The 72,089-nt window shown below is 42.8% G+C and overlaps 3 protein-coding genes and 1 pseudogene across 3 annotated transcripts; 3 read left to right on the top strand and 1 right to left on the bottom strand.

Moving 5' to 3' along the window:
* Positions 1–7,372: 7,372 nt before the first annotated feature.
* Positions 7,373–9,717, top strand: LOC118556227 (tripartite motif-containing protein 16-like). Its single transcript, XM_036126742.1, has one exon. It carries the CDS (start codon positions 7,384–7,386, stop codon positions 9,043–9,045), a length of 1,662 nt encoding a protein of 553 aa, XP_035982635.1. The 5' UTR covers positions 7,373–7,383; the 3' UTR covers positions 9,046–9,717.
* Positions 9,718–26,693: 16,976 nt separating this feature from the next.
* Positions 26,694–28,390, top strand: LOC118557193 (tripartite motif-containing protein 16-like). Its single transcript, XM_036126739.1, has one exon. The coding sequence runs from the start codon at positions 26,717–26,719 to the stop codon at positions 28,388–28,390; it is 1,674 nt and encodes a 557-aa protein (XP_035982632.1). The 5' UTR covers positions 26,694–26,716.
* Positions 28,391–43,976: 15,586 nt separating this feature from the next.
* On the top strand, positions 43,977–47,739 carry LOC118557045 (E3 ubiquitin/ISG15 ligase TRIM25-like). The gene is made up of 2 exons (XM_036125935.1): positions 43,977–44,577; positions 47,683–47,739. The coding sequence occupies exons 1-2, from the start codon at positions 43,981–43,983 to the stop codon at positions 47,737–47,739; spliced, it is 654 nt and encodes a 217-aa protein (XP_035981828.1). The 5' UTR covers positions 43,977–43,980.
* Positions 47,740–51,249: 3,510 nt separating this feature from the next.
* On the bottom strand, positions 51,250–52,909 carry LOC118557199 (annotated as a pseudogene).
* Positions 52,910–72,089: the final 19,180 nt, after the last annotated feature.

The raw sequence follows: 72,089 nt of genomic DNA, 5'->3' as shown, positions 1-72,089 counted from the left end.
GCTTGAAACTGTGTGTTGGGGAGGGTTGTTGCAGGTTCCCAGGGCAAACATCTCCTTTCTCAGGCTGATTTCAGTGACAGAGTTGATATTTACACCTTTATATGAGATATTTTGTCTCAGCCATCGCGGAGGCAAGGAGAACACGTTAATAAAGTAGATTTTAACTGCAGTGTTACTATTTTCATCGGTTTGATCTTGCAGGACTCAGACTGCTAGCTGTCAGACCTTGCCCAGTTTGAACTTGCCTGGCGCAGCCAACACACGTGAAGGATTTCAGGTACATCTGGTTATAATTTAAAGTTTTATATCAGATGTTTTACCTCAGCCATGGTGGGAGCTAGGAGAACACATTAATAAAAAAAGATTTTAACTGCAGTGAAATTATTTTATCGGCTTCATTAGGAGGGGACTTACTCCCTGTGGCCAGCGTTGAAGGCATGAAAGCATTCAGCGAGATCGAGCTTGACTGGAGCGGCCAGAGCTGCCGAAGGAAGCCGCTGCCCTGCCCGATGAATTATGGACACAGTTAGTATTAAAACTTTATATTAGATTTTTTGCCTCAACCATGACGGGAGGGAGGAGAATATGTTAATAGTTTAGAAGATTTTTAACTGCAGTGATGTTCTTACAGCTTTGATTGCTGCTGACAGGCAGCTGGCTGCTCTGTCACCAGAGGGAGGATGAGGCTTAATAGAGTTTGATGTCCTTTCCGCATCCACCTCTACAAAAGCACCTCGATGCTAACCCCAATTGTTTTATACAGCAAGACAGGTTGGCAGCAGGGAAAGGCAGACAGCCGCCGCTTTATACTGCATGAGGTGAAAGAATGGATGATTCAGAGACATAACTTAACAGCTTTCAGTGTGAAATGAGAGAAAGCCTTGATAAATCCACAGATTTGATACAGCTCGTCTGGGTATAGAAAGCTCAGGTGTCCTTTTTCTGTTTACTCTTCAGGCATGTTTACTCTTCATGGTTTGAAAACAAAATTATATTTCGGTTTGACCCACTCTGTTCATAGTGGTCCTGGGTGTTTGGCTTCTCAACGAGGCCCTGAGAGCTAGGTGTCTTGATAAGGCCCTGGCTGACGAGGTCGCAGGATGAGCTCTCGGCAAAACCCAGTGACAGCCAGCAAGCCCACCTGAGCACCGTCATTGACCCTCTCAGGGACAAAGGCTGGAGGCTGATCCACTTGGACCCCTTTCTCAATGGAATTTGGTGCACTGATTGGAGACAGATCCCCCTGGACCCCTGTGTTGTGCCATTACGCCCCGGGATGCACTTAGATGGGTCCGGTGGTCTGCACTCGACCTGTGAAGGGGGTCGTAGTGTGAGCTCTCTGCACGGCCTTTCCAGCGTCGGTGACCTCTACATGGCCTTTCTGGTGTTGCTGTGTTCATTCTCTTGAGGCTCAGGCTGCAGTATACTCGGCTTTCCTGCAACAGCTGAGAAATATCCCAAGGCTGGTTTCGGTATAGACAGATTCTTTTCTCCAGCATCTGGTGACACAGAAGATAGGCTGCAGACTCAGCTCCATTCCCAGTTGAGCACATTTGTGAGTCTGCACCCCCCATGTGGCTGGCATGGGTGGCTTGTCTCCCCAAGGTGAGATTGTTCTCACAGATGCCGCCCAAGCAGTGGGCAAAGGAGAGCGTTTGTCCGTGGCCAGGGGCTTTTATATATACCGTCTTGATAAGTACAGGTGCACAGACTGAAGGTGGATCCACCTGGACCCCCTCCTTGAGGAACTCTGGCACGATGACTGGAGCCGGATCAGAGATGTCCTTCCTTACATGGACAGAGATGTCCTGAGATGTCCTCTCAGACGTGAGCAGGTTTTAAGACGTCCTCTCTGACGTAAAATGGTATAGAAACGTCCTCTCCAACGTGAGCGGCCCCGGATGAGTCCTCTCTGACGTGAACAGGCTCAGATGCGTCCTCTCTGGCATTGACAGGCTAGGATGCATTCTCTCTGATGTGGACGGGCTTGATGGAATGAATATTGGCAGCAGACTGACTCCTGGTGGTAGATCTGTGAACGGTGGGTGATGTTGGATGATATGGTTTAACAAGACACAGATTTCCCAGCAGGAACCATAACTAGCCAGTGCACACAAGCACTAGGTAGCAAACTAGCGTGGGCACGGCAAGAACAAGGGACCAAACAGGCAAAACGACAAGAAGACGATGGGGAACAACACATGCAGGTGATGAGACAAAACGAGATGTTCTGGCACTGGGAGCTAGACTTTACCAGGTATAGGGAGAGTGACAAATTAGTGGTGGCTGCAGGTGGAACTAATTGAGGTGACTGGTGGCTGGGAGGAGAAAAGCATGGAGTTAAAATAATCAGTTCAAAACAGTCCAAAACAAAACCCAAAATCATGACATAAGGAGCCCCAGAGAACAAATCAATGGCACAGTCATATGGTCTGTGAGGTGTTAAAGATATTGCTTTCTGTTAATTGAATACTTGAGATCATGATATTCGGCTGGAATATGGTTGGGGTCCAGGTGAATATCATCATTTTCAGTGGCTGGTGAAAGGGGAGGGACAGCCGAATGTAAACAGGAAGAGTGACAGGATGAAGACCCTGACTCAACCCTGGACTCAGATCAGTCTAAATGTAGATTATGTTGCTTGAGCCAAGAATAACTCAGGAACTAACGAGGAGTGAGATGTAGGGACAACACAAAAGAGTAAATCTATCTAAGGTTAACAGAAACAACAAATTCAAAAGATATGATTTGATGTGTGATACGAGGAAGGTGAATGTCATTAAGAGCAGTAACATGGATGGAAAAAGATAAAGGAATGTTTTTATATAAGGAATGGTGTCAACCTGGCTTTGAGCAACTAATGAAGAATCTATGACATTCTGTTCACAACCAGAATCTTTCATAGCCCCATAGGCATCAATGTGTCGTTGCTGTTCCTCTTGAGTAAGTCTGGTATAGTCAATTTGCATGGGTTCTGGATCTGGAGAGCTAAGCTGACAAGGTGAAATATTTCTACAGTGGTTAAATCAGGTGGCAGCAGGTTTGAGGTAAGTAACCTTGGTCAGTCAACCTTTTTTATATATAATTTATTTCTCTCATACGCTTATCTAGACATATGACAAGGGTTATGAACTCCTATAAGAGCAATAGCAATTAGCATTCCAACCAGAAGAGGCCACCGGTGGATGGAACTTAGTGGAGAACTCAAAATCACGAGATTGGCCTAGTTTCAATTTCCTGGAAATTTTGAGTTTCCTGGATAGTTCTATGCCACTGGAAGAATGATCAAATGTCAACTTAAATTCTTTGATGAATGTTTGAAAATCACAGTCGAAGCTGGGATAATTATTGAATCTGGCCTCTGAGCAATCACGAACCTTGTCAAAAAAAAAACCAATCATAAAGGAAATCTAAGTGTCATCATTTAGGAAGGAATGGGGAGATCGGTTAAATATAACATTGGAGCATTGGAGAAGCAACCCCCCGCAACGACCTGGGTTTCCATAAAAGGGTTGTCAAGTTGACGTCACAGGAGGCGGAAGGGGGCTGTGCAGTGAAAGTATTAGGTGGTGGAACAGCTTCTGCAGGGGGACAAGGAACAACATTAGACTGCATATTTTGCAATAATGAGTTAAGATTATCCAAACACGGGTTAGTAATACTTTGTTGCTCATTGAGAATCACAGAATGGTTTCTTGGTTGTTTATCAAGTTAGTCTGGTTGGGTAAAGTCCTCCTGAGAGTTTCTGCTGGGCCAGACTGGCCTGAGTGTTCGGTTATTGTATTTTTTAGCTTTTTGACCCACATGCAAGTAACTTTCAGGAAACACATGGCAGAATTTGTCTTTAAGAATATTTTTCAAAGGATGAACACTGGTTTAGGGGGGTTAAGGGAAAACAATTTACTTTCTCTGGTAAAGCCTCTTTTCATGGTAAGCTCTATACTATAGTTAAATCTACTTTCCCACCAGAGGTGATGTCTTCGAAATTTAACTCGTATGTTTTATCAATCCGGAAGGCTATTACATTTTCTTCAATAATCCAACCGCAATGTGCACTCCAAACGGCCAGGGAAGGACCTGCACCAAGACCCCAGATGCCCAAAGGGACCCCCACAGCAAAGGTGCCCAAGAGGGGCCAACCCAGGAAATCTGCCTCCCCCAACCAAGGGAAGAGAGGAGAGGGCCCCAAAGGAAACCCGTGAAAAGCCACAATGCCGAAGCCCCGGGGAAATGTGGGGACGAGCCCATGGACTCCGCCAGAAGCCAGGTACAGCGGAGCGGATCTGGTCATGGGCCCCGGGGGCGCCCCGCCCTCCAGCGGGGGTCCAATCAAGCAACGGTGGATAAGGCCCTGCTAAGCATCCACCAGGAGTGAGCCCAGAGTTATTCAGAGTCTCCTTATTCAGAGTTGCTGAATAAGGAGACAGCGGTAACGAAGCTCCAGCCCTTTTTTGAGAAACAGAGCAGAGATCACATAGATGGGAAGTAATCGCACCCCACGGTCCCCCTGCAGTATGCGTCTGCCCTGTCTCTGAATATCTTCATTCTAGCTTCCCTTCTAAATACCCCACAGCAGGCCCGCATTTAGACAAAACAGAGCCAGTCTATCCTAGACAATCAGTATTATGCCTAGTAACACGCAAGCATTGACCTTGTAGGCAGCAAACAGTGGATTAAATACACAGCCATCATGTCTCCAGAAACCCTGTGTCCAAGAGGCAGCTGGTCACATTGACTGTAGAACAAGATTCCGATAACAGTATGTCACCTGGGGTTTGGGCTGGTGTATGCCCGGGTATCTGGCTCTACTAGGTGTGCTGGGGGTCTTGGGGCCTGTTGAACTGGAATGGGGGTATGGACATTAACATCTCATGGCAGATGCTCTTCCCTTCATGGGGAAGGGGGCCCAAAAGCCCTGCCGCCTGTCCTCCGGATCGTTCCGTAGGGGAAAAAAGAAAAACTCTGGTTAACCAGCCCGCCCGACCCATGCAGACCCCTGTTCCCCGAATAGAACAAGCACCAGGAGACGGCATGGACTAGAGCCCAATTTACACTACTTTTTTTAACCGATCCATGCTGAGTTCGGATCGAGCTTTGATCAGTTAAGCGTGCCGAGTTTGGTTCCTAGGCAACCTTTGGTAAATTTATTTGACAGAGTCGGCTTTTGGGAAGTGGATAAGACAAACAATAGTCTAATCAGGGCTTACAGATGCAGGTAACAACGACAGACAATGAGGTTCATCACACTGCTAAGCAGAATCATCACTGGAAATCACTGGAGTGTGGCACGTAGGGAAGCTAGTATTTTTATGAATGTCTGAAACCGCAAAATTAGTCAGCTGACTGTAAAGGCCCGTTTACACTACACTTTTTTAACCGAGCCGAGACCAGTCCGAGCTCGGTAACTGAGATAACTGTTGTGTGTAAATGGTCAGCAGACTGAACCGGACCGCGCTAAACATAACCGTACCGCGCTAACTGCAGACCAGTTCCTGAGCAGGTCTCGGACTGTTTTTTTTTAATCCCAGTTATCTGATAACGAAGAGCGCATGAGCAGACCGCATCATCTGCTTACAGTCAGCTGTGTCAGTGTCTGGCTGCACGTCACACTCCATTCAGACAAATTTCAGACATTCATAAAAATACTGGCTTCCTTACCGTGCCACACGATTTTCAGAGATTATTCTGCTTAGCAGTGTGATGAACCTCACTGTCTGTTGTTGTTTCCTGCGTCTGTAAATCCTTATTAGACGTTCGTTTGTCTTATCCACGTCCCAAAAGCTGACTCTGTCTAACCATAACATCCTGAATGTTACGGGCGCCGACATTTTGATTTGCTCGGTCCCGCCTTCAATCCCAGAGAGCAGCAGTACCACAGATCGTCACTAGGAGGTGAGGAGCAACCAAAGAACCGGGATAGCGTGGTGTGTAAACGGTTGTCTCGGCTTGGTTAACTGATTCAAGCTCAGACTGGTCTCGGCTCGGTTAAAAAAGTGTAGTGTAAACGGGCCTTAAGGAGATGATGCTCATGCACTCTTTGTTATCAGAGAATTGAGCCAGTGAAAAACTGTGCCGAGCCCTACTATCGAACTGGTCTAGATTTAGCATGGTTCGGTTGTGTCTGGCACGGTTCAGTTCAGGCTGTTCCATTTACACCCGATCGGACCATTCTCGGCACGGTTAAAAAAGGGTAGTGTAAATAGGGCTTAGGACCAAGATAAGGAGGCGGACACACAGCCTTCCAAACATCTACCCCACCCCCATCCGAGGAAAGAGAATATAATTCCACCCCAACACTAACATTTCAAACAACTCCCATATGACAATTGACACCCGAGCTGGCATCAGTCCCCCTCCCTACCCTCCTCCCACTTGCAAAATGCATCCCCTGAAGGGAAGAGCATCTGCATGTTAATGTCTATACCCCCCTACCAGCTCAACAGGCCCCAAGACCCCCCAGCACACCTAGTAGAGCCAGATGCCCGGGCATACACCAGCCCAAAACCCAGGTGACACACTACACAGAACACACCCCAGGAACCCAGAGCCCCGGACCCACCCCAGACCCACCCAGCGGCAGCACAGCTACCAGGTCAGTAACCCACGTCCGCCAAAGCGGAACCCCCCAGGAGCATCACAAGCAGCTGCCGGGGGCCACCCTGATGCCCCCCAAGCCACACCCAGGTGGAGGCCACAGACCTCGGGGCCAGATCCACCAGACACCCCATTCCTGGCACCCCCCAGAGCCCCAAGACCCAGGCACCCACTAAATCAGCTTCCATTCCCTACAGGACAAAGCCCACAGTCCCCCACCCTCACTAATTGATGGAGCCGATCAAAGGAGCCCAGAGAGGTCGATCTGATGCAGATGTAGATGCTGTCTCAAGACTAATATGATGACTGTTTTCTACAGGAGATCCAGTCATTCAAAGTCTGAAATTATGAGGAGTGTTTCATGTGATGCTGAAGCAGATAAGATCTTTTCTTTTCTCCTTCGGTTTTCAAGAACACGCTCTCCTTACACAAATTTACATTTTATTATTTTAAAGTCTGAAAATATTCTCTTGGTAAACCTCAACAAATCTAAAACCTTTCTAAAAAATCCTCAATATATGGAGCAAAGAAATTTTTAGAATCAGTAAATAGGAGGAGGAGGTCAAAAGTTAGATTTACAGCTCTGCTCCTTCTTCTGCAGGCTGTAAAAACTTGATAACTCTCCCTCTTCTTCCTGCTCTCAACACACCTTGAAGCAGGGTGGACCCAACATCTGTGAAAGCTGATTGGCTGCAACCTCTCTGCTCTGACACGTCATCAATGCTCAAAAACCTGTTTCTGCTTTCAGGAAGTGAAACACACACAGAGTCACTGGGACTGAAAGGAGAAATGGAGCAGAACGAGCTGGACCAAGAAACCTTCTCCTGTTCAATCTGTCTGGATCTACTGAAGGATCCGGTGACTATTCCCTGTGGACACAGCTACTGCATGAAATGTATTAAAGCACACTGGGATGGAGAGGATCAGAGAGGAATCCACAGCTGCCCTCAGTGCAGGGAGACCTTCTCACCGAGGCCTGCTCTGAAGAAAAACACCATGTTAGCAGCTTTAGTGGAGCAGCTGAAGAAGACTGGACTCCAAGCTGCTCCTGCTCATCACTGCTATGCTGGACCTGAAGATGTGGCCTGTGATGTCTGCACTGGAAGAAAACTGAAAGCCATCAAGTCCTGTTTAGTCTGTCTGGCCTCCTACTGTGAGAAACACCTTCAGCCTCATTATGATTCAGCTCCATTAAAGAAACACAAGCTGGTGGAGCCCTCCAAGAACCTCCAGGAGAACATCTGCTCTCGTCATGATGAGGTGATGAAGATGTTCTGTCGTACTGATCAGAAGTGCATCTGTTATCTCTGCCCTGAGGATGAGCATAAAGGCCACGACACAGTCTCAGCTGCAGCAGAAAGGACGGAGCGGCAGAGAGAGCTCCAGGTGAGACGGGAAAACATCCAGAAGAGAATCCAGGACAGAGAGAAAGATGTGAAGCTGCTTAAGAAGAAGATGGAGGCCATCAACCGCTCTGCTGTTAAAACAGTGGAGGACAGTGAGAAGGTCTTCACTGAGCTGATCTGTCTCATCCAGAAAAGAAGATCTGATGTGAAGCAGCAGATCAGATCCCAGCAGGAAACTGAAGGGAGTCGAGTCAAAGAGCTTCAGGAGAAGCTGGAGCAGGAGATCACTGAGCTGAAGAAGAAAGACGCTGAGCTGAAGCAGCTCTCAGACACAGAGGATCACAACCAGTTTCTCCACAACTACCCCTCACTGTCAGCACTCAGTGAGTCTACACACTCATCCAGCATCAAGATCTGTCCTCCGAGCTACTTTAAGGATGTGACAGCAGCTGTGTCAGAGCTCAGAGATATACTACAGGACATCCTGAGAGACGCATGGACAAACACCTCACTGAGAGTCACTGAGGTGGATGTTTCATTGTCAGAACTAGAACCAAAGAGCAGAGCTGGATTCTTGAAATATTCGTGTGAAATCACACTGGATCCAGACACATCACACAAGAAACTGTTACTATCAGAGGGGAACAGGAAGGTGATATTGATGAATGAACCTCAGTCTTATTATAGACATCCAGACAGATTCACTGATTGGCCTCAGGTTCTGAGTAGAGAGAGTCTGACTGGACGTTGTTACTGGGAGGTGGAGCGGAGAGGAACAGTTTATGCAGCAGTTGCATACAAGAATATCAGCAGAGCAGGAACTGAGTATGAATGTGGATTTGGATGGAATGACAAATCTTGGGCATTAATTTGTTACCAAAACAGTTATGAATTTGTTTATAACAGCATTCGGACCTCCATCTCAGGTCCAGTTTCCTCCAGAGTAGGAGTGTACCTGGATCACAGAGCAGGTATTCTGTCCTTCTACAGCGTCTCTAAAACCATGACTCTTCTCCACAGAGTCCAGACCACGTTCACTCAGCCGCTACACGCTGGGGCTCGGGTTGGTCTTAGAGGTTCTGCTGAGTTCTGTAAACCCAAATAGACAGAATCCACTGAATGTTCAGTGAGTTTGGTTCTAATTTTTAATTCTCCAGCAGATTTATTTCGTTAATTGTTGTTGATTTATGTCTAAACTGCACAGAAACCAATAGTCAGAGATTGTCAGAACTTTTTTTCTTCATATCTGATGTTCTGCTTGTGTTGAATTTGTTAATTTCTCAACATTTATTGTCTAAAACAGCTAATCAGCAACAGAATATTTGCTTTTCCCCTCCTTGTTGCTTCCAGCAGCAAAACTGTGAAGTTAGTATTAAAATGTCAAATGTTTATGGTTAAGAAAGTGGAACAACTTCTTTGATCGGGTTCTGGTTCGGATGCAGGTATCAATGAATCTATTGATTATATTTTCATTTATTTCTAATGTGGGTTTTTGTCAACACTGCTTGAATGTTTTCAATTTAAAGTCTGGATCTCTGTTTTTCAGTTTAATGTGATTTTACTGCAACTGTGATGCCCACTAGTGTGTGCCCACAACAGGAAAAAAAAAAAGCATGCATTTCTTTAAATGTTTATGGGGTTATGATCAGTGTTGTACAGCAACAAAGTAAAAATACTTCACTACTGTACTTAAGTATATTTTGGAGTAGCCTACTTTATACTCTTCTCGAGTATACATTTACCCATTACTTTTACTTCACTATATCTCTTTTATAACTTTTACTCCGATACATTTTCAATGTTTGGTTTAGTTACTTGTTACAAATTAAAAACAAAAAAAGAGAGAGAAAAAGAGAGAGACTCACACACGAAAGTGTTTTGACCCCACCTACTGATTGACTGCAACAAAGTCGGGACTTGCCTGGGCTTGTTCATCACCACCAACAGGATGAGAAGCTGGTTCAGTAGTAAAGCAGGTTAAGTAAACCTTGTGGTATAGGTAAAGCATCTAATAGCAGAGAGTCCTAATTTTCTTAACTAAATGGTACTTGGCTGCAGGTTTATCTATTAGCAGGTTTACCCCTTCCTGTAGGTTAACCAAGCCTGATTAATTACTTAACCATGTTCTTAGTATACACCCCCTGACCTAAATTTTTCCTGCACTTGGTTGTGTACAATTTTAGAGAGCATAGCACTGACCTTACCGGAAGACGGAAAACTGAAAGCTTACAAAAGGTTGTATTTTCTGTCTAAACTTGGTCTAAATTTCTCCTGCACTTGGTTGTTTATATTATTTTAAGTGAATTTGACTTTCAAAGTTTACCAAAATCAAAAAAATTTCATTCTACTGCATTTGCTTTGTTTTACTTTTTACTTATACTTTTTATTACATTGCTTGAGTACATCTATTTTTACAGTAATTTCCATACTTAAGTACAAGACATTTCAGATACTTTAAATCCTACTTACAGGACAGTGACCTTTTTGTGTCAGTAGGTAATTTTACATTAGAGACCACAAAAATCCCATGCATGGTTCCTCAAGAGTCCATCCTGGGTCCTGTTCAACACCTTCATGCTCCCTCAAGTTCCGATTAAAAAAAACATAAATTACCATAACTATGCAGGGTTTCCTTTTCAGGGAATACCTGACCACAGACCATCTTTGCATCTCCTGCGTCACAGATGGAGTGCTAGCGATGGTTGGCAGATACAGGGATTCGGCACCCTACTGAAGCAACAAGCCCCCGTGTGTTAACAGTGCATTGCGTATTGCACCATCACAACTTGGTGGCCAAAAAATTGGCACCGTCACTCAAGTCGATCAACAAAATAAAAGCTCTTCAGACAGCTGCGTGGGGAAATGATGAGGCCTTTAAGAGCCTGCTATTTGGCTAGGCCGTGCGAGCTTTTCCCTTCAGTAATGGAATTACTTGACGATGCCGATGCATCCTTGAAGGCCCAGCCCTGACAGTTCTTTTTACCTCTTCGGCTTCTTAAGGAAAATGAACAAAGTCACATTTAGGCTCCAGTGGGATGGGGTGATGCTGATCCACTCCAAGGCCACCATCTGCAGCTTCCTTGCAAAACTGGAGCACCACCAACAAAACCTGGGGAGGTGAAAATTAATTAATTTTCTACTGTTAACCAAGGTGGGTCTGTTCATATTCCGCAAGAAGAAAGGAAAGTTTGATTGGCCAGAATCGGACATGCCATCTCAGTTGCCTCTTTATTTCCATCTCCTCCACAATCATGCATATTATCAGGAAATATTCCTCTTCCGCCACTTCAAAGCCTGACATCCAGGAGAGCCTCAATAATCTCCAGAACGACAAGGAGGCAAAAGTCACGTTCTGGACCTCTAGTTGGCGTGCAATGTGGGTAACAAGGTCGTCGTTTTCCCTCGCTGTGGAAGACAGTCTCTCTCCTGCTCCTCACTTTCCCCGTGTCTCATCTCATGGAGCAAGGATTTAGCCAAGCTGTCCACATGCAGACGAAATATCAGAATTTACTTAATCTGGTTAGCTATGGCGCACTCAGGCTAAAGCTGACTTCCCAGTGTCCAGATGTGAAAAAACTGGCAGTGGTCTAAAAAGCACATGGCTCTAACCCTACAAAGTGCTATTAGTCCCTTAACGTTTTTCTTCTTCTTTAAAATAGTCGTTCTTTCCCTCAGTGCATCAGTCCTCAGTTGTTTTTCAAAACTTTAATAATTAAAGCGCATTAATTAAAGTTTGAGTGATTTCTGTTTTTATTGGTTAACAGTAAGGCACATGAAGTGTGCATGTTGTTTGGCATCTCTGAATATATCAGTAAAAATAATTTTCAACAAATTCTGCAGTAGTGGTTGTTTAGCAGATTTTCGAGTAAAGTAAACTTTCCTTGCCTATCAAAAAAGGGGGTAACAAGTCGGACTGGTCACCATCCACTACCAGCAAACCATCTTCAAATTTGCCATCTTGTGGAATCAGTGGAGTTAGGCGCTTTAACATCTTTATACAAATCATGCAGGTGTTGTTGAGCAGAATTCAAACAAACTCTGGAGTCAGGAAGATATGTATCTTCAATGCAGAGGTGACTTGTAGTGTGTTGAAGCCTTTAGTGAAGTCATCGTGGCGTTGGTCTTCTTTCTTTGTGGTGTCAGAGGTTACCAGCACATCCAGTTGGAGTAATACCTTTACCGCTTTGTTGTTCTTCAGGTTCAGGTTAAACTCTCCTCATTCCCAGTCCTTGAATCTACTGACAATGGCTGTTGGGAATCCAATGAACTTACATCTGTGTGTGACAACAGCAACAGAAATGGACCTCGCCACTATAAATCTCCAATGCTTTCTGCCAAACGCCTTCACTAACACCCAACCACCAGGTTTAAGGTGTGCAGAGGTGATTCAGCTGGAGTTGGAAGGACTGCTCTCACCATCTGTGAAACTAGAGAAAAACCCCTCTTTAACCATTTCATCAATAATGTTTCCATCTGTAAATAACTTCAATAAACCATTAATGATAATATTTTTTCCTTATTGCCACAGGTGAAGGAAGAAAATAAATGTTTGAACAAAACAAGAATTTTGTTTAGCTTAATGTGCTAAGAATTCTCTTTTGCTAATAAAATAATTCTAGCACATTAATTATATTTTCACATAGGCATCACAATTATTCATCCAAACATTTACTACTTTTATTGAAAATTATTAACCTTAAACAAAGTCGTCTCAGATTATCATTTCGATACATTTCCAAAATTTTAGATTCACTTATCCCTCATGGGGTCGCGGGGGTTGCTGGTGCCTATCTCCAGCGTTCACTGGGCGAGAGGCAGGGTGCACCCTGAACAGGTCGCCAGTCTGTCGCAGGGCAACATAGAGACAGACAGGACAAACAACCATTCACACACACACTCACTCACACCTACGGACAATTTAGAGAGACCAATTAACCATGCAAACTCCATGCAGAAAGACCCAGGGTTGGACTCAAACCCAGGACCTTCTTGCTATCCACTGTGACACTGTGCAGTCCATGTGTACACAGATGATATAAAAATTTGCATATCATGATAACGTTTGGTTATAGGGTAAGGGTTGCATATTCATAAACTATACATTGTACTTAAAATGAACCCAAATCCTTAAGTTTAAACTACTTCAGTAATTTAGTATTGTGATACAAATTTCATCATATAAACACGCACTAATTTCAGTAATCACCGCAGAACCAAGCAGTAAAACTGCCAAATTGAAGAAACTTGGGTTACTTGCAGGCAGAAAGAAACTCTGCTTTGTTCTGATCCTTGTTCTCCTAGCTGCTGTAATTACAGATCCTCTGCTAGTATGAATTTTTACTTCAGTGTTCAGCCTGACACCAGCGCTCATGTTTATCAGCATGTCTGCAAGACACAGTGCTACAGGTTGCCGCATCTCACTGATAGTTTCCAGCCCAAACCCAGCATAAAACCTGCCCAATTTAAAAGAATAAAACAAGCCCAAATCTCAAACTCTCTCATGTTAAAAGCATAGAACTAATAAACACATTAAAATATGCCTTTAGCACACTACTAATAATATATATATATATATATATATATATATATATATATATATATATATATATATATATATATATATATATATATATATATATATATATATCCCCTCCCTCGCCAATGTCCCCCTCCCGAGGGAGGCGGGGGACATTGAGTCTGAATGGACCATGTTCCACGCCTCTATTGTTGAGGCGGCTAGTCGGAGCTGTGGCCGCAAGGTTGTCGGTGCATGTCGCGGCGGCAACCCTCGAACCCGCTGGTGGACACCAGCGGTGAGGGAAGCCGTCAAGCTGAAGAAGGAGTCCTACCGGGCTTTTTTGGCCTGTGGGACTCCGGAAGCAGCTGATGTGTACCGGCAGTCGAAGCGGCAGGCGGCTCGGCTGGTCGCCGAGGCAAAAACTCGGGCGTGGGAAGAGTTCGGAGAGGCCATGGAGAAAGACTTCCGTACGGCTTCGAAGCGATTCTGGTCCACTATCCGGCGTCTCAGGAGGGGGAAGCAGTGCAGTACCAACACTGTTTACAGTGGGGGTGGTGTGCTGCTGACCTCGACTCGGGACGTCGTGCGTCGGTGGGCGGAATACTTCGAAGACCTCCTTAATCCCACCAACACGTCTTCCATTGAGGAAGCAGAGCCTGAGGACTCTGGGTCGGGTTCTCCCATCTCTGGGGCTGAGGTTGCCGAGGTTGTTAAAAAGCTCCTCGGTGGCAAGGCCCCGGGGGTGGATGAGATTCGCCCTGAGTACCTTAAGGCTCTGGATGTTGTGGGGCTGTGTTGGTTAACGCGGCTCTGCAACATTGCGTGGACATCGGGGGCAGTTCCCCTGGATTGGCAGACTGGGGTGGTGGTCCCCCTATTTAAAAAGGGGGACCGGAGGGTGTGTTCCAACTACAGAGGAATCACACTCTTAAGCCTCCCTGGTAAGGTCTATTCAGGGGTTCTGGAAAGGAGGGTCCATCGGATAGTCGAATCTCGGATTCAGGAAGAGCAGTGTGGTTTTCGTCCTGGCCGTGGAACACTGGACCAGCTCTATACCCTCAGCAGGATTCTTGAGGGGGCATGGGAGTTTGCCCAACCAGTCTACATGTGCTTTGTGGATCTGGAGAAGTCATTCGACCGTGTCCCCCGGGGGATCCTGTGGGGGGTACTCCGGGAGTATGGAGTACCGGACCCTTTAATAAGGGCTGTCAGGTCTCTGTACGACCGGTGTCAGTGTCTGGTCCGCATTGCCGGCAGTAAATCGGACTCGTTTCCGGTGAGAGTTGGACTCCGCCAAGGTTGCCCTTTGTCACCGATTCTGTTCATAACTTTTATGGACAGAATTTCTAGGCGCAGCCAAGGTGTTGAGGGGATCCGTTTTGGTGGCCTTAGGATTGCGTCTCTGCTATTCGCGGATGACGTGGTCCTATTGGCTTCATCAGGGCGTGATCTACAGCTCTCACTGGAGCGGTTCGCAGCCGAGTGCGAAGCGGCCGGGATGAAAATCAGTGCCTCCAAATCCGAGACCATGGTCTTGAACCGGAAAAGGGTAGAGTGCCTTCTCCGGGTTGGGGAGAATGTGCTGCCCCTAGTGGAGGAGTTCAAGTATCTTGGGGTCTTGTTCACGAATGAGGGGAAGATGGAGCGGGAGATCGACAGGCGGATTGGTGCAGCGTCTGCTGTGAAGCATGCGCTGTACGTATCCGTTGTGGTGAAGAGAGAGCTGAGCCAAAAGGCGAAGCTCTCGATTTACCGGTCGATCTACGTTCCTACCCTCATCTATGGTCACGAGCTTTGGGTCGTGACCGAAAGAACGAGATCCCAGATACAAGCGGCTGAAATGAGTTTTCTCCGTAGTGTGTCTGGGCTCTCCCTTAGAGATAGGGTGAGGAGCTCAGTCATCCGGGGAGGACTCAGAGTAGAGCCGCTGCTCCTCCATGTCGAGAGGAGCCAGTTGAGGTGGCTCGGGCATCTGGCCAGGATGCCTCCTGTACGCCTCCCTGGTGAGGTGTTCCGGGCACGTCCCACCGGGAGGAGGCCCAGGGGAAGACCCAGGACACGCTGGAGGGACTATGTCTCCCGGCTGGCCTGGGAACGCCTTGGGATTCCTCCTGAGGAGCTGGCCCAAGTGGCTGGGGAGAGGGACGTCTGGGCCTCCCTACTGAAGCTGCTACCCCCCCGCGACCCGACCCCGGATAAGCGGGGTCGGGTTAAGTGTGCCCCCTAAAAAAATGGAATGCCCCCCCCGTAATGTGTTTCTGCAGCCGGGTCTGAGCCAAAAGGACATCGTAAGAAAACGCACCATTAAGGACAATGCCACGGAAACTTTTATTCATGCTTACTCTGCTACTTCAACCTTGGGCTACAACTCAGTAGATGAGCTAGTAGATAACTTTCATTCTAAAGTCTCAGACATCATTGACCGCATTGCTCCAGTTAAAGTGAAAGTTCTTTCCGGGAAGAAAAAAATCTCCTTGAAGAAGTGCTCCAGCAGTTAGAGGTGAAAAAAAGGAGTGTCGAAAAACTGAACGCAAGTATAGAAAGAACAGACTGCAGGTTCACTATGAAATCTATAAAGAGAGACTTTACAGATATAACTTACAATTAAAAAATGCAAGGGAATCTTTCTTCTCTGAGATCATTAAGAAAAACATCAATAATGCTTGTGTCTTATTTGCCACAGTCAACAGGTTAACAAATCCTCCTGTGTCCGTGACTTCCGAACTCCACTCCACCATGGCCTGTCATGAATTTGCTAACTTCCTTACTGAGAAAATCCTAAAAATTAGAAGATCAGCTTGTACTTCCATATCAACACCAGAACTAAAGCTGTATCCAGCAGGAACTTATCCTGACAAAATGTCCCATTCCAGCCAAATAAACCACAAAAGCTTAGAGCAGATCTAAAGACAATTACAAGATCGGCTTTCTATCACCTGAAGAACATTTCAAAGATTAAAGGACTAATGTCTCAAAAGGATCTGGAAAGACTAATCCATGCGTTTCTTTTTAGTCGAATTGATTACTGCAACGGTGTTTTCACAGGTCTGCCTAAAAAGTGGATCGCTGCTACACGCGTCCTCATTAAGACTGAGAAAGTAGAGAAAATCACCCCAGTTCTAAAGTCCTTACACTGGCTCCCTGTATCTCAGAGAATAGACTTTAAAATACTTCTGTTAGTCTATGAATCACTGAATGGCTTAGCACCTAAATACATCATAGACTTGTTATCAGTGTATCTGGAACAAACTTCCAGAAAACTGTAAAAGTGCGGAAAACCTTAGTTCTTTTAAATCAAGATTAAAAACACATTTGTTTTTGACTGTTCTAGTTAAACTGTTCTACTGAAACAGCATTAGTTCAACTTTTTTAGTCCAACTGTTTATTGATGTTCTATTTTGTTTCTACATTTTATTCCTACTTGCTTATATTCTGTTTTATTTTCCTGTATTTTAATCATGTAAACCACTTTGCATTGTCTCTACTGAATTGTGCCATACAAATGAATTTGCCTTGCCTTGAACATCAAATCTATGTAAAATAATGGAAAAAATGATTATTAATCATTTTTAAGACTAGTATATTATTTAAATAATAAAGGAAATATGTCAAAATATCAAAGTCGTTTTCGAAAAGGGAGGAGTATCAATGATCCAACGCTATGTCTAGAGCATGAAATTAGAAGAGCACAAGTAAATAAAGAAAGTGTAGTGGCAGTATTTTTTGATATAGAAAAAGCATATGATATGATGGGTGTTGAGGGTTTATTAATTAAATTATACATGTTGGGTATTAAAGGGAAAATATTTAAATGGATTAAAGACTTTTTAACAAATAAGAATTCAATCTGAAAAACTCACACGGAAAGGAGAGACAATTAGAAGAATTTATTGATACAATATTTTAAGACTTTGGCAGGTGTATGAGAATAGGAATGATCCCCCAGGCCTGAAACTGGTGGTGGAGTGGAGATAAACAAAGTTTGTTCAGTCCGTATGATGATCTGTTTAAGCTAGATGTCCAATTTGATAAACACAGGTTTGCATGAACTGTCCATGATGAGCAAGCTTGAAGTGACTGGAGTGGAAAAACTCCCCTTTGGGAAGAAACCTCTGGCAGAACCAGGCTCAACATGGCGGTCTTCTGCCGGACCGATTGAGATATGACAGCGAATTCTGTAGAGTCCAGGAGGAATTACACTCTAATTGGAACAAGGTTGTAGGAGCACATAGGAAAGCCAGATGAGCTGCTATGATGGTGGAGAAGGGGATGGAGGTGGGTTGAATCCAGTCATCAGAGTCCAGATCAGACATCACACAGCGACTGCTTGCTTGCTGGGTAGAAGCTGAGCTGGAGTTAAAGTTCTTTTAAGACGGATCCAGGATGCTGATTGGCTTCGAGGAGGAGCAGTTCAAAGCTGATTGGCTTGCACCGGAGGCGAATGAGTCCCTGATTGATGGAGGTAAGCAATGAGTTTCTTCAGTCTGAATTTCCGCTTTAGCTCCATTTCAATCTGAAAAACTCACACGGAAAGGAGAGAGAATTAGAAGAATTTATTGATACAATATTTTTCAGACTTTGGCGCTCAGACCTCGGAAGGAAACATTCACGCTGAATTATACTTCAATATGCATAAGCAGGTGTATGAGAATAGGAATGATCCCCCAAAAATTGACGAGGTCTGAGCATCTGTATGCTCATAAGGCAGGGTGACTAATAGCAAAGGATAACAGGATGAGTAATTGAACTGCCAAGAAGGTTTGCACACAGCTTACCAAGTCAGGCCGTGGTTATGAAGGCCTGCGAGCAGGCCGTTGCAGTGAAGGCTTACCCAAAGTACAGCAAGATGAATGGGAGATGATGATTAGGTAAATGATAAGGTAAAAAAGTGAATTTATCAGGGATGCTTGATGAATGATTTCTTGCGGATGCTTTCTTGCGGATGCTTTCTTGTGGATGATGCACATAGATAAATGAATGATCATGGAGATGCAAGACAGGTGACAGGACACATGACAGGATGCAATGGAATGCATAACAGGATGCCTGTCGGTATGCATGAAAGGTACGTGACAGAGTGCATGATAGGAAGAACACAGGTCTGCAAATAATATGAATGAGTTTTGAACCACCACCAGTATTTAAAGTTGAATTACCTTAAAGCTGATAGGCATTGAGCATGAAAGGACCCATGTATGCCCAGAAAGCAGAGAACTTGAATTGATAACAAAACATGGCCGTTGCCACGAAGGCATACCAAAACAGGGCTGTTGCCACGAAGGCTTACCAAAGTTCTGTGAGATGAATGGAATGTTTATGAGGATATCTTGCGGATGCAAATGATTCTTGCGGATCGGGATGCTTTCTTGCGGATGATGCACAGAGATAAACGAGTGATCATGACGAGATGACAGGACACATGAGAAGATGCATGACAGGATGCATGACAGAATGCATGACAAATGCATGAAGGGACACATGACAAGACGCAGGACCAGACGCGACAAGACGAGTGATCATGACGAGATGCAAGACAGGTGACGGGACGCATGACAGGATGCAACGGTATGCATAACAGAATGCATGACGGCATGCATGAGAGAACACGTGACAAGATGCAGGACAGGACGAGTGATCATGACGAGATGCAAGACAAATGACAGGACACATGACAGGATGCAACGGGATGCATAACAGGATGCATGACATGACGCAAGACCAGACACGACCAGACGCACAAGAAATGCATGACAGAATGCATTACATGCATTACATGTCCATTACATGTCCTGATCACTCGACACCGAGTGATCATGACGAGATGCAAGACAAATGACAGGACACATGACGGGATGCAACGGGATGCATAACAGGATGCATGACAGAATGCCTGAAAGGATGCATGACATGATGCAAGACCAAACACGACCAGATGCACAAGAAATGCATGACAGATTGCATTACAAATGACATGACACAGGACAGGATGCAACGGGATGCATAACAGGATGCATGACGGTATGCATGAAAGGACACGACAGACGTAGGACCAGACGCGACACAGAGTGATCATGACGAGATGCAAGACAGGTGACAGGACATATGACGGGCTGCAACGGGATGCATAACAGGATGCATGACAAAATGCATGAAAAGGACTCATGACATGATGCAAGACCAGACACGACCAGACGCACAAGAAATGCATGACAGAATGCATTACAAATACGGAAAGAATGCATGAAAGGGTACGTGACAGAATGCATGATAGGAAGAACACAGGTCTGCAAATAATATGAATGAGTTTTGAACCACCACCAGTATTTGAAGTTGAATTACCTTAAAGCTGATAGGGCATTGAGCATGAAAGGACCCATGTATGCCCAGAAAGCAGAGAACTTGAATTGATAACAAAACAGGGCCATCGTCATGAAGGCTTACCAAAGTTCTGTGAGATGAATGGAATGTTTATGATGATTTCTTGCGGATACAAATGATTCTTGCAGATGCTTTCTGAAGGATGATGCACATAGATAAACGAGTGGTCATGACGAGATGCAAGACAGGTGACGGGACACATGACAAGATGCATGACAGGATGCATGAGAGAATGCATGACGAATGCATGAAGGGACGCATGACAAGACGCGACACCGAGTGATCATGACAAGATGCAAGACAAGTGACAGGACACAGGACAGGATGCAACGGGATGCATAACAGCAAGCATATCAGTATGCATGAAAGGACACAACAAACGCAGGACCAGATGCGACACCGAGTGATCATGACGAGATGCAAGACAAATGACAGGACACATGACGGGATGCAACGGGATGCATAACAGGATGCATGACAGAATGCCTGAAAGGATGCATGACATGATGCAAGACCAAACACGACCAGATGCACAAGAAATGCATGACAGATTGCATTACAAATAGGAAAAGAATGCATGAAAGGGTACGTGACAGAATGCATAATAGGAAGAACACGGGTCTACAAATAATATGAATGAGTTTTGAACCACCACCAGAATTTGTAGTTGAATTACTTAAAATTTAGAGGGCATGAGCAGCTAAAATAAATGGATGCTCAGAATGATATGCGAGGCATGATGGTGACCTTGGCCCATTTGTTGGAGTGATCAGGACACTGAGAACCAACTATTATAAAGAACTCCCCCAAAACCTACGGATGGCAGCATCCGTAAAATCTTTAAACATATCTATGACAGAACACATTATAGAAATATATATTTCCGATCCAGGCTAGAAGCAGACCAGACTAGAAGTTCAGAATGCAGCTCTCAACCAGAGTATCCTGTTCAAGAAGGAAAGAAACAAAATCAGTTAACTTGAGCTGCCTGGAAATAAAGCGTGCCTCTGGCAATGATGCATCTGCGAGACTGAGCTGATCGAGCAAGGAGGGCAGCTAACGGAAACACTGATATGGAATGAGACTGATATCATGCGAATTCGAGAGCTTAACTGCAGGCAGGAAGCGATGATGAAACTAGGTTGAGATTTGTACCTAAAACTTAATTTGCAGGCTGACAGGTTTAATTTGAGAAAGGACAACTGGGAATATTGAAAGAAGATCTATGAGAGGAAAGTGACCATAAGATGAATGGATGAAGACGGGCAACACTTCTTAAGACATAATTTATCAAATAATATTTGCTTAACTCATGAATGCGTAGAATGCCGAACGCATACTAAATGCTGTCATGAATCGATTAAGCTTATTTAGCTCATTCCATGGTGTTTGAAATTAATTTAATACTTTAACTCAGATTCTGCACTGCATTCAGACAAAACTGATGATCTTCAATGCTTGGTGAAGATTCTCAGTTATCCAGGTCATGGTTATCTAAGCCATTGCAAGGCCTTTGTTGGGCTATGGTATAAAGCTTGTTACTCCACATTACTCCAGACTTTTTGAATTTCTGGGAGAGCAAGCAAAACGTCTTCATCTACGGAAAAACAAGTCCAGTTGCTTTGTTTTTTACTTTTTTTGGAAAATCTTCAATGCTTATTAGCTTAATTATCCTCACCAGCCTGCAGACAAGCTCAGTAATTGAAATACTATCACCAGACAACAGCACCCACAGTGATGCTCTCCGGATGTTCATCTTAAAATAAATTCTTGAACCTGAAAAAGAAAAGTGTCAATCCCTAAAACATGAGCAAATGGCTGTTAAAAGATCGCCATTACTCAAATCATTCCCAACAGCCAACCCGACGTCAGCTCCCAGCTCCCAGCATTAAATAACTTTAACATGTATAATTTCGCAACACCTGAAGTAATTGATTGGCAAAACATTGAAATGACCACTGAAATGACAAGAGTGATAAAAAGTGGCCTGGTCAGCATAAATAAAAGGTCTGAATCCAGTAGAGACCGGTCCAAAAGGACGCCAAATTGCACCAGAGTTGCAGTGGTTTTAATAACAATTGGTAGCCTATTAATTGCTGGATTTAAAATGCACTTCTGAAATATAATGGGGGTAAGTATCAACTCAACCCTACTGTCCGGTTAAACAGAATATAAATGACATTGAGGGTGCTTGCGGAAGGATTGCCAGTAGTTAGTCTTTGAATGACAAATCAGAGGTTTGAAAATGCTGAGACATTTGCTAATACAGCCTGCAGGTTGATGATAAGGGGAGACGTGAAGAACGTTACCATATCAAAAGGTAGTAAGAGAACACAGAATGGGAAAATTAAATAGAAAAGAGGAGAGTGATAAGGTTAAGATTTAAGCCTACAAAACTTAATTTACACTTGAAATCAAAGCATACTATGGGCAAGAAATTACTGTAGAAAATATTAACAATGAGTTAAATTAGAATGATATAATTATGAAATAAGAGAAGATATATGGAGTCCATCACGAACCATACTCCAACCAGTAGGTGGCAGTAATGCTACTACAAGCCTGTTGCCAACCGCCAAAACCAGAAGAAGAAGAAAAACGACAACAAACATTAGAATGGATGGGATACGTTCTGCCTAAATAGACGGACATTCAGAAGCGTAATGAGCGAAACGCGTGCGATATGAATGAAAACATGAGTGGATACATGTTACCCTGAGCTGCTCGGAGCGGGGATGAGAGAGGAGATCCGGCTCAAAGTTGCGGCAGAACAATACGGGAAGGTGGGCCTCGCAAAGCCGATCGAAACCAGAGAAGGTCCCACGGTGACGCGGAGCCCTCGACTGAGAGCCAGCGCCATAGATCAGCTGGAGAAAGACCCCAGCGCGCTACGAAGCGTAGCGGGACCAGAGCTGAAGCAGAGTTGAGACGGCGCCTACGCCAGGAATCGGAGATGATGGAAAACAGAGGTTGGGTGACGAAATGAGATGCCACAGGCGGAAGAAGGCCAGCTAAGAGAGCAAGTCCAGGTTAGCGCTGGTTAAGATATGCTGAAGCGAATACAGCGGTCTGAGATGATGGATGTGCGGCTAGATGCGTTCCTAGGAGCAGGAGGATTTGAGGATAAGTTGTTATCGTTTTGAATCCAGTCATCAGAGTCCAGATCAGACAAATCGCACAGCGACTGCTTGCTTAGTGGATAGAAGCTGAGCTGGAGTTAAAGTTCTTTTAAGACGGATCAAGGACGCTGATTGGCTTCGAGGAGGAGCAGATCAAAGCTGATTGGCTTGCACCGGAGGCGAATGAGTCCCTGATTGATGGAGGTAAGCAATGAGTTTCTTGAGTCTGAATTTCTGCTTTAGCTCCATAATACAAGTTGGAATTGGTGACGTGATCTCAGGAAAATATATAGTAGAAAATGGAACTCCTCAGGGGAGTATTATAAGTCCGTTATTGTTCTCAATTATGATAAATGATGTATTTAAAGATATTGGTAAAGGAATGGGATGTTCCTGTTTTTGCAGATGATGGAGCTGTTTGGAAAAGAGGGAAAAATTTAGATTTCATTATAAAGAAATTACAAGAGGTTATTATTGAAATAGAGAAATGGGGATTTAAATTTTCAGTTGAAAAAACAAAAGTAATAATATTTAATCAGAAAAAAATAAACAAGGAAATGAAATTAAAATTATATAACAAAGAATTAGAGCAAGTAAAGTGTATAAAGTTTTTAGGACTATGGTTTGATGAAAAATTAAAATGGAATATATATATTCAAAAGGTTGTTGATATATGTAAAAAAAATCTTAAATATTTTGAGATGCTTGGCTGGCTGTGACTGGGGAGCAGATAGGCAATCACTAAAACAGATTTATACCGGCATGATAAGATCTAACATAGACTTTGGTTGTATAGTTTACGGTTCAGCAGCTAAAACACATCTGGCTAAATTAGACATTATCCAACATCAGGCATTAAGATTATGTACTGGAGCATTTAAAAAGGTTTGAGGCACTAAACAGCACTCCAGCAGTGAAAGCTGTTCCCCATCAGGAAGAGGAGGTCCTCCGCCTTGACACTGCCGACGTGTGGAAGACTTTGAGGAGAGGCAACCCGTGGAAGGCCCCAGGTCCCAACAACATACCTGGGCGGGTGCTCAAGGAGTGTGCAGGTCAGCTGGCTGGTGTCCTCACAAACATTTTTAACACCTCGCTGGACCAAGCCACAGTGCCAGCATGCTTTAAGTCTGCCTCCACCATTCCGGTGCCGAAGAAACCTCAAGTCACCTGTTTCAACGACTACTGGCCTGTTGCACTGACTCCCATCATGATGAAGTGCTTTGAAAGGCTGGTAAAGGAACACATCGTCTCCAGTCTCCCCCCAACATTCGACCTGTTCCAGTTTGCCTACCGGCGATACCGCTCCACTGAGGACACCATCTCCTCTGCTCTTCACCTGAGCCTGGCACACCTGGACGAGAAGAACACGCACGTGTGGATGCTGTTCCTGGACTTCAGTTCGGCGTTTAACACCATCATCCCACAGCACCTGGTGGGAAAACTGGAACATCTGGGCTTCAGCACACCCCTTCGCAACTGGCTGCTAGACTTCCTCACCAACAGACCTCAGTCATTCCAGGTCGGACAGAACACCTCTGATGTCATCACCCTCAGCACGGGTCCCCTCAGGGCTGTGTCCTGAGCCCCCTGCTGTTCACCCTGATGGCACACGACTGCGTCCCCATGTTCACCACCAATCACATCGTGAAGTTTGCTGATGATACAACGGTGGTGGGCTTGATCAGAGACGACAACGACCAGGACTATAGAGAGGAGGTGAAGCAGCTGGTGGGCTGGTGCAGAGAAAACAGCCTGATCCTGAACGTGGAGAAGACGAAGGAGATCATCGTCAACTTCAGGAAGAACCAGCCTCACCACGCTCCACTGCTCATCAACAGCTCAGCTGTGGAGGTGGTCAGCAGCACCAAGTTCCTGGGGGTGCACATCACGGACAGCCTCAGCTGGTCTGTGAACACCACGTCACTGGTGAAGAGGGCACAGAAGCGCTTGTACTTCCTGAGGAGGGTGAGGAGAGCCCACTTGCCCCTGCCCATCCCCATGACCTTCTACAGAAGCACCATAGAGAGCATTCTGACCAGCTGTCTCTCTGTGTGGTGTGGAGACTGCAGTTCCTCCAACTGAAAGAACGTGAGGAGAGTGGTGAGGACAGCAGAAGGGATCATCAGGGCTCCTCTCCCCTCCATTAAGGACATTTCATCTCAGCGCTGCGTGTCCTGAGCCCGTAACATCATCAGGGACCCCTCACACTCCCACCATGGACTGTTCTCTCTGCTTCCCTCTGGGAAGAGGCTCCGCAGCATCCGCTGCAGGTCCACCAGGTTCTGCATAAGCTTTTTCCCTGCTGCCATCAGACTGTTGAACTGCTGCTGAACTGCTGATCTATAACCCATTAACTCTGCACAACATTCACATAGTTGCCCATTTTGCATCATTGCATCTCCATCTAGCATTACAAATGCTGCCGAACTCTTAGTTTTTAAATGCATTCTTGCACAAATGCCCTTTGCACAATCAAATTCTGTACATACAAATGTTTTTTTTAAATACTCACCTGTACACTGTGACTTTCTCCTGCATTGTTTACATTTCAATTGTTTTACTTTTACATCACTGCGGCACCTTATACTGTATTTTAAATCTACTGTAAATTACAATCTGTATTCTTGCACAAATACCCTTGCACAATCAATTCTGCACATACAAATGATTTTGAAAATACTCACCTGTACACTGTGACTTCTCCTGCATTGTCTACATTTAAATTGTTTACTTTTAAATCACTGCTGCACCTTATACTGTAATATAATTTTTACTGCAATTTACAAGCTGTATGCAACGAAATTTTGTTCTGTTCGCGCTCTGTGCATACAAAATGACAAATAAAGTCTAAGTCACACTTTTTTCGCATTAAATACTGTTCAAATACAACACATGCCTGTTCCTTGGAAGAAGTGATGCAATAAAGAGTTTAGCTGGCTGTGAATTTCAATGTAGGATACGGGGTCACATTGAGTGCAACCGTACAACATCTTAAAATGACCCTTCGTGATGCTACACAAGAGGGTGACTGTGGCTTGATGGGTTGAGTAGTCGTCTGGCAATCAGAAGGTTTGGTTCCAGCTTCCCCTTGCCACATGTCGATGTGTCCCTGGGCAAGGCACTTAACCCCAAGTTGCCTACCGAGTTGCGTCTCGGTGTATGAATGTGTAAGCGTTAGTGAGACCAATTGGGTTAATTTGGCTATAGTGTACAGTGCTTTGGGTGGTCAACATGACGGGAAAAGCACTATAGAAGTTCAGTCCATTTACCATTTTACACTGCGTATAAAATCTAAGTTTAACCTGATGACAGTTTCTACAGGAGATACGGTCTTTGTTCAAAGTCTGAAATTATGAGGAGTGTCTTGTGTGATAATGAAGCAGATAAGATATTTTCTTTTCCCCTTCAGTTTTCAAGAACACGCTCTCCTTACACAAACTTACATTTATTATTTTAAAGTCTGAAAATATTTTCTTGGAAAACCTCAACAAAACCAGAACATTTCTGAAAAATCCTCAATACATGGAGCAGAGAACTTTTTAGAATAAGTAAATAGGAGGAGGAGGTCAAAGGTTGATTTACAGCTCTGCCCCTTATTCTACAGGCTGTAAAACCTTGATATCTCTACCTCTTCTTCTGCCAACATCTGCTAAAGGTGAAAGCTGATTGGCTGCAGCTTCTCTGCTCTGACACATAATTTGTCAATCAGAGCTCAAACCTGTCACTGTTTTCAGGAACTGAAACTAACACAGTCACTGTGAATGAGAGCAGAAATGGAGCAGAACCAGCTGGACCGGGAAACCTTCTCCTGTTCGATCTGTCTGGATCTACTGAAGGATCCGGTGACTATTCCCTGTGGACACAGCTACTGTATGAAGTGTATTAAAGCACACTGGGATGAGGAGGATCAGAGAGGAATCCACAGCTGCCCTGAGTGCAGGGAGACATTTAAACCGAGGCCTGCTCTGAAGAAAAACACCATGTTTGCAGCTTTAGTGGAGCAGCTGAAGAAGACTGGACTCCAAGCTGCTCCTGCTCATCACTGCTATGCTGGACCTGAAGATGTGGCCTGTGATGTCTGCACTGGAAGAAAATTGAAAGCCATCAAGTCCTGTTTAGCCTGTCCAGCCTCTTACTGTGAGAAACACCTTCAGCCTCATTATGATTCAGCTCCTTTAAAGAAACACAAGCTGGTGGAGCCCTCCAGGAACCTCCAGGAGAACATCTGCTCTCGTCATGATGAGGTGATGAAGGTGTTCTGTCGTACTGATCAGAAGTGTATCTGTTATCTCTGCCCTGAGGATGAACATAAAGGCCACGACATAGTCTCAGCTGCAGCAGAAAGGACTGAGAGGCAGAGAGAGCTCCAGGTGAGACGAGAAAACATCCAGCAGAGAATCCAGGACAGAGAGAAAGATGTAAAGCTGCTTCAACGAGAGATGGAGGCCATCAACCACTCTGCTGATAAAACAGTGGAGGAAAGTGAGAAGGTCTTTACTGAGCTGACCGGTCTCATCCAGAAAAGAAGCACTGATGTGAAGCAGCAGATCAGATCCCAGCAGGAAACTGAAGGGAGTCGAGTCAAAGAGCTTCAGGAGAAGCTGGAGCAGGAGATCACTGAGCTGAAGAGGAAAGACGCTGAGCTGAAGCAGCTCTCAGACACAGAGGATCACAACCAGTTTCTCCACAACTACCCCTCACTGTCAGCACTCAGCGAGTCTACACACTCATCCAGCATCAAGACCCGTCCTCTGAGCTACTTTGAGGATGTGACAGCAGCTGTGTCAGAGCTCAGAGATAAACTACAGGACATCCTGAGAGACGCATGGACAAACATCTCACTGAGACTCACTGAGGTAGATGTTTTACTGTCAGAACCAGAACCAAAGAGCAGAGCTGGATTCTTGAAAAGTTCATGTGAAATCACACTGGATCCAAACACAGCACACTGTGATCTGTTACTATCAGAGGAAAACAAGAAGGTGACAAGGATGAATCAACCTCAGTCTTATTCTAGTCACCCAGACAGATTCACAGTTTGGTACCAGGTTTTGAGTAGAGAGAGTCTGACTGGACGTTTTTACTGGGAGGTGGAGCGGAGAGGGTTAGTTCGTGTAGCAGTCGCATACAAGAATATCAGCAGAGCAGGAAAGGTGAATGAATGTGGATTTGGATGGAATGACAAATCTTGGGTATTAATTTGTTCCCAAAACAGTTTTGAATTTGTTCACAACAGCATCCGGACCTCTGTCTCAGGTCCAGTTTCCTCCAGAGTAGGAGTGTACCTGGATCACAGAGCAGGTATTCTGTCCTTCTACAGCGTCTCTGAAACCATGACTCTCCTCCACAGAGTCCAGACCATGTTCACTCAGCCGCTACATGCTGGAGTTTGGGTTGATCTTGGAGGTTCTGCTGAGTTCTGTAGACCTAAATAGACAGAATCCACTGAATGTGAGTTTGATTCTCATGTTTAATTCTCCAGCAGATTTATTTTCTTAATCATTGTTGTTTTATGTCTAAACTGCACAAAAATCAATAGTCAGAGATTGTCAGAACTTGTTTTTCTTCATGTCTGATGTTCTGGTTCTGTTGAATTTGTTAATTTCTCAACATATTTGTCTAAAACAGCTAATCAGTACCAGAATATTATTTTTCCCTCCTTGTTACTTCCAGCAGCAAAGACCGTGAACTCAGTAATACATTTTTTTAATGATTTAAAAAAGAGGAACGCGTTCTTTGATCGTTTTTTTTTCAGATGCAGGTAATAATGAAACTGTCGATTATATTTTCATTTATTTCTTAATGTTGGATTTTGTCAACACTGATTGAATGTTTTCAATTTAAAGTCTGGATCTGTCTGTGTTTTTCAATTTAGTGTGATTTCACTGCAATAAAGAGTGAATTTATTTTAAGGCATTTTTATATATTTTCTGTCAGTTCTTATTGTAACAGCAGATGTGGAGCTCTGAAGGCACCTACCTGCATGAGTCTCCTTCTGCTTCTGTGGCTGAACTTTCATTTCCTCATCCTCCTTGTAGCTCTGCTTCTGTCTGCTCAGCATGAGCCGCCCTCCCCTGGTTACCCGTCGTCTCTGCATACCCGTGCAGTAGGATTAAGGAGAGGTCCAGGGGCCTCACGTACGAAAACATTCTTAACTATCATACTAAACATTGGCGGCAGGGAGAAATCCTGAAAACTGTAACATACAAAAGCCATTCGTAGACAAGTCAGCGCATGCATTGACTTGATAAATCCTAGTTTGTGTGGGACAGGACGCTCCTGCAGGTGTACCTAGAGTTACCCTGTCCTCGCCCCTTATTATTTATGCTAATCAATATGAATACCCAGAAGTCAGGAGTCATGTGTCCATGTCACCATGGCAATGGCACTGTCAGACAGTCAGAGAGACCTCGAGAGATATTTGTAGAGAATGTCAGCAAACCAGCAGCTTCTTGAGTGAAATCAGCTACTCATTAAATAAACTGGCTGAAAATATGAAGTTTGTCTGATCGTACCCGTTTATTCTACAATATTAGATTAAAGCAGCGATTTAGCTGCTGCATTGAGCTGATTGGAGCTTAATGCTGATTCTTTTGATGTAATGAATCTGGTCTGTCCCTAAAAACATATAAATAATTAACAAGTCAGCCATCGCACACGGAGACTGTTCGTATTAGTTTTTAGTTTTGACCCCTATAATGAGTATAATCTGGATAATTAGGATAGTTTAGATGATTTCTCACTTTATAGCAACATGAGTGGAGTGAAAACTCTGAATACATTTGGCTCCTCGCTGCAAATGGGAACCACAGTTTAGGGGAAGGTTATGCATCTGATCTACAGATACTCAACAATGTTAACTAGCCAACCTGTAAGTCAACTCCTTCTGAAAAGCTCCGGTTGTTAAGACCACAGAGAAGTTACAACTTCAAACCGCACCAGCGAGAAACGGTTCCTCCTGGTTTACCTCTGCAACGCTGAGGCCATTTAAAAATTATCGCCCTGGGCAATGTGAACTGGCTAGTAAACCACAGATCATCATGTGCTACCAGATCAGCAGGATATCTGAACACAAGCTCCCTCTGCATTCTTCCACCAGCGATGTCCTCCAGCAACCCCAACAGTCCTGTGGTTCCACCATTGTGCGCAGCTTTACACCGCTCTTTATGGACATGTGATTGTCTCCATCTTAGGAATCAAAACATCTGACTTGTTAGAAATTAATCTGCTGGTCTGACCCATTTTCCTGCTTCAAACATAAAAGGTCAAAAGTCATTAAAAAATGTTTTGAAGCTCCTTGAGTTAAATAAAAGTGAATAGAGTTATATTTCAATGGATTTGAGTGAGTTTTTTATTATTTTTTTATTATCAAATGAAGTCGTTTTCATTGGTGGCTTACGATGTCATGGCTGGTCAGAAATTGTTGTGGGTCAGCAACCCTACCCCACATTTTCATACAACCTTAATGTTTGTGCATGCCAAGTTGGGTGTTAAACATTGTGTCGCAGATTTTATATGCATAACCACGCTTCATACCTGAGGCCCCAGAGCAGGATTTCAGACACACTTATTGCAAAGTTTAAAAACACCAAACCTAAAAAGAAAAGTCAGATTTCCCTGATCTATACATGAGGATATGTCCTTAGCCCACTGGTTTTCTCCACCGCCTTCGCCTCCCATCCTAAGCTCTGATAAGTCTGGGAAGCAGCTGTGATATCACACAGACAGACAGCAGGTCATAGTGGTTGAGCTATGGGCATTAAGCTGACTTTATTCCTGTAACCATCCATGGTGTCCAAATGGCATTTCTCCAATTAACATGCATCTCAATAAAATAGAATATTAGCAAAAATTAATGGAAAAATTAAATCTGCTCAAAGGTACCAATACCTGCTTTAATGACCATCATACCACTGGATTTGAATAGCCAGCACAGGACATCCAGTCATTGTTCAAAGTCTAAAATTATCAGGAGTGTCTCATGCGGCGCTGAAGCAGATAAGATCTTTTCCTTTCTTCTTTAGTTTTCAAGAGCATGCTGTCCTTACACAAACTTACATTTTATTATTTCAAATCTGAAAATATTTTCTTCGAAAACCTCAACAAATATATCTGAAAAATCCTCAATAAATGGAGTAAAGAACTTTTTGGAATTAGTAAATAGGAGGAGGAGGAGGAGGTCAAAGGTTAGATTTACAACTTTGCTCCTTATTGTGCAGGGTGTAAAAACTTGATAACCCTCCCTCTTCTTCCTGCTCTCTAACAAACCCTGAAGTTGGGTGGGGCCAACATCTGCTGAAGCTGAAAGCTGATTGGCTGCAGCCTCTCTGCTCTGATACATAGGCCGTTTCTCAATATGCGTTCTTGAGCGTTCTCGTGTGCTTGTGACACGTCATCAGCCTCAGCCCGAGCACTGTTCCATTTGCCGAGAACGCCAAACCGAAAATGCGCCGAATTCCCCGGATGTTGTTCTCGACCGCCCTCTTTATCGAGCATGCATCAGAGCAGACTTGTGCGTTCTTCAGACTGACCGCTTGCCCAGAATGCACTGCGGCCGCTGCTTGATTCGAGACAGCGCAAACAGAGCTCACAGCGGTAAGTAAAAAAATTCCTTTTTCTGCTGCTGTTGTTCTTCAAAAGTACGTTTTAAGATCATTTGAGGCGAGAACATTATACTTTTAAGCTTCCCTATGTGGCCTGTTTACAGAGTTAGTACGTAATTTAAAAAAAGTAGTGTGCATAATACCGCTGGTCATGATTTATTTGTTTTGTATTTATCTGACTGACGTGTGTTGCTTTATTAACTCAATACTTGCTGGAATAAATTGTAAATGTCTCCCTAGGACGGCAGCAGCATATAAAATAAATAAATAAATAAATAAATTCTATAAATGTTTTTCCTATCTAAGTTTCTTCTGAGTCAGGACACGAATAATTGAGAGGAGAAAGAGGGAAAGAAAACAATAGTAATAATAGTATATGTAAAAACAGACATTTATTTTATACAAATGTTTAATCTTTGGAACAGAATAAGGGTGTAATATATTCAACAAATTAACAGTTACTAACATGGTTTAAAACAAAGAAATAACTCCTATTAAGATCTCATACAAATAGACAATGCCTATAAACTTACAATTAAAAATAGTTGGAATGGAAATTATTTAATAATTATTTAATGTATTTTCACAGGTGGTGAAAAAATGAAATGAAGCAGCATGTGAACATGACTCCAACTTAAACATGCAGCCAGCTGGAGCAGCTCCCTGTCTTCAGCCGCCGGATGGTCATCCTCCTCTGGATCAACCTCCTCATCCTCCTCTGGATCAACCGTCTCATCCTCCACGTCAAGCTGGTCACCTGCCTCTATACAAATATTGTGGAGGATGCAGAAGCCGGCGATTACTTTTGGGGCAAACGTCGGGCGGACCTCCAGCACCCTGAAGAAGATGGAACGCCACCGTTTCTTCAGAGCACCAAAGGCACGGCCAATGATGTTAATCACCCTTGGCGTGGTGTCTGTTGTAGCGTGCCTCCACTTGACCTGCACCAAATATAAAATAACTTGTAATTTAGGTAATATGCTGGTATGTCTTAATCTTGTATCCAATTAATATAATCTATGTATCAATTGTGTGTCATTGTTGGCTTTATTTAAGGACAAAAAGGTAAGAGATCTTACTGGCAAGCTGTTTCCCTATAGGATGCACCACAGGCCAGCCAGCAGATGGTCACCAGCACCTTTATCTCCTGTGGCCATCCATGGACCTTCTGGATGGGCAGCAGCTGAAGGAGGAGGACGATGGTGGCCCTGTTTAGCCTGAAGGCTGGTTTCAGGTCCCCTTCATTAAAAAATATTTGGAGGATTGGCACAGAGGTGTTTATCCTCACATATTTTGTTTCTGTTTCTTCCTGTAAATAACAAATGCCAAATGTTACCATAATTGTTTTCACAGTATAAAATTATAACTGCTTAACATGCAGATTATTATAGTTCTCAAGAAAGAAAAGGTAAAATGTATAGTAAACGTAACAAATGGCTTCCCTTGTCTGGTATTTTTACCATTTCACTGAAAAATGAGCTGAACTAACTTGCACATAATTAATAGATTAATCACTGTAAAGGTGGACACACATAAAAATATGTTTTTTCCTTTCTTAATCAATGCTGTGAAGGTCAGGAGGTGCAATAAAGTAGCTTAACCCTACTGTTACTAATGTTAAAATTGGGTCTTCATTTTAATTATTTATAGAGAAATAGGCACAATTTCAACCTGATCACGTTTTTAATACCATCCTCAATGTTTTTTTTTTTAAAGATAAAAGTAGGAAATAGGCTGTCAATCTTAAAATGCCTACCAGTTGGCAATAGATGGGTGAGCAAAGCCTGCCTTCTGAGCCTCCTCTGCTGCATCAATCTTCTCCTTGCTCAGATTTGCCTCCTCAACTGCATCACCTCCTCTTCAGCCTGCTGGTAAAGCTGACCAACGACCGAAGCAATAGCAATATTGCTCATATTGCTCATTTTGTTTCTACAAAGTGCTGATTTTTAAAGAAGATTCAATCGCCTACAACTACAACAATTACAACTCCCCACAAAGAAATTTCCGCTATTGCTGGTTTTATACCCACAGTTCTGTAATTTTTTTTAGATATTTTATTAGACTTTTTAGAAATTAATAAAAAAACGTTTTCAATAAGATATGATGGTGTAGTGTATAAATAGTTTTGAACGTTAAAGAAATGCTCAAGCGCTGCAGGTGTGATGACGTCACAAGTATACTTCTGTTCCAATACACAATACGTGCTGCGTGCTCGCGTTCTCGTCAAGTCCAATCTTCCTGTGTTCTTACAGAGAACAGACTTGACGAGAACGCAAGTACGGACTCGCGTTCTCGTGAATTGAGAAACGGCCATAGTCAGCAGATCAGAGCTCAAAACTGTTTCTGTTTTCAGGAAGTGAAACTCACACAGTGACTTTGATTGAAATGAGAAATGAAGCAGAACCAGCTGAATCAAAAAACATTCTCCTGTTCGATTGAACTTTAAAAAGACGAGATGAGACAAAGCAGCTCCTTCTTAAAAAGCCATCATCTTCTTTCAGTAGAATCCCCACAACATAGGGTAACTTTTATCCTTTTATAGGGTCACAGTTACATAAATGCGAACATGATATCTTACTTGTCTACATGGAGCACTCTATCTAAAACAGATGTTTCCTATGGTTCCTAGATGAAATGCTTTGATAACCGTCGCGCTGTGTATAACAGAAAATAGCAAAACATCAATTACTCTTAACATAGTTGGAAAGGTGTTCAGTTGTTAATACAAACAGGATTCAAACCATAATATATATATATATATATATATATATATATATATATATATATATATATATATATATGTGAAATTAAAATGGAAAAGGGAATATTGTAAATGATTAAAATGCTAATACAGAATTATAAGTTTAACCGAATAGCACACTCGCAGTAAACGCAGAATAAAATGACGGTAGACACTCAAATATATATAAAACGTTCGTTGTTTTCTCTTGGCCATTCTTCCAATTGATATATACACGAAAAATCCCTTGTGGCAGTATGTATGTTGTGGAGTTCAATTTCTCCTCTTAATTTGTGTTTTTTTCTGGTCAAAATACAATTTTTTTTTGTTGAAAATGCCATTTGTATAGGGAACGAATGTCACCCTGTGTCATTTTGTAAAAGAAAAAGAAAGGGTCAAAACATGCTTCATGCAACATGAGTAAAAAAACATGTTTTTTTTCAGTCTTTTTCTTGGCGGCTGTTATAAACAGACAAAGACATCATTTAACATTGACTTTTAAAAAGAGAAAGAAGTTGCTTTTTAAAATACAGTATAATAATTAAAGGGTATTCTTGTACTTCCCTTTTACTTGTTCCCATGTTGTAGTGGGTCATGTGGAGGCTCTGGCATAAAAGAACAAAGTAAATATGAAATTATTGAAATGATAAAAAATATACTGTAGAAAGTAATAGAAACATCTACCATGAACAGTACTTACAGATTTAATTTGTCTGCTACTTTTTGCCAGCCCTCTCTCCTGGCTTTAGTAGACTTTGAGGTGTTCCCTGTCGCTATAATTTATGACTCAAATTCGGCATAACCTTCCATTAAAAGCTCTTTGGGAGAAAAACTGTGGGCGTTCTTTGGCCATGATGAACAGCCAATAGCAGCGTTGCTGATCATTGTTTCTACTATCGATACATTTCCCCTTTTAAACAAACGCATGAACGTGCAGTTGTCTCAGATAACTTAATTCAGCCATACTAATCATAAACAACAGGTGTGTTCGAAGAACCCAATTAGCTGGATCATGATTAGCACGATGAAATCATCTTGGATGTCTCATTTGATCCCGGATGTTTTAAGCAACGTACGAAGAATGAGCCCTTGGGCTATAAATTAAAATTGTTGATTCAGCTCCATTAAAGAAACACAAACTGGTGGAGCCCTTCAAGAACTTTCAGAAGAACATCTGCTCTCGCCATGATGAGGTGATGAAGCTCTTCTGTCGTACTGATCAGAAGTGCATCTGTTATCTCTGCCCTGTGGATGAACATAAAGGTCACGACATAGTCTCAGCTGCAGCAGAAAGGACTGAGAGGCAGAGAGAGCTGGAGGTGAGACGAGAAAACATCCAGCAGAGAATCCAGGACAGAGAGAAAGATGTGAAGCTACTTTAACGGGAAATGGAGGCCACCATCTGTTTTATGCTGATAAAACAGTGGAGGGCAGGTCCTGGTTCCTCCGGAGTGTAGGCTCAAGGACAGCCTCCATCTGAAAACAAGCTCCATCTGCATTCTTCCACCAGTGATGTCCTCCAGCAAAACCAAAAATGCCATCGTTACACAATTACGCACAAATTTACGCAGCTATTTATGGACATTTGTGATTGTCTCCATGTTAGGAGTCAAAGCTTCTGACTTGTTAGAAATGAATCTGCTGATGCAAACCACGTTTTCCTCTTTAAAACATAAAAGCTAAAAAAATCATTGAAAAAAATTGGGTTTTCTCCTTAAGTTAAACTGAATGGAGTTGTATTTCCGTGGACTTGAGAGAGTTTTAGTACTTTGTGATGTTTTTATTATCAGTTGAAGAAGTTTGCAATGGTGCACACATTTTCATGGTAGGTCAGAAGTTTTCGTGGATCACCAACCCTACCCCACATTTTCACACAACATTCGTGTTTGTACATGCCAAGTTGGGTGTTAAACATTGGCCCGCAGGCTTTTTTATGCATAAACAGGCTTTGTACATTAGACCCCAGTGCAGGATTTCAGACACACTTCCTGCAAAGTTTAAAAACTCCTAAACTAAAAGGAAAAGTCAGATTCATCTGATCTATGCATGAGGATATGTCCTTGGGTCACTGGTTTTCTACAGGGATGGGAACACTGTAGAAAGTCTGTCTTTCTGCAGTTACTGTGATTCTCCAACGTAAGTCCAACTGGAGATTAAAACACCTGATCAGGCTGTGTTGTGGCATTCATGAACCCTTCAAAGTCTAAAGAGAGGAAGCCTTACCCCAGACTCTGTCACGTCTTTGTATTTGCCACATTGCAGCGTCTGGGGAGAGTAAGACAGTAAAATTAGAGGAAAATGTCTAAAATGTCAGAAAATGCAGCAGCCGCGGAGGCCTGTATGCAAATATCTGCAGGAGAGGAAACAAGGAAGAATAAACTTTGGTCTTTGTGGACGGAATAGCAGTCTCGTAGACTCCCATGTCATTTTGATCACAGCTGCTTTTAAAGATAATTTATCTTCTCAATGACACCAGAACTAAAAGTATTACAATCACACATTTGTTTGGTTTTGTTCGTAACTAGAATTCAGTCCAGGCCAGTACTTGAACAGAAACACTAATATTTCCTTTAGACCAGAAACTCTCAAACTTTTAGAAAAAGGAAGATTCAACCATTGCCCTTTCAGCCATTTTTTTTGGTCAAAAATTTGTGTTAAAGTCTTTGGCTGCATTAATGCCAGTTCAAAGACAAAGACCCTTTCACTGATAGTAAAGTGGATATTTTCCACTGAATAAAAGCAAATCAAGATGCTCTAAACTTCTCTTCCAGGTCAAATGTGATTTAAAGTCCTTCCCAGTCCTCACAGTACACACCTGTCAGGGCCTGCTCTGCTACTGAAACCTCTGCATGAGCCGGCAAAGGCTAATGAACAGAACCCACGTTGACTAAGCAGGAGGGGCCTTTCCCTCCCGGCAGAGGGAAGTTAAGGTTGAGGTGGGAGGCGGATGCTGCCTGGATGGAGGGAGCTTCCGTCTCCTGGCGCTTACAGTCGCTGCTGGTCTGTTGTGCTCTGAGAAGCTGCAGCAGAAAGTTTCAAGATCAGAAAGGCTGGACACAGCAACCAGAGTAACTATAGGCCCTTTTCCATTAGACATCTACAGCCCTCCTAGCGTTTCCACTTGGGTGATTTCACTTTACTTTTACAGAAAAAAACCCTGCTCTTGGTGTAGGACTTTTTAAAAAGCCCGGGGCTTTGCTCAATGGGCAGGGTTGTGTGCTGCAAGGTAAAACTGTCCGCCACAATGAGGAGTGAGGAACAGTAAGGGGATGACTAGTTTACAAACCTATCGATTTTATACCCGTAATTTATAAGAAAAAGTAGTTGTAAGACGTTTTAGGCGAGAAAGTACACCTCCAAACCTCATTTGTAATAGCACAATTGGCATCCCTGGGTGGGTGTTCGTAAACACAGCTTTTGCTGCACACATAAGAATATCACATGTGACAATTTTATAATTTTGAAGAAAAAAAAAAGGAAACTTTAAAATTTTCTCAGCTAGTGATGATCAACTGTACTTCAAAAAGCATAAATTCAAATGCTTGAATCAAGTTATTAGGTGTAACCAGTAGTCTGATGGTTGATTTAACTGTAAAGCTAATCTTACTGTCTGAACAAAATTTTGTTGCACATCAGAGTCCATATGATTTGACTTGTCCTCGTGCTTGCATAAACCACAATTCCTAAATGAAAATTCCACAGTTATGCATTTTCAAAATTAATTTCCAGTCCAGAGGAGATAGATATCAGAATCAGAATCAGGTTTAATCGCCAAGTAGGTTTGCACTTACAAGGAATTTGACTTGGTGTTGATGGTGCAGACAAAAATAAAACTACAATAAAATTGTATTGAATAAAATGGATATATATACAGAAGCAATAATAAATCCTCTGGTGATGTAGCCCTGATGTTCATGAGCTCTTCTCGGGTGAAAGAGCTCTCGGTAAAAAAAATAAATAAATAAATAAATAAAAAAAAGAGCTCTGGGTATCATTGCAAAAACCAGAGGTAAAAAGTAAAACAAAGCAAAAAACAGCGCACCAACAATACACTGTGGCAGCCGTCCGCTGAGTGAAGATATTTGAGTGAAGATACTCAAATATCTAACCTAAGATCCTCTGCATATTTGTCTAATAACACATTTTAAGATCTTTTTTTTTTTTGCTGTGTAGCACATATTTGATTCCAGATTTAACTCCAAGTTAATCTGAGGCGCCACCCTATTTGTGCAGAGAGGGGAGGTGCTCATGAAGCTAAAATTGCTATCTTCCCATTATAGAAAAGTGAGGAGCATAAGCGTAAAATGCTAGAAAATCCTTAAAAGGTTAAGCATTGCGCAAAAACACTAGTAATTCTTAAAGCAATGTTAAGACTTCACCGCTTCCCGTCCGCGGTGACACACCCTAGGTGGACCCAGCTCTTTTTACCCTTCAGGCGACCCCCACTTAATTATTACCTTGAATGTAGGATGCACAAAACAGACAAGTATGCTTTTACTTATATTTTATCTACTAAAGACAGAGAAACAGTTACACCAGCGCTGATGGGCTCTTGATCGGCAAGAAGCCCCGATTGCTCATCACACAAACATTATATAGGTATCTAGGTACACACCCATACAAGGGCTGTACGCTTCCTAACTGTGTCATCAGTAGAGAAAACTGTGTCACCTCCGGGGTGGTATATGATAGATATGTGCCAATCTTTGGGTCGGTGCTATCTAAGTGTGCCATGCAGTTCTGGGATAAACAGTTGGTTCCACTTGACCTCACTGATATCCTAACAGCAAGGTCCAGCAGGCGATACAGAGCTAGTAATTTCTAAAGGTTTAGCATCTTAACACTGAAAGAATAGTGTTGTTATAAGCCGCATGTTGAACTGTCAAATTGCGCACCTGTTTCTACACAAATATTTCCAAAATGTGTATTAAAACATAAATGCATAGCTAGGCATGCACAGACTGGTTCTTGTGTTGTTTCAAAAGTTTTGTCATAACTTGTGCTTGTTGTTTTGTGTTAGCAAGATGGAGCCACAACTTCTCACATATGAAGCTACACCTGTGATGGACCAAGCAGACATAGTTAGGCAGAAGGTTGCCGTTTCTGACCTCATCAGCGTATCTGCAGATAAGTGGAGTAATTTAAATAGTTTTAACCTTGCTGCATGTCATGAAAAGATTAAGGAACGAATTAATTTAATTGGAAATCCGACTAAAAGGACTCAGATTCAAGAGGTTGTGGGACAGCTTGCATTGTTATATCAGCATAAGCCACAACAAGATTAAAAATAATTCTCAGTTGTACCCAAACTATCAGAGAACCCAGCAGAGAGTGAGTGCTGCCAAACTTTAGCTCTCAAAGCCGTGGTGAGGATGGATGAAGCTGAAGCTGAAACAGACGAGCTCAAAACTGCTGTCAGCGAGGCTGCATCGCACCAGAGAAGTAAGTCCCCCACCCTCCAGACAAAATCCTCACACGATCAACCCCATCATTTTCACTCATTGCATGAGCTAGAATCACACAACAGCTCAGCAGTTTCTAACGCAGCACTTAGAACAGAGTCAGTCTTGCCAAAATTTAGAATAGAGCTTCTAAACTTTGAGTTTACAGAAAGTACTTCCACAGACTTCATGGGGGGTGCCGAAAGTCAGATTGTCCACAGTGGAGCCTTGCACCACCCTGAGTACCAGGTAAATAACTCTGCAGACATAGGTGGTTCATATTGGAGGGATGAGCAGCCATCACACCTGACTCATACCACCACCTGTCCTTACTCTGCGCTGCCCCCAAAGGGCCAGGAATGTCACTCAGGTGGTCCACACATATCTAACCCACCACCACATGTCAGAGTTCACACCTTGAAAAACTCTCACTTAGATCAGGAACATTTTTCCTTTCATCATTAAAGGTTAGTTAAAATGCTGCCATCAGTTCATAAACATAACCAACTTGATTTCCCAGGTAGTCCAGGTCCAGCTCATAATTACTGTATCTGTATTTTCCAACTTGAGTTCCTTTCTTGGGATATAGAACATTTTGACCCAGATAATCAGGATTCAAACATTCATGATTATCTACAGGAAGTCGAATATTGTCTTTTTGACCTTCCCTTCTCATCTAGTGAGGAACTAAAGCTTATCTGGCAAACAACAGCCAGAAATGTTCATGTTTTCACCAAAGCTCTTCTTCCAGAGACAGGCTGCCGCCAAAACCTAAGCAGCCAGATAAAACTCAACCTTATCACAACGCAAAACCAAAAGGTAACATTGGTAAAAGGTGGAGACATTCCCAACAAACGATCACAAAGTAAAAATTTGAAAGTAGCTGCAGAGATGTTCTCACGGAGTTTGTTGCGTGTTTAACAAAATTAAACAGAGAGCTGATCGAATACAAAAGTAACCCCAAAACTGATCGTGCCCCAGCGTATGATAAGGTTGAAAATAATTTCTAACATGGTTTATTCTGTTTTAACCCTTTCTTATTGTTTTGAGACATAGAAAAACGACAGTTAAACAACAGGTTTACGATGGTGTTTAGAAATTTTGGCTTTTAATTTGTTTGTATGTTTATATATTTTAATTAGGGTCAGTCATCTGCCAGGCCTGCCTCAATCCTGCCAGAGAAACCTTCAAACTATAATTAATTCTTTACAGTTGGGATCTGTTCTCTGCCAAACATGCCTCATTCCCTCCCAGGGACAAGATTCTGATGGAGTTGAACTTTGAATGAATTGTCTTCTCATCCACAGAAACCCAGTGAATTTTTGCTCTTCCAGATCATGGCAGATGTACCTTTGGCAAATCTGAAAATGGATAATCAGATCTCCATTATCATATTTGAGTGGGATGTTGTGCCTTAAAGCAATGAGGAAAAAAATCAGACTGAGTTGTAAGCAGAGAAAATTGAGACTTCTACAGGCACCAAGGAATTGCCCTCCTCAGCAGGGTGCAGTTGCCATTAAGCCAGGCTACACCAGACTTGTTCCTCTTTGCCTGTGGACTCTAGAAGAGAGACGCTGGGTAGACAAGCTTCCAAGTGTTGTGATATTACCGCCAGGATCATCCAAATAATTGATCTCAGAATGAATTCTGAACAGTGGAAGGGTCACAAAGGAATTCCACTCTGCCCGTAACACGAGACTCTCAGGGCTTGGACGGCCCTTTCTCCCAGCAGGAGGTCAGCTGTGAGCTCTCCTAACAGATAAGACACAGCACAGACAAAGAGCCCAAACCACTTCAGCACTCTTATACAGACCACCTCTCCAGGACAAGGGAGAGGGCCTGAACCATGGGGCCATATGGCCTCATCTGCTGGAACATCTGAAAGATTGCCTGGGCCAACAACACTTGATCCAGGGTCTGCTAGATTCGACTGCCTGCTTCAGCAGAGGACCTGACTGAATCCGGACAAACAACATGTCCGGGCAAATACAGAGCTAAGTTGCAGTCCTAACTTCACAATCAGATGCAGGAAAAAAATTCCTGCATCTGAAACAGCTCTGTGTATTTTTCCTCAGCCTGTACAGGGAAGTGAACACCAATGGAGCTGAAGGGTGGATGCTGAGGAAAACCCCTGCTCATCGAACTGCAGCCGGTTAAGAGAACGTGCTCACACCAGGCCTCCGACCCAACCACGCCGTTAGCCACATGCTGCTGCAAGGCTAACGCTAGCCTTCCAAGAACCGAGCGCTAGCCCGCTAGCGCTAGCCAACAACTTCCCACCTTCAACGCTTCCCCGTGAATGGCCAAAACTGGACCGAACTGACACGAAACAAAGGACAGAGGTTTGGGCAGCGGGCTGAGGGTGAAGTAAAAGGTTTATTGGGAAATGTTTGTAAACCGTGGTGTTTAGAACAAAAGGGCTAACCGGTAGCTTGCGCTAGCCAAACATCCTATTAGCCTTGCTAACATCCGGTCTCGGACATTTCAAAGAGTTTGTTTTAAAGCATAAAGCGTAACTGTTCTGCCCCGCCATCCTCCGATGGTGTTATAAGCCTTATTCCCGCATCAATATGGTATATTGATGCCGGTTTTCAAGGCAATTTCGGCAACTTTATGTTGTAACCTCTTAGCCACCGAGTTGCCACAGCGACCCCAGACGCCCGGAGGGAGAATCGCATTAACAAACTCGGTCGTAAGGGTTTAAATAATTTTACAGGACAAACCGGTCCTCAGAACATTATTTTAACAAATAATGTTTTGTTCAACTTGGGCTTTGCATTGTGAATGGATTGAAATACATGGCAAATGTTTTAACTCCATTCCATGTTTTTGTTAATCAGATCTGCAGTGAACCAGGATTCACTGAAGTATTCTGATTATGATCAACCACTTTTGTTTTGTCTTTTTGTTTGTTCTGCATGTAAATAGTTCCTTAGCTTAGCTTCTTTTTATCTTCATTTGGCTTGGTAGTTTAGTTAAGTTTCACTAGCCTAGTAGAGAAGATTTCTTAATCGAAATATTGTGTTAATTCAGGTAAACAGCATTACATAGTGATGTTCTCTGGATGTTCATTTTATTTCTGTTATTAAATTCTTGAACTTGAAAAGAAGTTGTCACTCCTTTTATTCTATGTGTGTGCAGGTTTTGCTGTTAAAAGATCGCTAGTGCTCGAATTCATCCCTTTCAACCGTTGTCTTGATATCAGCTTAAGAGCTGATCATCACCAGACAATACTTTACAGGCAGAGAGTTATTTATGAAAGATTAAATAACTTTTAACAGTGTATAATTGCACAACACAAGCATCTGCAGGGTCGGCTAGGCTGGGTAAAGTCTGTTTTCTGTGAAACTAACATCATAATCAAATCAGTGGTAGTCTCTCCAAGCTGTGCAGAAGAAAACTGATATGGAAGCTGAGCTACTATCAAGCAGGAGTGCAGAGATCCCATGCCGAGACCCCCTCTTCACAGGCCTGAGACCCGCATGAAGGTTCTAACAGCCACGTTTTGGCTAGCCACATAGCTGCCTATAGCTGGTCAGACAAACAGCACTCACCCTGCTTGCTTCAACTGCTTTCAACTAGATGGCCAAAGTGAACCGAACTACAACATAGGCATAGACAGGTTTGGCAGAGTTGAAAAGGGAAAGTTAAATGGTTTACTTAATGGATGTTTTTAAAGCTAGTGTGAGCTAACAGGCATAGCTCCCACTAGCATAATGCTATTAGCTTCCGGATACGCAAGCACGGTTCGTTTTAACCTGCTGATGGGTTGTTGTTCAAAGTCTGAAATTATGAAGAGTCTCTCGTGTGATGCTGAAGCAGATAAGATCTTTTCTTTCCTCCTTCGGTTTTCAAGAACACGCTCTCTTTACACAAACTTACATTTTACTATTTTAATGTCTGAAAATAGCTTTTGGAAAACCTCAAATAAAGCAAAACATTTTATTAAAATCCTCAAAATATGGAGCAGAGAACTCTTTAGATTCAGTAAATAGGAGGAGGAGGTCAAAGGTTAGATTTACAGCTCTGCTCCTTATTCTGAAGGCTGTAAAAACTTAATAACCCTCCCTCTTCTTTCTGCTGTCCAACACACCTTGAAGCTGGGTGGAGACAACATCTGCTCAAGCTGCAATTTGATTGGCTGCAGCCTCTCTGCTCTGACATGTCATCAGATCAGAGCTCAAATCTCTTTCTGTTCTCAGGAAGTGAAACGCACACAGTAACTGTGACTGAGAGGAGAAATGGAGCAGAACCAGCTGTACCAAGAAACCTTCTCCTGTTCGATCTGTCTGGATCTACTGAAGGATCCAGTGACTACTTCCTGTGGACACAGCTACTGCATGAAGTGTATTAAAACTCACTGGGATGAAGAGGATCAGAGAGGAATCCACAGCTGCCCTGAGTGCAGGGAGTCCTTCACACCAAGGCCTGCTCTGAGGAAAAACACCATGTTAGCAGCTTTAGTGGAGCAGCTGAAGAAGACTGGACTCCAACCTGCTCCTGCTGATCAATGCTATGCTGGACCTGAAGATGTGGCCTGTGATGTCTGCACTGGAAGAAAACTGAAAGCCATCAAGTCCTGTTTAGCCTGTCTGGTATCTTACTGTGAGAAACACCTTCAGCCTCATTATGATTCAGCTCCATTTAAGAAACACAAGCTGGTGGAGCCCTCCAAGAACCTCCAGGAGAACATCTGCTTTCGTCATGATCAGGTGATGAAGATCTTCTGTCGTACTGATCAGAAGTGTATCTGTAGTCTCTGTTTAATGGATGAACATAAAGGCCATGACATAGTCTCAGCTGCAGCAGAAAGGACGGAGAGGCAGAGAGAGCTCCAGGTGGCAAAGATGAAACGACCTCAGTCTTATTTTAGAAACCCAGACAGATTCACTGATTGTCTTCAGGTTATCAGTAGATAGAGTCTCACTGAATGTTGTTACTGGGAGGTGAAGTGGAGAAGGGAAATTTTTGTAGCAGTCACATACAAGAATATCAGCAGATTAGGAAGTGCAGATGAATGTAGGCTTGGATATAATAGCAAATCTTGGGCATTAGATTGTTTCCAAAACAGATTTGGTCACAACAGCATCTGGACCCCATCTCAGATCCAGTTTCCTCCAGAATAGGAGTGTACCTGGATCACAGAGCAGGTATTCTGTCCTTCTACAGCGTCTCTGAAACCATGACTCTCCTCCACAGAGTCCAGACCACGTTCACTCAGCCGCTACATGCAGGACTTTGGGTTCTTGGTTCTGCTGAGCTTTGTAAATCAAAATATTTATTGCTTATTGTGAGGTTTTGTTAACACTGATTGCATGTATTCAATTTAAAAACTGTATCTTTCTGTACTTTTCAGTTTAATTTAATTCTCATCCAGAGAAGACGGCTCACCCGCTACTACCATCTAATGTAGAACAGATTACTGGATCAATGTGTGCTTCTGTGCTTTTTTGTCTCTCTTGTTGTGTCTCTGCTCTGTCTTCTGTAACCTCCAGTCGGTCGAGGCAGATGACCGTTCATACTGAGCCCGGTTCTGCTGGAGGTTTTCCTTCCCGTTAATGGGGAGTTTTTCTTCCCACTGTTGCTTCATGCTTGCTCGGTATGAGGGATTGCAGCAGAGCCATGTACAATGCAGACAACTCTTCCTGTGGCTCTACACTTCCCCAGGAGTGAATGCTGCTTGTCGGGACTTTGATGCAATCAACTGGTTTCCTTATATAGGACATTTTTGACCAATCTGTATAATCTGACCCAATCTGTATAATATGATTGAACTTGACTTTGTAAAGTGCCTTGAGATTACATGTTTCATGATTTGGCGCTATATAAATAAAATTAAATTGAATTGAAATGAATGATTGAAAAATGGTACTTACAATCTCACATAAGCAAATCCCAAAAACACAGCCACACAAACAGCTGATTTGCAGCAGGAGTAACAAAGATACACATCGTCACTTGCCCAACTATAAAGGCATCTGCCCCACTCATCAATCTGTGGTGCACCCCAATCAGCACCTGGCGAACACAGAGAGGGATTGTGGAACACTGTCTACCAGAATTGCAAAATGGTACAAAGTAAGTTAGTTTATTATTAATACAATTATTATTATTTTATTTACTGAACTGCATAGATTTGATGTGCAAGCTGAATCCAGACGCGTGATTAGGCATGAGTGCAGCTTCGTGGGAACACTACCTTATATTTAATGTTGTTTTTGTTATATTCCTTATAATAAATATTTTTTAAGAAGTAATAGAAGTAATAATAGTACAACAGTTGTAAAGTATAAGTCAACTACTTAAAAAGGACATAACATCGGTAACTAGTTTTTTACAAACCAATGCATCTTGCTTCTTACCGTCAGACAAAGATGTCATAGAAGCATTATCCTTTTCTGCCATTTTAAGGGACTTTAAAACATATAGATAATACATTCATTTGTGTATGACGACTCTGAAAAATACAACATTGGATGAAATGAAAATAACGATCAATATAGACAATCATAGACATGGGTGGGGTCAGGGGATCAATATATTTAACTGAGCAGTGTTGTACATACAAAAAGGCATTTGTACATATGAATTATCCATAAAATACTTACAGGCACAGATGCTGTAGGAAGGTAGAGCAAAAACAAAACAAAACAGTAAGACACTAAAACAAAAATAAGACAGAGGTCAACAAGAGGATAAGTAAAACAAAAACAAAGACTAAAAGATTACTAAAATTAACTAAGTTACACAGCTACAAGATAATATAATCATTGATAATATTGAGAAGTTTCTTAGCCTTGGCATTTTGCATTACTTTAAGGGCGTTAACAAAGCATAGGAACTTGTTGAAAAAAACAACATATGGGAATCAATTTCTTAAAACTTGGACTTGTACTTCTGTTCTGTTTCTCTTGGAGGTCGGTCGTGTTTTTTCTCTCCTCTCCAGCTCTTCACCCACCCTCCCCCCTCTCTTGCTTCTACTGCTGTGTCTTGTCTTTCTGAGACTTTCTTCATATCACTGAACTCTGAAAACCATGGATCTGGTCAGCTGGTCTTGCAATCCTATTGATTAGGTTTTTTGACGGGTATGCAGCGAAAGGGGGACCCGTCCTGTCCCGATTTGACTCATCTCATGGCATACACTCTATATTCGAGGATGGAACATGGTGCGTCTTTTGACGTTGTCAGTCCTGGATGTGGAGACGTATACATGTTTGGATGCATGATACCTGGATTTCTACTTATTGGTTTTGGTGGATTTTTGATGTATCAGCAAATACAACGGATGTCGGTAGCCATTTGGCCTTGATCAGTCTACCGGCTGCTTATGACGCAATCACTAAGTCGATGAACGAATAGCCCCGGATGTTGTAAAAGCTGGATGTGCTGGTATACAGACTGGCTTCGGTGGTTGAACTCAAGGGGAGATGGGATAAAATCTGGATGTGAAACGCAGAAAAGCCAAACTAATTTGGAATATTAAATTTGCCATTTGGAGCCAGCAAAGACTTAAAGCTGACGGGAAAGTCAGGCAGCTTGTCCTTATAACAAATAAAGTATTGGATTATGCCTTCCCTATCTCTACTCCCGGATTGTTATGGCGTAGCTCAGAACTCTTCTCTGCCCCTCCTCCCCTGCTGACATCTGTGGATGCTTACTGAACTGTTGGCCGGCTGATAACATCAAGGACAATGGCCTCTGGAGAGTGTTCACGGAAATATATACACTTTCACCCAAACAGACACACGTAACTGATGCCCTAAACAACATATGAACTTACATGCGACTAGTCTCCAATGTTTACCTTTCTGCTTTTATGTGTCTCGTCTTATTTGTGCTTCTCATGCCAAGGTTTTTGATATCTCAAATGGTATTCTGTATTAGGATAAAGTTTGAAATATGTGTTTTTTCCTCCCCCTATTGTGGCCCCTATCTTTCCACAGAGTAACGGCAGCGCCCTGTGGGCACCAGTAAGTGGTGTCTTTGGTAGCATGGCCTAAGTAAATCCTCTCCCCCTGAAATGTTTGTGACGGTGGTTGTACTGAAACAGTAATTTTCCTGTGGGATTATTAAAGTATTTCTGATTTCTGATTCTGATTGTGTAAAAAAAATTCCCAATTTTTAGAATAACGTTCAACAAGAAGTAGTTTTTAAGCATTGCGTACGTAGATTTTGTACTGTGTCTTGGGGAGAGAATCGTAAGACTGAGTTTTTGTGAGTCTGCAAGGGATAAGAAATATGACTAAACAAGTTTCAGAGGGTTTTTATTTGGAATATAGGATCCCTGGAAATCACAGCCACCAATTAGGATTAATGGGAGATGAGGACAGATGGGAGTGGAGGAGCTGGGGGAAGATAAAAATCCTCTAATCAAGCATAAAATTAAAACAGAAATAGCTTTGGTAACGAGTCTAAATGTTTTGATATAGCTAAAATTACCGTATTTAAGACAGAAATCATTGTATGACAGGATGTGGCCTGTAGTATCAACAAGGTGTAATGAAGACCAGATGCCTTTATCCAATCAATCAATGTAACAGCAGAAGGCGTTTCTGACAGTACTGTTTCTGACAGTAAAATATCTATTATTCCATATTGGAGTATTACGAGGGGTAAAATTTTCAATATAAAAGCACTTGTTGGTGGAAAAGAGAGAATTTGATAGGAAGTCTTTGAATCCTGAAGTCACATTCAATTAAGAACTCAATAACACCTAAACTCCTGAAAACTTCCCTGGGAATATGACACCAGAGGTCATTGGCGCTCAAGAAGGATTTCACCTGTTACTTTCAAGGGTGTCGTTCATAACTTCAAAGTCCATAGTTTGCAGGCCTTCTTTCACATATTTTTTGATTAATAATACTTTTTAATGTGTTTTTCCTCTCCATATATAATCAAAATTCACTTGATCATTTTTAATGGCTGTTTTGAAAAGGCCAATGACTGGGCAGGGTAAATGCATTTTGAAATGTTTTTGTCAAACATTCTACCTAGTAAACTAATATCACGCAATAGCCAAAAGTTAAGTTTAGAATTGCAGTTTTCTATCTTCAAAATATTCTCATTTCCTCTTACAGTATACAGTACTCTATTTCCAAAATATATCACAGTGGATTTGATAGGTATGCAGTACACCTGAGGCACTGAAAAAATACAAATTAAATGTAAAATCTTCAGGACTCCTGTTAAATGCTTCATAAAGATAGTTGTGTAATTAGCTAATCCGGCTAGTGAGTAATGGCATTCCAAGAGCACCTAATGGAGTAATGTTGGAGTTTCTTATTTATAATTAAAGGATTTCTACTGCTAAGAAAAGGGGAGATTGAGCAACCTTGCTTCACCCTGCGTTCAATAGTGAATCGAGCAGATATACCACCTGGTAAAGAGAGAGAACTGTTTAGATCTTTACAAAGAGATTCCATAATAAGTCTGAATTTAGAGCCAAAGCCAAATAGTTTTAAGCAATTTAATAGAAATGGATGTTCAATGGAATCAAAAGCTTTGTAAAAATCAAGATGACTATCATCTTTTATAAAATAGTTGTACTCTAGAAGATCAAATACTAAGCAAATATTGTTGGTAAAAGGATTTATTTTTAATGAAACCTGACTGGGAATCATTGATTATTTTGTGCAAAATTTTCTTCAGTCTGTTGGTTTACACAAGGGTTAGATTTTATGTACTTGGTGCATAGTAAGGTCAAAGATTATCAAGAATTTTGGAATCTTTGCAGGGTTCAGGGATTATTATTCTCACGTCTTGCTTCATAGTTAGAGGAAATGCCAAGTTATTGTTTATTTGATCTTAATAAAAAAGGGTACTTTCAGGTGTTTCCACAAGTGTTTATAAAAATTAGACGTAAGACTATCACAACCAGGAGATTTGGAAGACAAATGTTCGACAGCTATGTCTAGCTCATTAAAATAATATCAGCATCATGCAAATCTGGCAACTCATTATCAGTGCGAGAAATAAGATAATTGATGCTATTAAAAAAGGATGTGGTATTATCATTGGAGTAGAATGAGGAGTAAAGATGGCTGTAGAAGGTAAAAACTCCCTTGGTATTCAAAATAGGATCTGGCAGAAATAAGATGTATTGTTTTTACCATCTTCGATCCATCTAGCACAAGATCTGATATAGGCACTAGGTTCAGAAATTTCTAAAATTAACTGTTTAGTCTGACAAGAGGTGTTAAATCCATAGTTGTTAAAAAAGAATAATGTAATGTTGATTAAGATCTAAATTGTAAATTAACAATGACCTTTATAACTAGATTCAGAAGTCAACATTTTACCTGGTGAATTAAATTTGATACTGTATAAACCCAAAACATCTTTGTTTTGGGTGTGACACCAACTGGGGTGACTGTGGCTTGTTAGGTTGAGTAGTTGTCTGGCAATCAAAAGGTTGTGGAAGTTTGATTCTAGTTTCCCCTTGCCATATGTTGATGTGCCCCTGGGCAAGGCAATTAACCCCAAATTGCCTAGCAAGCTGCATCTCGGTGTATGAATGTGTGTGCGTTAGTGAGAGGGATTCAGTGAATGTGGCTCTAGTGTACACAGCATGACTGGAAAAGCACTATATAAGTTGAGACCATTTAACTGTTGTTCATTTTGTTAAAAAACAAACATTATATACATGTCTAATTACAAGAATTAAAGTTAATGGGAATCTGTACAGCTACAATGAGGATGCAGAATTTAGTGTCCAGTTAGTCAACAATTATTTGATTTCTGTATAAAGCTCCTTGCCTAAGCCACATGACAGGACGCAGGGGATAAGAATAAGAGTACAAGATATGTCTAACATGTTGGTTAGTTTGAAAAAACCCGAATCTGGAATCACTTGGCTGATGGATTTGTTGAAAATATGTGGTGACTTGTTAGGTAGCCTCCTTAATTTTTCCTTAGTTTTTAATTTTAATCATGTGCCTGATCTGAAAATGCAAATTCAACAAGGATTCTGACTTTATAAAATTTGTAGTGGTAAGACAAAATATTTATCAGAGCTTTATGCCAAAAACATTTTCCTTTTAACACATACATAAAACACAATTTAACACATGCATAACATACTATTTAGACAGATTGGCTTCTAAACTCAAACATAGTGCCCACATTATTCTGCTTGCTTTAGTCATCACCTATCCAAACCTTTACAGCTACCTAAATCTAATGGCAGGATATACACAGACAGGACCACAAATACTGGGGCCAGGGATACATACCTTATGGTAAAAGGTGACATCCTATCATCATAGGAGGTTTATATCATTAGATATCTCAGCATCTGTATTGTTTCTTGTTTGTAATCTTCCAGTATAACCTCTCTCTCAAAAACAAAGTATATAAAGAAAGAGTCACATCAGGTATCAAGAAAAAACAGTTCTGACAATCTATGACTTGAGTTCTCTGCAGTTTAGACATAAAACAATGATGATCAACGGAAAAAAAATCTACTGGAGATGTAAAAATCTGAAACAGACTCACTGAACCGTCAATGGATATTATTTAAGTTAAAAAAACTCAGCAGAACCTCCAACCCAAACTCCAGCATGTAGCGGCTGAGTGAACGTGGTCTGGACTCTGTGGAGGAGAGTCATGGTTTCAGAGACACTGTAGAAGGACAGAATACCTGCTCTGTGATCCAGGTACACTCCTACTCTGGAGGAAACTGGACCTGAGACGGAGGTCCAAATGCTGTTGTGGCCAAAATTATAACTGTTTTCGTAACAAATTAATGCCCATGATTTGTCATTGTGCCCAAATTCACATTCCTCCCCTATTCCTGCTCTGCTGATATTCTTGTATGCAACTGCTACATAAACTACCCCTCTCCGCTCCACCTCCCAGTAACAACGTCCAGTCAGACTGTCTCTACTCAGAACCTGAAGACAATCAGTGAATCTGTCTGGGTGTCTAGAATAAGACTGAGGTTCATTCATCCATGTCACCTTCCTGTTCCCCTCTGATAGTACCAGTTCATTGTTTGCTGTGTTTGGATCCAGTGTGATTTTGTACAAATATCTCAAGAATCCAGCTCTGCTCTTTGGTTCTGGTTCTGACAGTGAAACATCCACCTCAGTGTGTCTCAGTGAGATGTTTGTCCATGCGTCTCTCAGGATGTCCTGTAGTATATCTCTGAGCTCTGACACAGCCGCTGTCACATCCTCAAAGTAGCTCAAAGGACGGATCTTGATGCTGAATGAGTGTGTAGACTCACTGAGTGCTGACAGTGAGGGGTAGTTGTTGAGAAACTGGTTGTGATCCTCTGTGTGTGAGAGCTGCTTCAGCTCAGCGTCTTTCCTCTTCAGCTCAGTGATCTCCTGCTCCAGCTTCTCCTGAAGCTCTTTGACTCGACTCCCTTCGGTTTCCTGCTGGGATCTGATCTGCTCCTTCACCTCAGAGCTTCTTTTCTGGATGAGACTGATCAGCTCATTGAAGATCTTCTCACTGTACTCCACTGTTTTATCAGCAGAGCGGTTGATGGCCTCCAGCTCCTGTTGAAGCAGTTTCACATCTTTTTCTCTGTCCTGGATTCTCTGCTGGATGTTTTCTCGTCTCACCTCCAGCTCTCTCTGCCTCTCCGTCCTTTCTGCTGCAGTTGAGACTGTGTCGTGGCCTTTATGTTCATCTTCAGGGCAGAGATAACAGATACACTTCTGATCAGTACGGCAGAACATCTTCATCACCTCATCATGACGAGAGCAGATGTTCTCCTGGAGGTTCTTGGAGGGCTCCACCAGCTTGTGTTTCTTAAATGGAGCTGAATCATAATGAGGCTGAAGGTGTTTCTCACAGTAAGAGGCCAGACAGGCTAAACAGGACTTGATGGCTTTCAGTTTTCTTCCAGTGCAGACATCACAGGCCACATCTTCAGGTCCAGCATAGCAGTGATCAGCAGGAGCAGCTTGGAGTCCAGTCTTCTTCAGCTGCTCCACTAAAACTGCTAACATGGTGTTTTTCTTCAGAGCGGGCCTCGGTGTGAAGGACTCCCTGCACTCGGGGCAGCTGTGGATTCCTCTCTGATCCTCTTCATCCCAGTGTGCTTTAATACACTTCATGCAGTAGCTGTGTCCACAGGAAGTAGTCACTGGATCCTTCAGTAGATCCAGACAGATCGAACAGGAGAAGGTTTCTTGGTACAGCTGGTTCTGCTCCATTTCTCCTCTCAGTCCCAGTGACTCTGTGTGCGTTTCACTTCCTGAGAACAGAAAGAGGTTTGAGCTCTGACCTGATGACATGACAGAGCAGAGAAGCTGCAGCCAATCAGCTTTCAGCTTCAGCAGATGTTAGCTCCACCCAGCTTCAAGGTATGTTGGAGAGCAAGAAGAAGAGGGAGGGTTATCAATTTCAATTACTTCCTTTTGAAAAAGGTGCAGAGCTGCAAATTTAACCTGTTATCTCCTTGTTACAAGAAACTGTTTGTTAAATATTAACACATTAAAAAATATTTTAAAACTTTTTAGATATGTTTTGGTTTTGTTGAGGTTTTCCAAGAACATATTTTCATACTTTAAAATAATAAAATGTAAGTATATGTAAGAAGAGTGCATTTCAGATCACTGAAGGAGAAATTAAAAGATCTTATCTGGAGGATGTGAAGGTGGGGTAATCCTGGTGGCAGTTGTCTTGAGGGATTGTGGGAGATGTTTCTTTATCTTTCCATCCTAACCATTCACAAGACCCCACTGTTTTTAAAGCTAAAGAAGTGGAGAGAGGGCTGATAAAAATTTCATTTCTGGAGAAAGTACAGTATGAAGCATAGCCATGCCAAGAGCACTGGGCTCCACAGCTGGGAATCACCGCGATACATCTAGACTGCTGAATGAACTCCTGTTAAGGATTTTGGATTACTTTTATTATCATTTGTTGTAAACCATATTGAACTGCTTTGGAAGTATTGCATAACCTGACTGGGAAACAGGTTTTTCTGCCTTACAGCATGGACTGAAACTTACTTAGCAATTGCACCTTCTGACTGGAATATTTTGGTCCTGTCAGACCGGAATTTACCTCACCTTACTCACACATCTGGTTGTGTCAGATACATCGCCATGTTGTAAAATTCATGACTATTTAACCACACCTGTGCTTGTCAAAGCAATAAAAGGAAGCTGCAGAGGGTGAGACTTTGGAGTTCAGCAGAATTCAGCATTTCTCGTGTGCTGTCCGATTCTTGAACGCTCTCTCCCCTTTGCAAAGTGATGTACCTAATAATGTGTGTTCTGTCTGATCTTTATTGCGAGGTCGGGAGCATTATCCTGACATTCTTGGTGCCGTGACCGGGATACCAACATACCCAACTGCTGAGCGAGGGTCGACGATGCTGTTGCGATATTACCGCCAGGATCATCAAAATAATTGATCTCGAATTGGATTCTGAACAGTGGAAGAGGGTCACAAAGGAATTCCACTCTGCCCGTAACATGAGACCCCCAAGGCTTGGACGGCCCTTTTTCCCAGCAGGAGGTCAGCTGTGACCACTCCTGCTGAGATAAAACCTTTCTCCCACAGACAAAGAACTTCTCTTCTCTTTGTCTCTTCTCCTGACTCCAAGCTGCTGAGACACACATCTCCATACCCTCTGAGGACCAGCACTCAAGGAGAGGGGGGAGCCATGTGACTGAAGGCCTCCGGGAACCATCGATGGGGCCTGGAAGAGGCCGCGATCTGAGTGAGGATGAGCCTTTCTGAAATTCAGTTCCTCCCTGGCATAGGGAGAAACTGCCAGCCGATTCAAAGATAAGTCTCTCACTTCTGCTTAAAACAGATGCCGAAGTGAAGGAATCCGTCTATGCCAGCTTTGTTCTGCTTTCTCAGCGCACCACAGACGGAGCTGGTTCCAGGCAACGCAGAGCTGAAAAGCCGGCACAGAAGCAACGTCCCCATGCCGAGGAGAGATCTGCTTAAATTGTGACTGCAACTGGGGTCAGAGTCTGCCTGGAGGACCAGACCTCCAACCCAGACCACGCCGTTAGCCACATGCTGCTGCAAGGCTAACGCTAGCCTGCCAAGAGCCAAGCGCTAGCCGGCTAGCGCTAGTCAACAACTTCCCTCCTTCAACGCTCCTCCCGTGAATGGCCAAAACTGGACAAGACTGACACGAAACAAAGGACAGAGGTTTGGGCAGCGGTCTGAGGGTGAAGTTAAAAAGGTTTATTAGGAAATGTTTGTAAACCGTGGTGTTTAGAACAAAGGGCTAACCGGTAGGTCGCGCTAGCCAAACATGCTATTAGCCTTGCTAACATCCGGTTTCGGACATTTTCAAAAGGAGTTTGTTTAAAGCATAAAGCGTAACTGTTCTGCCCCGCCATCCTCTGATGGTGTTATGAGCCTTATTCCTGCATCAATATGGTATATTAATGCCGGTTTTCAAGATAATTTTGATAGCTATAGATTTTAACCCATTGTTAGCGACGATCGCTGTAGCGACCCCTAGCGGCCGGAGGTAAAATCGCATAAACAAAGGCAAGCGATTCTGAATTAAATGATTTTACAGGACAAAACGGTCCTCAGAATATCATTTCAACAAATAATGTTTTGTTTGACTTAGGCATAGTTCCTTAGCTTAGCTTCTTTTTATCTTCATTTGGCTTGGTAGTTTAGTTAAGTTTCACTAGCCTAGTAGAGAAGATTTCTTAATCGAAATATTGTGTTAATTCAGGTAAACAGCATTACATAGTGATGTTCTCTGGATGTTCATTTTATTTCTGTTATTAAATTCTTGAACTTGAAAAGAAGTTGTCACTCCTTTTATTCTATGTGTGTGCAGGTTTTGCTGTTAAAAGATCGCTAATGCTCGAATTCATCCCTTTCAACCATTGTCCTGATATCAGCTTAAGAGCTGATCATCATCAGACAACACTTGACAGAGAGTTATTTATGAAACATTAAATAACTTTAAACAGTGTATAATTGCACAACAATGCGCTGAAAACCACCGTTGGTCAAAGTCCAACAGGGACCTGACACAAAGTCCTGGGAAGTATATTCTCTGCCAGGCCAGTGTTCTAGGTCAACTCCTTCTGCCAACAACGGATTGACAGGATCCGACCAGACCAAGAAGATCAATAGACCAGTAAGGGAATTTTGTTATACGGGTTGTAGTCCGATTAATACATGAACAGAAGGGAATTTCTTTATTTGGGTTAGAGTCCCATTAATACGAGAACAGTGTAGACAGGGTTAAAGTCCCTATTTAACAAACGCCCATTATATTTAAATGTCGCAGCCTTCCATGTTCCAAAAAGCCAAAATTCCAACATAGGCCGTGGGTGGTAACAGGTGGTTTGATTTGCACGCACTTCTGACTTCATTGATTTGTAGAAATATGGGATTTATTTCTTGAAAAAATATAGACAAAATAATGACTGAAAAATGTCTTACAACTTTGTTGAAAATGAAAAATAATCTCAATTTGCTGTTTGAAGCTCTAAAAGTGATCAAAAAATCATTTACAAAACCTCCCGTCCACACCAGACATTTACCAAACGATAGCTCTGCACCAAGCACCCGGTGTGTTCTTAATTACTCAAATTAATGGGAGAGTCTAACAATTAACAACGTAATCTAAACATTTTCAAATATAAAAATTAATTACAAATTTTGGTTCTAAACTAACTTAAATATATTCCAACTACCCAAAGAATCAGAACCAGAATCAAACATGGAGAAGCAGCATTTAGTTCCTATGCACCAATTCAATTCAATTTTATTTATATAGCGCCAAATCATGAAACATGTCATCTCAAGGCACTTTACAAAGTCAAGTTCAATCATATTATACAGATTGGGTCAGATTATACAGATTGGTCAAAAATGTCCTATATAAGGAAACCAGTTGATTGCATCAAAGTCCCGACAAGCAGCATTCACTCCTGGGGAAGCGTAGAGCCACAGGAAGAGTCATCTGCATTGTACATGGCTTTGCTGCAATCCCTCATACTGAGCAAGCATGAAGCGACAGTGGGAAGAAAAACCACCCATTAACGGGAAGGAAAAACCTCCGGCAGAACCGGGCTCAGTATGAACGGTCATCTGCCTCGACCGACTGGGGTTACAGAAGACAGAACAGAGACACAACAAGAGAAACAAAAAGCACAGAAGCACACATTGATCTAGTAATCTGTTCTACATTAGATGGTAGTAGCGGGTGAGCCGTCTTCTCTGGATGATGTCACAGTTAACAGAACGCCAGACCAGGTGTACCTACTATAAAGAGAAAAGAGAGAGAACAGAAAGTTAAAGCAGAAATGACAACACATAATGCATAATTGAAGAACAGTAGAACTCAATAGAGTGAGAAAATTAGATCCTGATATACTCCAGTAGCCTAAGCCTATAGCAGTAAAACTATAAAGGTAGCTGAGAGTAACATGAGCCACTAGTGTAATGATCAGAGGAAACGGACCCAGAATTCAGCCAGACCAGCAGAGGTTCAGATCAGGTTCTTTATTAACAAAAATCAAAGACTGAGGCAAAAACCAAAAAAGACCTCACAACCAAAAGACGGCACCAAAATAAACAGACTAACGGGGCAGGCAGGACAGGAACCGACAGGAACAGGATGGCTCAGATAACTGGAGACAAGGGGTCAAAAATCCAAAAGTAAACCAATAAACAGAAACTTGCAGGAGGAGACTCACCCATACTCAAACAGACGACCTGGCACTGATGTCTGGTCTCAACTGTTTATATGGAGGTGGAAGCAGGTGAAACCGGTCAGAGATGATTGCAACAGGGGTGGAGTAAGGCAGGTGTGCAGAGTGGGTAATTAGACCAGACATCAGTGCTGAGGCTCAAAACAAGAACAGACAAATCTAAAAAGCTGACAAGACAAGAGGACAGAAACAAACTACACACACACACACACAACTTACAAAGAAACAAAATCACTCTAAAGAAAAAACCTAAAAACAGAAAATAAAGCTTAGACTAAAACAGATGACAAAACCAGATAACCTAACAGTAAATAAAAACCCAGACAGGACAAAAACTCAAAGAGAGCAGAGAACCTAAAGCAGGAGAGTAAAATGACTCAAAAATAAAACCCGAACAGAAACCAGAATATTACAGAGCCCCCCCCTCAAGGGCGGATTCTAGACGCCCTCCAACGTCTACGGGAGTCCAAAGAAAACAAGAACCTAAGTCAAATCGGGTGGGTGGAGGGGGCTAAAGGCTGGAGGGCTAGAGTCTGAAGAAGAAAATAATATCTAACACAAGACTAAAAACACAAAACAACCCTCTAAGGGCGAATCGAAACTGAAACTGAGTCCTAAAGTGGCCGGATGTCTGGCGGACATCCCGGACGACGGCCCCGGCGGGTCAGGATGTCCGGCGGTCGCCCCGGACGACGGCCCCGGCGGGTCAGGATGTCCGGCGGTCGCCCCGGACGACGGCCCCGGCGGGTCAGGATGTCCGGCGGTCGCCCCGGACGACGGCCCCGGTGGGTCAGGACGTCCGGCGGTCGCCCCGGACGACGGCCCCGGCGGGTCAGGATGTCCGGCGGTCGCCCCGGACGACGGCCCCGGCAGAGTAAAACGACAGGAAACCGGTGGCAGAGCAGGACTCTCAGAACCCGACTCCTGGAAAGAGAGAAAGCAAAGGATGGTGCCAGACTAAAGGCTAGGAAAGGCTCCAGACTACTGGCTAAGGGAGGCGCAGAGCCACAGGCTAGAAGAGGCGCCGGGCTAAGAGCTAAAGAGAACTCTGGGCTAAGGTCTGGAGACGGCGCCGGACTACGGGTTAAGGAGGGAGCCTGACTACAGGCTTCTGGAAAGGGAGCCTGACTACAGGCTTCTGGAAAGGGAGCCTGACTACAGGCTTCTGGAAAGGGAGCCTGACTACAGGCTTCTGGAAAGGGAGCCTGACTACAGGCTTCTGGAAAGGGAGCCTGACTACAGGCTTCTGGAAAGGGAGCCCGACTACAGGCTTCTGGAAAGGGAGCCCGACTACAGGCTTCTGGAAAGGGAGCCCGACTACAGGCTTCTGGAAAGGGAGCCCGACTACAGGCTTCTGGAAAGGGAGCCCGGCTACAGGCTTCTGGAAAGGGAGCCCGGCTACAGGCTTCTGGAAAGGGAGCCTGGCTACAGGCTTCTGGAAAGGGAGCCTGGCTACAGGCTTCTGGAAAGGGAGCCTGGCTACAGGCTTCTGGAAAGGGAGCCTGGCTACAGGCTTCTGGAAAGGGAGCCTGGCTACAGGCGGCTGGAAAAGGAGTCTGGCTACAGGCGGCTGGAAAAGGAGTCTGGCTACAGGCGGCTGGAAAAGGAGTCTGGCTACAGGCGGCTGGAAAAGGAGTCTGGCTACAGGCGGCTGAAGATGAGGCCTGGCTACAGGCGGCTGAAGATGAGGCCTGGCTACAGGCGGCTGAAGATGAGGCCTGGCTACAGGCGGCTGAAGATGAGGCCTGGCTACAGGCGGCTGAAGATGAGGCCTGGCTACAGGCGGCTGAAGATGAGGCCTGGCTACAGGCGGCTGAAGATGAGGCCTGGCTACAGGCGGCTGAAGATGAGGCCTGGCTACAGGCGGCTGAAGATGAGGCCTGGCTACAGGCGGCTGAAGATGAGGCCTGGCTACAGGCGGCTGAAGATGAGGCCTGGCTACAGGCGGCTGAAGATGAGGCCTGGCTACAGGCGGCTGAAGATGAGGCCTGGCTACAGGCGGCTGAAGATGAGGCCTGGCTACAGGCGGCTGAAGATGAGGCCTGGCTACAGGCGGCAGAAGATGAGGCCTGGCTACAGGCGGCAGAAGATGAGGCCTGGCTACAGGCGGCAGAAGATGAGGCCTGGCTACAGGCGGCAGAAGATGAGGCCTGGCTACAGGCGGCAGAAGATGAGCCTGGCTCAGCTGTGGATGACAGTGCTTTAAAGCTGCGAGAAGCTGGCACTGGAGGCTGAGTCTTTAAACTGCGGGGAGCAGGCACTGGAGGCTGAGTCTTTAAACTGCGGGGAGCAGGCACTGGAGGCTGAGTCTTTAAACTGCGGGGAGCTGGCACTGGAGGCTGAGTCTTTAAACTGCGGGGAGCTGGCACTGGAGGCTGAGTCTTTAAACTGCGGGGAGCTGGCACTGGAGGCTGAGTCTTTAAACTGCGGGGAGCTGGCACTGGAGGCTGAGTCTTTAAACTGCGGGGAGCAGGCACTGGAGGCTGAGTCTTTAAACTGCGGGGAGCAGGCACTGGAGGCTCTGCTTTGGAGCTGTGGGGAGCCGACACTGGAGTTGAGATTGAGGGCTGGTCCTCCCGGACCCCCTCTCGGGGCTTGAGCGGAGGCGGGTCCTCCCGGACCCCCTCTCGGGGCTTGGGTGGAGCCGAGGCGTCAGCCGGACCCTCGGGAACAGAGTCGGGAGCCGAGGCGTCAGCCGGACCCTCGGGAACAGAGTCGGGAGCCGAGGCGTCAGCCGGACCCTCGGGAACAGAGTTGGGAGCCGAGGCGTCAGCCGGACCCTCGGGAACAGAGTCGGGAGCCGAGGCGTCAGCCGGACCCTCGGGAACAGAGTCGGGAGCCGAGGCGTCAGCCGGACCCTCGGGAACAGGTTTGGGTCGGCTATAGAAATGCCTAAGAGCTGTTCTATAGTGGTCCTCAAGCTCTTCTAATTTAATCTCTAACTCCACTGAATATTGGCAGAGAAGAGCCTCCCTGAGACTTTTGATTATGGGAGCAAACGTCCTTATTTCATTCTCCAGGACCAGATATTCCTCCTCGTCACCAGCTGACGGCGGACCCTCCTGGACCTCCACGTCGCCCGCTGGCGGCGGACCCTCAGGAACAGAGGCGTCAACCAGACCAACTGCTCGACGACGTCTGCGGCGGCGGGACGGCTCCGCGCTCCGCCCTTGGAGGTGGCGTCCTGGACCAAACCCGGAGGGGCAGAGCACCAACCTGGAACCCTCAAATGACGCCGCCTGCACACCAGCTCTGCAGGGGAGAGAGCTCCAGGGTCGCAGCGGGCTCATCTTGGAGGGAAAAAAAAGCAGGGAAAAAGCTACAAAAAAATGTGAACGTGCTGGTCTGGCGATGGATCCTAAATGGGCCAGGTCGTACTGTAATGATCAGAGGAAACGGACCCAGAATTCAGCCAGACCAGCAGAGGTTCAGATCAGGTTCTTTATTAACAAAAATCAAAGACTGAGGCAAAAACCAAAAAAGACCTCACAACCAAAAGACGGCACCAAAATAAACAGACTAACGGGGCAGGCAGGACAGGAACCGACAGGAACAGGATGGCTCAGATAACTGGAGACAAGGGGTCAAAAATCCAAAAGTAAACCAATAAACAGAAACTTGCAGGAGGAGACTCACCCATACTCAAACAGACGACCTGGCACTGATGTCTGGTCTCAACTGTTTATATGGAGGTGGAAGCAGGTGAAACCGGTCAGAGATGATTGCAACAGGGGTGGAGTAAGGCAGGTGTGCAGAGTGGGTAATTAGACCAGACATCAGTGCTGAGGCTCAAAACAAGAACAGACAAATCTAAAAAGCTGACAAGACAAGAGGACAGAAACAAACTACACACACACACACAACTTACAAAGAAACAAAATCACTCTAAAGAAAAAACCTAAAAACAGAAAATAAAGCTTAGACTAAAACAGATGACAAAACCAGATAACCTAACAGTAAATAAAAACCCAGACAGGACAAAAACTCAAAGAGAGCAGAGAACCTAAAGCAGGAGAGTAAAATGACTCAAAAATAAAACCCGAACAGAAACCAGAATATTACAACTAGTTATAATTTTTGTCAAAAAGAAAAGTTTTAAGCCTAGTCTTAAAAGTAGACAGGGTGTCTGCCTCACGGACCAAAACTGGGAGTTGGTTCCACAGGAGAGGAGCCTGATAGCTAAAGGATCTGCCTCCCATTCTACTTTTAGAGACTCTAGGAACCACCAGCAGACCTGCAGTCTGAGAGCGAAGTGCTCTGTTAGGAACATACGGGGTAATCAGAGCTCTGATATATGATGGAGTTTGATTATTAAGGGCTTTATACGTTAGAAGAAGAATTTTAAATTCTATTCTTGATTTAACAGGAAGCCAATGAAGGGAAGCTAAAATTGGAGAAATATGATCCCTCTTGTTGATTTTCATCAGAACTCTTGCTGCAGCATTTTGGATCAGCTGAAGGCTTTGAACTGCATTTTGTGGACTTCCTGATAGTAAAGAATTACAATAGTCCAGCCTTGAAGTAACAAATGCATGGACCAGTTTTTCAGCATCACTCCTGGACAGAATGTTTCTAATTTTGGCGATATTCCGGAGGTGAAAAAAGGAAACTCTGAAAACCTGTTTAATATGGGATTTAAATGACATGTCTTGGTCAAAAATAACACCAAGATTTTTTACTTTATTACCAGAGGCCAGGTTAATGCCACCCAGATTAAGTGATTGGTTAAGAAGTTAATTTTTTGAGGACTCTGGCCCAAAGATTACAACTTCGGTCTTGTCAGAATTTAGATGCAGGAAATTTAAAGTCATCCAGCTTTTGATGTCATCAAGACATGACTGCAGTCGAAGTAATTGATTGGATTCATCAGGATTTATGGATAAATATAGCTGAGTATCATCAGCATAACAGTGGAAATTAATCCCATGCTGTCTGATAATTTTGCCAATCGGAAGCATATATATAGTAAATAGAATTGGTCCAAGGACTGAACCCTGTGGTACTCCACAAGAGACCCTAGAGTTTGAGGAAGATTTATTATTAACATGAACAAATTGGAATCTGTCTGACAGATAAGATTTAAACCAGCCTAATGCTTTTCCCTTAATCCCTACAGTATGCTCAAGTCTTTGTAGGAGAATATTGTGATCAACTGTATCAAACGCAGCACTGAGATCTAACAGGACAAGTATAGACACAAGTCCATTATCTGAGGCCATGAGAATATCATTAGTGATCTTCACCAGAGCTGTTTCAGTGCTATGATGAGCTCTGAAGCCTGACTGAAACTCCTCAAGTAGGTCATTACTTTGTAAATGTTCACAAAGTTGATTAGCAACTACTTTCTCAAGAATTTTACATAAGAAAAGAAGATTAGATATAGGTCTGTAATTTACTAACTCATCTTGATCAAGAGAAGGTTTCTTAAGTAAAGGTTTAATAACAGCTACTTTCAAAACCTGTGGTACATATCCATTTACTAAGGATAGATTAATCATGTCTAAAATAGGACCACTGATCAGAGGGAATACCTCCTTAAACAACTTGGTTGGTATTGGGTCTAACATACAGGTAGAAGGTTTAGATGAAGCTAAAATTTTAGATAGCTCAGAAAGCTCTACTGCTTTTAAACAGTTCAGACACTACGCAGGTTCTAAGGATTCCTCCAATGCTGCCTCACTTACTGAGGACGAGGTAATCATGTTTGGGAGGATGCCAATTATTTTATTTTTAATGGCATCAATTTTATTTATGAAGAATCCCATAAAATCATTACTACTAAGAGCTAAGGGAATGGATGGATCAACAGAGCTGTGGCTCTGGGTAAGTTTGGCAACTGTACTAAAGAGAAATCTAGGATTATTTTTATTCTCTTCAATTAATGATGAAAAATATGCTGCTCTAACTCTGCGGAGGGTCTTGTTATACAACAATAGTCTGTCCCTCCAGATTAAGTAGGATTCCTCTTGGTGTGTAGAGCGCCATTTTCTCTCCAATTTCCTAACATTGTGCTTCAAGGAACGCAGCTCTGAATTAAACCAAGCAGCCAGCTTCCTGTGAATAATCACCTTCTTTTTCAAGGGAGCTACATTGTCTAATGCAGAACGCAATGAGGAAGTCACATTGTTAGCAAAGGTATCGATTTGTGAATGGGAAGAAACAGCAATGCTGCCATCTACAGGGCATTTCTGCAATACTGAGGATATTAAAAAGGGGACAGACTCTTTAAGTTTTGATACAGCATTATCCGATAAAAATCTACTATAATGGAACCCTCTTTTGGGGGTGGAGAACTCAGTTAGATTAAACTCAAATGTTATTAAAAAATGATCAGACAGGACAGGGTTGTGAGAGAATACTGTTAATTCTTCACAATCAATGCCATGTCAGAACAAGGTCTAAAGTATGGAGCCGAGAGTGCGTCGGTTCATGCACATTTTGAGCAAAACCAATTGAATCTAGGATAGTTTTAAAGGCTACACTAAGGTTATCACATTCGGTGTCAACATGGATGTTAAAATCACCCACTATAATAACCTTATCAGTATTTAACACCAAATCAGATAAGAAATCTGACAACTCATCCAAAAACTGAGTGTAAGGGCCTGGTGGACGATACAAAACAACAAACAGAAGAGGTTTTATTGCTTTGCAGTTTGGATGAGGGAAACTGAGGGTTAAATGTTCAAAAGAACTGTAATTATTAGTTGGCCTGGGACTAATTAATAAATCAGACTGAAAGATAGTTGCCACTCCTCCTCCTCTTCCCACAGATCTGGGAATGTGGAAATTTGAATAACTGAATGAATGTCGTCTCTCCTGATCAGACCAGGTTTTCCCCAGAAAGTTCTCCAGTTATCAATGTAGCCCACGTCGTTTTCTGGACACCACCTAGACAACCAGCGGTTGAATGATGACATGCGGCTAAAAAAGTCATCACTGGTCAGATCAGGCAGGGGACCAGAGAAAATTACAGAGTCCGACATAGTTTTAGCAAACTCACAAATCGAAGCAACACCAACTTTGGTGACCTCTGATCGGCGTGACCGGGTGTCATTACCGCCAGCGTGAATAACAATTTTGCGGTATTTACGCTTATCCTTAGCCAGTAGTTTTAGGTAGGATTCTATGTCGCCTGTTCTGGCCCCTGGTAGGCATTTAACTATGGTCCCTGGTTTCTTTAGTGCCACATTTCTCATTATGGAGCTGCCAATAATTAAGGTTGGCTCCTCGGCGAGACTGTCGCTCAGAGGGGAAAATTTATTAGAAACGCAGATGGGTTGGTGGTGATCTGGGGTCTGTAATCTAGAGCTATGCTTCCTACGAACTGTCACCCAGCCAGCCTGGTTACCAGGCTGCTCGGGTGCTACTGCTTTAGGTTCGCTATGTGAAGTTACTCTATGCGGCTCCGCGCTAGCAAAAGAGCGGCTATCAGCTGGTTTTTCAACAGCACGGAGCCGGGTCTCCAATTCTGACACCCTCGCCTCCAAGGCTACAAAAACACTACATTTATTACATGTACCATTGTCACTAAAGGAGGCAGAGGAATAACTGAACATCTGACACAGAGAGCAGCAGATAGGAGACTTAGTCAGAGACGGAGAAGCCATTATGAGGCTAAGGCTTGGCTAGCGCTAGGCTAACGCTAGGCTAAAGCTAGGCTAGCGCCCTATTATCACGCCAAAGAACAAACCGTGTGAAACACGAGGAGTTCCCAAACGTGATGAGCAGCCACAGACAATGTTTTAAAAGTGCTTATGTTTGGAAACAGATGTTACAACAAAGAGGTTTAAAGATAAAAAGCGAGAGAGCCTGGAGCAAAGCTCCGTCGTTCACACAGCAACAAGAGGAAGTGACACAATACGCCTTACCGCAAACAGGAAGTCCCACCACTTATCTGGAACAAACTCCCAGAAAACTGTAAAAGTGCTGAAAGCCTGAGTTCCTTTAAATCAAGATTAAAAACCTATTTGTTTAGGATTGCCTATCATTGTTCTAGTTCAGGGGTCGGCAACCCGCGGCTCCGGAGCCGCATGCGGCTCTTTGATGCACCTGATGTGGCTCAGCTGTTGAAAACAATTATGTCACAGAGCTGTGTACCTCATGCAGGCAGTCGTCAATACTGACTGACGAACACTCCTCACCAGTTGGTGGCAGTACTGTGCACTGAAAAGATGTTTGCCAACTGCAAATAAACTCAAGAAGACGAAATAATGCTTGCGAGTGGCTGCAGAGAGAAATAAGCAGAGAAGGCGGCATTTTCAGATGCTGTTTTTTTGTAGTAAATTTTACAAATGACAAGGGGACCACGGTGACAAGGGACCTAAAATAACATGGAGTCATTGATGAGGGTGAAGAGAGCTAAACAGCAGGGTAAGAGTCGTTTCTATATCTGACGTTTGTTCATTTTCAAAGTGAGGAAAACTGAACTGTGCTTGGCTCGAGGCTGTGAGCGGAGTCCTGCTTCAGGTGCCGCTTGAAAGTCTGATAGCTCGTCTAATGCAGCTGTTAGCTGGTTAATGACAGGAGCTTGTTTACGTGCGTAACTTTCCTGGATGTGATTAAAATGTGTTCAGATTCAAAAGAAAAGTATTCCGAAAGTACCGTTTATATGGGATGAAAATCAAATAATCCAACCATGATGTGCGTTTACTGGCACCAAGCTTTATTCAAAATAAAAACTCTGACATTAGCAGAGTTGATGATTTCCATAAAACAATAGAGGTTTTGTACTTCTACAAAAAAAAAAAAAAAAAAAAAAAAAAAGAGGCAATGATGCGTTGGTTCTGCTCCTGGTCCATTGTGTCGCAAAAAAAATTAGTTATATGCAGTGTGATTTAATTTAAAATTTCAAAAGGGTTTTATGGCTCCCAGTGTTTTCTTTACTGTGTAAAACGGGTCCAAATGGCTCTTTCAGTGGTAAAGGTTGCCGACCCCTGTTCTAGTTAAACTGTTTTACTGAAACATCATTAGTTCAAGTTTGTAGTCCTACTGTCTTTAATATTTGCTCTTAGTTTCCTTTTCCCAATGTTTAATTTTCTTTAATTTTTTCTACATTTAATTCCAACTTGCTTTTATTCTGTTTTTATTTTCCTATATTTTAGTCATGTAAAGCACTTTGCATTGTCTTTGTACTGAAATGGGTTATACAAATAAATTTGCCTTGCCATTTGCCTTGCCCTACACACCTGTCAGCACCTGCTCTTCTACTGGAAACTCTGCAAGCTCCGGCTGAGGCCAATGAACAGAATCCACCTTGACTAAGTAGGAGGGGCCTTTCTCTCCTGGCAGGGGGAAGTTGAGGTCGAGGTGGGAGGCGGATGCTGCCTGGATGGAGGGAGCTTCTGTCTCCTGGTGCCTACAGTCGCCTTTTGCCGTGCTGGTCTGTTGTGGTCTGAGAAGGTGCAGCAGAAATGCTCAGGATCACAAAGGCTGGAAACAGCAACCAGAGTAACTATAGGCCCTTTTCCATTAGACATCTACAGCCCTCCTAGCGTTTCCACTTGGGTGATTTCACCTTACTTTTAGGAGAAAAATACCCTGCTCTTGATGTAGGACTTTAAAAAAAGTTGGGCTTTGCTCAATGGGCAGGGTTGTGTGCTGCAAGGCCAAACAGTCCGCCACATTGAGGAGTGAGGAACAGTAAGGAGATGACCAATTTACAAACCTATCGATTTTATACCCTTAATTTATAAGAAAAAGTAGTTGTAAGATGCTTTTAGGCAAGAAAGTACACCTCCAAAGTTCATCTGTGCACTCAGTTCATCAGGATTATGAACCAATTTTAGTTTTGCTCAGAGTTGTTGGGAATGGCGGAGACCCGCTGACAGGCTGGTCTGTTACTAAATCTGTTACTATCAGAAGGGAACAAGAAGGTGACATGGATGAATCAACCTCAGTCTTATTCTAGACACCCAGAAAGATTCACTGGTTGGTTTCAGGTTCTGGGTAGAGAGAGTCTGACTGGGCGTTGTTACTGGGAGGCATGGGCGTAGGTTTGATTTCAACTTTGGTAGGGACACTACTGGTCTCAAGTTTCATGGGTTTGATGTCATTGGTCCTACGCAGTATGCATGCCCCTATTTTTTTATACTTGACATGAGCATCAGGGGACATTTCGTTTAAAGAGAAAAGCAGTATTTTTTGCTACATTAATACAAATTTTATAAGCACTATATATATTGTATATAAATAAAAAGCTGCTCCTTAATTTGTAATTAAAATAAATTAGACATCACCTGAAGCACTGAAGGGCCAGCTGCTTCACATCCAAGCTGCCCTGCATCATTATTACTGGATATCTGTGTTTCCTATAATCATATAATGTTACTATTATACAAGTGTGTTTTTAGTATTAAAGGATTAAATGTAACACAACCTTTTATATCATCCTATGATACTTACTGTCTGAGTGTTAAAATAGCTCCTTATGTCTCTTTTCATTTTTGGTGGCATCATCTACAATCACAACACTAAGCATGAGCCTAAGTTTATTCAAATATAAAATCGCTTTTAACAATTATTAAAATAAAATATAACACTATCTTATCCGTAATGTAATAATCTCCAAAATCAACAGCCAGATTCAAGCATTTTTACCGGACACTAATATTTGTACTAATTTACTTATGGACTGTGTGGAAATCTATGTAAAATCAAACCAATGTGTTCCTCTGTTTGTACTTTATCCTATTTCCAAAAGTAGAAATAATTAAATAGCACTATTATTAGGTTGAACCCTAATTATGCTTTCTAAACAAAAAATAGCAATGTTTAGGCACCATCTCGTATTGTTATACTCTATAAAACGAATAACACCTGCTATTTATATCTGAACCGCCTTAAAGGGATTTTTTGAAAGCTTACATTCTTTGCTTGTCGATTTTTCCAGCAGTCTTCAGAACTCCTGCCTGACACTGAATATTTTTGTTGATAAAATGTATTATACTTCAGTATTAAATATTATTTTAAGATGCTAACGTTGGTTACTTACATTTCTTAAGTTCCACAAATGAAAACTACTCTCTCCTGCTTCTTCTATCGCCTGTTATAGCGTGGATAATATATTTTTTTTAATCGTTGTAGTAACCGCAGTATTCTAGTGTGAATTAAATTTAAATTTCGCGCTGCAAGCATGCACGCACATGCACGCACTAGAAAACAACCAACCAGGGAGAGAGAAGGCGGGACTTAAGGCAAAACAACCAATGAGAGTGGAGTTAAACAGCACACGGCACAGTTACGTGCGCTGCTAAGTTAAAGTGACAGGAAAGACCGACTGGACACGCAGGCTGGCAGACGGAGCTGCAGCAGCAGCCGCCGCCAAGCAGCGGAGCTGCGAGAGGAAAATAAGCGACTGCTGTAACAACGATGTATTGTAAATTATAAACATGTTATTCACATCGAATTATTGGTAGGGACATGTCCCTATGGTCCCTATACAAACCTACGCCCATGCTGGGAGGTGGAGTGGAGAGAGGATGTTTATGTAGCAGTCGCATACAAGACTATCAGCAGAGCAGGAGGGGATGAATGTGGATTTGGATGGAATGACGAATCTTGGGAAATAATTTGTTCCCAAAACAGTCCGGACCTCCATCTCAGGTCCAGTTCATATATATATATATATATATATATATATATATATATATATATATATATATATATATATATATATATATATATATATATATATATATATATATATATATTAATTAGGGCTGGGCAAGTTAACGCGTTAATTTTGCGTTAATTCATTAGACTATTAAAGGCGATATTTACTTTAACGCGGGTTAACGCATGTTGCACACATGCTTTTATTTTGTGAAGGTCTGTTGCTGCGGTGTAGGGGTTTGAATCAGAACAGTAGGTGGCGATAATACGCCAATAACCTCGCTGTCAGCCCAGCCTCGGATTCAAAGAGGAAGAAAGGTGCTGGCCGGAAAAAAACAAAGCTGACATGCGGAAGGCGGTGTTTCCCGCAGGAATTTGCATAGGCGAGGTGGTGAGTTGGCGAGCGGAACAAGTTTTGTGCGGAGCGGAGCGGGGTCTGCATCGACGCCGTCGGTGAAGTCGCTTCGCGTTTCAAAGTATCCATGTGTTTTTGTCTGTTTTTCCCCTGCCATTCACTATATGCACGCGAGAAAGCAACAACAAAAAAACGCGTGTTAACGTCAAATAAACATGCACGCATATCGAGTTGGCAAGCATTTCAGTTTAAAGTTCTTCCAGCATCGAATATGACAGAAACAAGTTAGTTGTAACCACTGCCAAGTTAAACTTTGGTATTGAACATAAAATGGTAATGCTGCTCCCTGCTGTTACCTCAGAAATTGCCTGTTTTTGGTAGATTTTTTTCCCCATAAAGAGAATTCCCTGTTAGTGGCAATAAGCTTTAATTTATTATTATTGCTATTTTTTGTTTTACATGTTTAAGTTGAGCTTTACACTAAATATGTGTTACTGATAAGTGCTACAAATGTTACAACACTTTTGTTCATATGGCAGCAGAACATTAAAATAAAAGTGCTCTTTACACTACTTTTGAATTCATTCTTGGAGTTTGTAAATACAATGCATCTAATCATGATTAATCAGGCAAATTATGCGATTAATCGCAATTAAATATTTTAATCGTTGCCCAGCCCTAATATATATATATATATATATATATATATATATATATATATATATATATATATATATATATATATATATATATATGACCAAGACCGAACCAGCCCTGCGAAGGGTTTTTTCCACATGCTTCTCTGACAAGCAGTTACCTCAGCAGACAACAACATACAGCACAGCACTCCCAACCACAGACTTATAGAATGTGTACAGCATTTTTCTACAAAGATTAAATGATTTTAGCCTGCAAAGACAGTGGAGCCGACTCTAGCTGTTATTAAGTGAGGCATCAGCTGTACAGCTGTTTTGGGATGTTACTGCCTTGGTTAAGAAGCTGAATAAGCAACTACTTAACCAAAATTTGGCTCTATTTTAAAAAACAGTTATTTAATGCATAATGATTAGGATGTACACAAAGACTGGTTTATGTACAATGCAATGACAATTAAAGACTGTACCAAATGTACTGTATAATGTGGCATATTATTACATTATTCGTTTGAAATAAAAACATTTTATATAGGAACAATGTGCCTATATAAAATAGCAGAAACTATAAAAAAACACAAACATTTCAATTAATTTGAGAATTATTTGACCATATTTACAAAGTGGTACCACTGATGTTCAAAAACATTCAAATGAATGCAGAAAAATGCTTAGAATGTTAAGCAATTATTATTTCAACAACAATAATTACATCAATGTGTGCTGAACAATAATAATAAATATTACAACAACTATCAATAACTATACAAAATACTACTACGGCTACTAATAATACTAATAATAACAAAAAATAATAACAATAAATATATCAGAGAAACACAACATGTAAGATATTAAATTACACTAAAGTTAAAGTTTCAAAACAGTGCTGGATAAAAGCTGACAAGAGAAAAGGAACAATGCTTAGTTAACAACAAGAACATTACTGATAACAAAACAAACAATGAAAAGATGAATCAATTCTCTGCAGCTTGCTGCACATATTCAGTTTTCCCCCATTTTTAACAATCTTAACATAAACCCTCTGTTTGGTAAGTAGGTTGTCAAACGCTTCCCACAGGCTGTTTTCTACCTCCACATGCTGGTATGTGGAAACAAAGAGCTCCACATCTCCATCTTTAAAGCCTTCAGTAACTCTCAGGATCTCGACCACAAAGTCATCTCCGGGCTGCACAACCTGCTGACAGGAAAGGGGCCTTTAGCAGATCTAACCTGAGCGTTTCTCTCCTAAGACTATGAGACCACGTTATTTAGAAAGAGAAACGTGGACTTAAAGCTGTTCTGGTTGTGTGGGTGGGTCTGCATGCTCCCACCCAAATTAATTTACCTCTCTTGTAGGACGGTGCTTGCAGCTTGTAAGAGGATTTTGCCAGCTGGTCTCTGTATGTTGAGCTGGTCACCTTCAGGTGACTTGCTTGGATGTTCCTACTGCAAAGTTTTCACCTGCAGCTTCTCGCCACAGGCAGAGACTAATTTAGTACCTATTATTGCTGAGACTACTTTGATCAAAACCTTACAACAGAAAACAGGTAAAAAAAAATTAAAAACCAAGACACAGAGCTATTTTGTGTTTAATACTCAAATGTATGTATGTTAATCATTCTGTCCAACTCTCACCCGCTCCAACTTCAGATGCTTCAAGGGGACCTCTTCTCAGCCACTCCTCACATTCTTCACTGAGGAGATCTAAAGAGCAACAAGGTGGATTGATGCACTGAAGTGTTGGATCTGTTTTAATTAAATGTGGTGAATTATTTTCTTTAAATACAATCAGCTTACTTGGACAGTTTGACCTTCCGCGGTCAGCAGGCTGACGCCATGTTTAACCTCTGGGGTTGGGTGGGTGGAGAAGTTCTGCAGCTACCTTCATGAAGGCTTATACTGGTTATACTGTCTATGGTCACGCTGCTCCCGATGGTCAGTCCAAAGCACAAACAATTCAACCCTGAGATACCCCCAAGGAAGAAAGAGCTCCTCATCTAAAAGTCACAGGTTTGCAAAAGTCACACCTCTAAACAAATATGTTTTTAACCTTGATGTAA

This window comes from Fundulus heteroclitus, chromosome 22, assembly GCF_011125445.2.
Source record: "Fundulus heteroclitus isolate FHET01 chromosome 22, MU-UCD_Fhet_4.1, whole genome shotgun sequence".
Classification (NCBI taxonomy): Eukaryota; Metazoa; Chordata; class Actinopteri; order Cyprinodontiformes; family Fundulidae; genus Fundulus; species Fundulus heteroclitus.
The sequence above is the reverse complement of the archived record's forward strand: the minus strand, read 5'-3'. Positions and strand labels throughout refer to the sequence as shown.

Bases quoted from the DNA above. Each gene is read 5' to 3' on its own strand.
- LOC118556227 (XM_036126742.1), top strand. From the start codon at position 7,384: ATGGAGCAGAACGAGCTGGACCAAGAAACCTTCTCCTGTTCAATCTGT.
- LOC118557193 (XM_036126739.1), top strand. From the start codon at position 26,717: ATGAGAGCAGAAATGGAGCAGAACCAGCTGGACCGGGAAACCTTCTCC.
- LOC118557045 (XM_036125935.1), top strand. From the start codon at position 43,981: ATGGAGCAGAACCAGCTGTACCAAGAAACCTTCTCCTGTTCGATCTGT. The intron at 44,578-47,682 runs GTGGCAAAGATG...ATCTTTCCACAG, and splicing joins AGAGGCAGAGAGAGCTCCAG to AGTAACGGCAGCGCCCTGTG.